Source organism: Oncorhynchus mykiss, chromosome 30 (assembly GCF_057628025.1).
Source record: "Oncorhynchus mykiss isolate SJ-2025 chromosome 30, ASM5762802v1, whole genome shotgun sequence".
NCBI lineage: Eukaryota > Metazoa > Chordata > Actinopteri > Salmoniformes > Salmonidae > Oncorhynchus > Oncorhynchus mykiss.
In genome coordinates this window covers 15541128-15601868 of record NC_143051.1, presented here as the reverse complement: position 1 = coordinate 15601868, position 60741 = coordinate 15541128, and the positions used below count along the sequence as shown (strand labels likewise).

The 60741-nt window shown below is 45.1% G+C and overlaps 1 protein-coding gene across 23 annotated transcripts; it reads left to right on the top strand.

The window, feature by feature from the left end:
* The first annotated feature begins 13852 nt into the window (after positions 1-13852).
* On the top strand, positions 13853-60159 carry LOC110487992 (nuclear transcription factor Y, gamma). 23 transcript variants are annotated; one of them, XM_090227604.1, is made up of 11 exons: positions 13890-14014; positions 43797-43900; positions 44037-44105; positions 50673-50786; positions 52538-52633; positions 53873-54061; positions 56838-56909; positions 57502-57651; positions 57931-58035; positions 58341-58394; positions 58513-60159. In XM_090227604.1, coding segments are annotated over exons 1-11 (1077 nt in total). In that variant the 5' UTR covers positions 13890-14013; the 3' UTR covers positions 58636-60159. The 23 variants fall into 23 exon arrangements, with proteins under 23 accessions (XP_036826532.1, XP_036826531.1, XP_090083730.1 ...); XM_036970630.2 differs by having other exon boundaries at positions 57931-58041; XM_036970633.2 differs by having other exon boundaries at positions 44034-44105.
* Positions 60160-60741: the final 582 nt, after the last annotated feature.

The following is a 60741-nucleotide window of genomic DNA, read 5'->3' as shown; positions in this document are numbered from 1 at the left end:
CTACTTCCCCAGAATCGGATGAACTCATGAATACCATTTATGTCTCTGTGTGCAGTTTGGGGATTATTGAAGTTACAGTAGCATGCCATGAGTCATAAATCATATTATTTTGAAAATATCATGACAATACCCGCACACTCTCAAATGCTAATTTGCAATCAACGAACAAAAACCTACTCACCAGTTATTTTGGCCACTTTTTCAGGATCCAATCCATCTTTTATCCCTATCTTCTCCCCTTTTAGCTTTGCCACCTAGAATTGATCAAATTAAATAAGTTCAATGTGTCATAAATAATTCCCCAAAGTCATAATGACACAGACCGATATTAAAATGTTAGCTAGGTCTGAAGATAATGACTCTGGCTTATCTGTACAATGCTACATATAATACATTAATTTACAGTGCCTTCGGAAAGTATTCAAACCCCTTGACTTTTTACACATTTTGTTACCGTGCAGCCTTATTCTAAAATTGATTAAATAAAAATCTTCAGCAATCTACACACAATAAGAGTGACTGACCCTAAAAAGGACCTTTGGCATCGATATGAGACAGAAAAATGTATTCTAGTGTCTGAACAAAGTGTAAATAGGATCAATTCAGTCTTCTCTAAAGCGGATATTTGCAAGATGATAGGCAAAAAACTAAAAGATGTAAATATAAAAAATACTGTCCCATTTACATTGTGTAATTTATTGACAGTCCCTGTCATGTATTGTCATGTTGTGTCTTGTTTCTGTCCTTTCCCTTCACCCTGTCTCCCTCTGCTGGTCGTTATTAGGTTACCTTTTCTCCCCCTCTTTCCCCCAGCTGTTCCTTGTCTCCTCCTAACTACCTCGTCACCCCTTTTCCCACCTGTTCCCTTTTTCCCTCTGATTAGGTCTCTATATCTCTCTCTGTTTCTGCTTCTGTCTTTGTCGGATTCTTGTTTGTGTTTTTCATGCCTGAACCAGACTATCGTCATGTTTGCTGCAACCTTGTCCTGTCCTGTCGGAATCTGCCGGTCCATCTGAGCCTACCTATGTTTTGTTATTAAAGAAGTTCTGTTTACGTTAATTCGCTTTTGGGTCCTCATTCACGCACCGTAACAGAAGAATCCGACCAAGAATGGACCCAGCGACTTCGGATCCTCTCCACTCAGCCGTCGAGATCCAGGGAGCGATGCTAGGCAGACACGAGCAGGAATTGTCTGCTGCTCGACATGCCGTTGAGACCCTGGCCACCCAAGTCTCCAACCTCACAGAACAGGTTCACCATCTCCGCCTCGATCCACCGGCCACTTCCAAGGCTTTCGAATCTCCGGAGCCCAGAATCAATAACCCGCCGTGTTACTCTGGGGAGCCCACTGAATGCCGCTCGTTCCTCACCCAGTGTGATATTGTGTTTTCTCTCCAGCCCAACACTTACTCCAGGAGCACTGCTCGTGTCGCCTACGTCATATCTCTCCTTACTGGACGGGCTCGTGAGTGGGGCACGGCAATCTGGGAGGCAAGGGCTGAGTGTACTAACCAGTATCAGGACTTTAAGGAGGAGATGATACGGGTTTTTGATCGATCTGTTTTTGGGGAGGAGGCTTCCAGGGCCCTGTCTTCCCTATGTCAAGGTAATCGATCCATAACAGACTACTCTATTGAGTTTCGCACTCTTGCTGCCTCCAGTGGCTGGAACGAGCCGGCTTTGCTCGCTCGTTTTCTGGAGGGTCTCCGCGCAGAGGTAAAGGATGAGATTCTCTCCCGGGAGGTTCCTTCCAGCGTGGATTCCTTGATTGAATTCGCTATTCGCATTGAGCGACGGGTTGATCTTCGTCACCGAGCTCGTGGAAAGGAGCTCGCGTTCTCCGTTGCCCCCCTCTCCGCATCACTACCATCTTCCTCTGCCGGCTCGGGTGCTGAGCCTATGCAGCTGGGAGGTATCCGCATCTCGACTAAGGAGAGGGAACGGAGAATCACCAACCGCCTCTGTCTCTATTGCGGTTCTGCTGGTCATTTTGTCACTTCATGTCCAGTAAAAGCCAGAGCTCATCAGTAAGCGGAGGGCTACTGGTGAGCGCTACTACTCCTGTCTCTCCTTCAAGATCCTGCACTACCTTGTCGGTCCATCTACGCTGGACCGGTTCGTCAGCTTCCTGCAGTGCCTTAATAGACTCTGGGGCGGAGGGCTGTTTTATGGACGAGACCTGGGCTCGGGAACATGACATTCCTCTCAGACAGTTAAGGGAGTCCACGGCCTTGTTCGCCCTGGATGGTAGTCCTCTCCCCAGGATTCAGCGTGAGACGCTACCTTTAACCCTCACTGTTTCTGGTAATCATAGCGAAACCATTTCTTTTTTAATTTTTCGTTCACCTTTTACACCTGTTGTTTTGGGCCATCCCTGGCTAGTTTGTCATAATCCTTCCATTAATTGGTCTAGTAATTCTATCCTCTCCTGGAACGTCTCTTGTCATGTGAAATGTTTAATGTCTGCTATCCCTCCTGTTTCCTCTGTCTCTTCTTCACAGGAGGAGCCTGGTGATTTGACAGGGGTGCCGGAGGAATATCACGATCTGCGCACGGTGTTCAGTCGGTCCAGGGCCACCTCTCTTCCTCCACACCGGTCGTATGATTGTAGTATTGATCTCCTTCCGGGAACCACTCCCCCCCGGGGTAGACTATACTCTCTGTCGGCTCCCGAACGTAAGGCTCTCGAAGATTATTTGTCTGTAGCTCTTGCCGCCGGTACCATAGTCCCCTCCTCCTCTCCCGCCGGAGCGGGGTTTTTTTTTGTTAAGAAGAAGGACGGGTCCCTGCGCCCCTGCATAGATTATCGAGGGCTGAATGACATAACAGTGAAGAATCGTTATCCGCTTCCTCTTATGTCTTCAGCCTTCGAGATCCTGCAGGGAGCCAGGTTTTTCACTAAGTTGGACCTTCGTAACGCTTACCATCTCGTGCGCATCAGGGAGGGGGACGAGTGGAAGACGGCGTTTAACACTCCGTTAGGGCACTTTGAATACCGGGTTCTTCCTTTCGGCCTCGCTAACGCTCCAGCTGTCTTTCAGGCATTAGTCAATGATGTCCTGAGAGACATGCTGAACATCTTTGTTTTCGTTTACCTTGACGATATCCTGATTTTTTCACCGTCACTCCAGATTCATGTTCAGCACGTTCGACGTGTCCTCCAGCGCCTTTTAGAGAATTGTCTTTTTGTGAAGGCTGAGAAGTGCTCTTTTCATGCCTCCTCCGTCACATTTCTCGGTTCTGTTATTTCCGCTGAAGGCATTAAGATGGATCCCGCTAAGGTCCAAGCTGTCATTGATTGGCCCGTCCCTAAGTCACGCGTCGAGCTGCAGCGCTTTCTCGGCTTCGCGAACTTCTATCGTCGTTTCATCCGTAATTTCGGTCAGGTGGCAGCTCCTCTCACAGCCCTTACTTCTGTCAAGACGTGCTTTAAGTGGTCCGTTTCCGCCCAGGGAGCTTTTGATCTCCTCAAGAATCGTTTTACATCCGCACCTATCCTTGTTACACCTGACGTCACTAGACAGTTCGTTGTCGAGGTTGACGCGTCAGAGGTGGGCGTGGGAGCCATTCTTTCTCAGCACTCCCTCTCTGACGACAAGGTCCACCCTTGCGCGTATTTTTCTCATCGCCTGTCGCCGTCGGAACGTAACTATGATGTGGGAAACCGCGAACTGCTCGCCATCCGCTTAGCCCTAGGCGAATGGCGACAGTGGTTGGAGGGGGCGACCGTTCCTTTTGTCGTTTGGACTGACCATAGGAACCTTGAGTACATCCGTTCTGCCAAACGACTTAATGCGCGTCAGGCGCGCTGGGCGCTGTTTTTCGCTCGTTTCGAGTTCGTGATTTCTTATCGTCCGGGCTCTAAGAACACCAAGCCTGATGCTTTGTCTCGTCTCTTCAGTTCTTCAGTAGCCTCCACTGACCCCGAGGGGATTCTCCCTGAGGGGCGTGTTGTCGGGTTGACTGTCTGGGGAATTGAGAGGCAGGTAAAGCAAGCACTCACTCAAACTCCGTCGCCGCGCGCTTGTCCTAGGAACCTTCTTTTCGTTCCCGTTCCTACTCGTCTGGCCGTTCTTCAGTGGGCTCACTCTGCCAAGTTAGCCGGCCATCCTGGCGTTCGGGGTACGCTTGCTTCCATTCGCCAGCGTTTTTGGTGGCCCACCCGGGAGCATGACACGCGTCGCTTCGTGGCTGCTTGTTCGGTCTGCGCGCAGACTAAGTCCGGTAACTCCCCTCCTGCCGGCCGTCTCAGGCCGCTTCCCATTCCCTCTCGACCGTGGTCTCACATCGCCTTAGATTTTGTCACCGGACTGCCTTCGTCAGCGGGGAAGACTGTTATTCTTACGGTTGTCGACAGGTTCTCTAAGGCGGCTCATTTTATTCCCCTTGCTAAGCTTCCTTCTGCTAAAGAGACGGCACAAATCATCATCGAGAATGTTTTCAGAATTCATGGCCTTCCGTCAGACGTCGTTTCGGACAGAGGTCCGCAATTCACGTCTCAATTTTGGAGGGAGTTTTGCCGTTTGATTGGGGCTTCCGTCAGTCTCTCTTCCGGCTTTCACCCCCAGTCTAACGGTCAAGCAGAACGGGCCAATCAGACTATTGGTCGCATCTTACGCAGTCTTTCTTTTCGCAACCCTGCGTCTTGGTCAGAACAGCTCCCCTGGGCAGAATACGCCCACAACTCGCTTCCTTCGTCTGCGACCGGGCTATCTCCTTTTCAGAGTAGCCTCGGGTACCAGCCTCCGCTGTTCTCATCTCAGTTCGCCGAGTCCAGCGTCCCCTCCGCTCAGGCTTTTGTCCAACGTTGCGAGCGCACCTGGAAGAGGGTCAGGTCTGCACTTTGCCGTTATAGGGCGCAGACTGTGAGAGCTGCTAATAAGCATAGAACTAAGAGTCCTAGATATTGTCGCGGTCAGAGAGTTTGGCTCTCCACTCAGAACCTTCCCCTTAAGACCGCTTCTCGCAAGTTGACCCCGCGGTTCATTGGTCCGTTCCGTATTTCTCGGATCATTAATCCTGTCGCAGTGCGACTTCTTCTTCCGCGATATCTTCGTCGCGTCCACCCGGTCTTCCATGTCTCCTGTGTCAAGCCCGTTCTTCGCGCCCCCGCTCGTCTTCCCCCCCCCCCCCATCCTTGTCGAGGGCGCACCCATCTACAGGGTCCGTAGGATTTTGGACATGCGTCCTCGGGGCCGTGGTCATCAGTACCTAGTAGATTGGGAGGGGTACGGTCCTGAGGAGAGGAGTTGGGTTCCCTCTCGGGACGTGCTGGACCGTGCGCTGATCGATGATTTCCTCCGTTGCCGCCAGGTTTCCTCCTCGAGTGCGCCAGGAGGCGCTCGGTGAGTGGGGGGGTACTGTCATGTATTGTCATGTTGTGTCTTGTTTCTGTCCTTTCCCTTCACCCTGTCTCCCTCTGCTGGTCGTTATTAGGTTACCTTTTCTCCCCCTCTTTCCCCCAGCTGTTCCTTGTCTCCTCCTAACTACCTCGTCACCCCTTTTCCCACCTGTTCCCTTTTTCCCTCTGATTAGGTCTCTATATCTCTCTCTGTTTCTGCTTCTGTCTTTGTCGGATTCTTGTTTGTGTTTTTCATGCCTGAACCAGACTATCGTCATGTTTGCTGCAACCTTGTCCTGTCCTGTCGGAATCTGCCAGTCCATCTGAGCCTACCTATGTTTTGTTATTAAAGAAGTTCTGTTTACGTTAATTCGCTTTTGGGTCCTCATTCACGCACCGTAACAGTCCCTAACTATCTCCAGAGATGGGTTATCCAAAGTTAAATAAACTTTTCCACGTTTGCAAACCAGCTAGCTGAAGCTAAATCAGGAAGTGTAGTCGCCCTTTAATAGCTACACGTTATAGTTACGGGACTCAATGCTCATACAGTTGAAGTCAGAAGTTTACAGACACCTTAGCCAAATACATTTAAACTCAGGTTTTCACAATTCCTGACATGTAATCCTAGTAAAAATTCCCTCTTAGGTCAGTTAGGATCACCACTTCATTTTAAGAATGTGAAGTGTCAGAATAATAGAAGAGAGAATGATTTATTTAAGATTTAAGATTCTTTCTTTCATCACATTCCCAGTGGGTCAGAAGTTTACATACATTCAAATAGTATTTGGTCGCATTGCCTTTAAATTGTTGAACTTGGGTCAAACGTTTTGGGTAGCCTTCCACAAGCTTACCACAATAAGTTGGGTGAATTTTGGCCCATTCCTCCTGACAGAGCTGGTGTAACTGAGTCAGGTTTGCAGGCCTCCTTGCTCACACACACTTTTTCAGTTCTGCCCACAAATGTTTCTATAGGATGAGGTCAGGGCTTTGTGATGGCCACTCCAATACCTTGACTTTGTTGTCCTTAAGACATTTTGCCACAACTTTGGAAGTATGCTTGGGGTCATTGTCCATTTGGAAGACCCATTTGCGACCAAGCTTTAACTTCCTGACTGATGTCTTGAGATGTTGCCTCAATATATCCACATAATTTTCCTACCTCATGATGTCATCTATTTTGTGAAGTGCACCAGTCCCTCCTGCAGCAAAGCACCCCCACAACAGGATGCTGCCACCCCTGTGCTTCACGGTTGGGATGGTGTTTTTCGGCTTGCAAGCCTCTCCCTTTTTCCTCCAAACATAACGATGGTCATTATGGCCAAACAGTTCTATTTTTGTTTCATCAGACCAGAGGACATTTCTCCAAAAAGTACAATCTTTGTCCCCATGTGCAGTTGCAAACCGTAGTCTGGATTTTTTAAATGGCAGTTTTGGAGCAATGGTTATGTCGATATAGGACTCGTTTTACTGTGGATATAGATACGTTTGTACCTGTTTCTTCCAGCAACTTCACAAGGTCCTTTGCTGTTGTTCTGGGATTGATTTGCATATTTCGCACCAAAATACGTTCATCTCTAGGACACATCTCCTTCCTGAGCGGTATGACGGCTGCATGGTCCCATGGTGTTTATACTTGCGTACTATGAACATTCAGTTCTATGACAACAGCTCTGGTGGACATTCCTGCAGTCAGCATGCCAATTGCCCACTCCCTTAAAACTTCAGATATTTGTACAGATGAACCTTCAGGCGTTTGGATATTGCTCCCAAGGATGAACCAGACTTGTGGAGGTCTACAATTTTTTTTTCTGAGGTCTTGGCTGATTTCTTTTGATTTTCCCATGACGTCAAGCAAAGATGCACTGAGTTTGATGGTAAGCCTTGAAATACATCCACAGGTACACCTCCAATTGACTCAAATAACGTCAATTAGTCTATCAGAAGCTTCTAAAGCCATGACATAATTTTCTGGAATTTTCCAAGCTGTTTAAAGGCACGGTCAGCTTAGTGTATGTAAACTTCTGACCCACTGGAATTGTGAATTATAAGTAAAATAATGTCTATAAACAATTGTTGGAAAAATGACTTGTGTCATGCACGAAGTAGATGTCCTAACCGACTTGCCAAAACTATAGTTTTGTAACAAGAATTTGTGGAGTGGTTGAAAACAAGTTTTAATGACTCCAACCTGTAAACTTCTGACTTCAACTCTAGTTGTTCTGGAAATTGGCCCAATATTGCTCTCTAGAGGGATTTACACGGTTATCCAAACGTAGTGCCAGGGTAAGCCTACACTAAACACAGACCTTATTTTAAGTGTTTCTAAAATCCCATAGGGGAAGAATGTATGGTGGAAAACAATTGGAACCATTTCCTTGTTTGATGGCTAGGTTATATGGGTATTATGACTCATACTGTAATACTCTATAGGCAGAGGGTAGCTTAATTAGCCTTATTCTCTGTAATAATGGTATGGGAATAATGATGCATTTTATTTGTAAAGTGGTTTCTTGCATCAAACAACATTTTCAGTCACCTCCTTGTCTGAAGGACAAGTGGATGAACAGGCTAATGTCAAGCCATTCATGTTTTTTTCAAAAGACTGGATTGTAGGCCTACATTGAACATCACACATTGGCTGCTACTGTAGGCTGAATGATATAACAGCCATTTCCATGTTTAAATGTTATTCGATGCATTTTCACCATTGTTTTTTATGGTAGGCCACTCTGGTAAGTCTACATAATGATCAAATAGCCACAGTAACCTACATGGCCACTGTTAAAACTATAATTTAAAGTGGGTAGAGCATCAGTGTCCACAGTAAACGAGCACTGGAAGTTGCACAGAATGAAGTTGCTCCCCTGCAATGAAGTTGCTCCCCTAAAACCGAAGTTGCTCCCCTGCTGATTTTTTTAGACTATCAGGGAGCAGGCTCTTACCAGCATATTTTTCTGCATAAAATCCTATTGTCCTCTCAACAGCAGAAATATGACAAACATAGAGAGCATTCGGAAGGTATTCAGACCACTTGACTTTTTCCACATTTTGTTACATTACATCCTTATTCTAACATTGATTAAATTGTTTCCCCCCCTAATCAATCTATACACAACATCCCATAATGACAAAGCAAAAAATATATATACTTAAATATCACATTTACATAAGTATTCAGACCCTTTACTTAGTTACAGATGTTTCTGCGTCTATTTAGTCAGTTACAGTCTTGTCAATTGCCACTGAAAAATAGGTGTTTGATGAATATTTGAGTCATTATTTTTGTTGACGAAATTAACACTGATATGCAAAGGTGTGGACTCGAGTGTCACAGGGCATGTTCGACATTGCAGCCGACTGCCAAATGACTGATCAAATCAAGTTATATTTGATTTTGACTGATCTACAAATCACCTTGCATCATAAATAACGACTCATTATTATCTGTTTATCAGTCAGTCAGTCAGTCACAATTTACCCATGACACATCACGGTTTTGATGCTCTCGAACACAGCGACAAATTTGATGACTTCTGACTCAAGTTGATAGAAAATAAAATATCTTTAGACTTGACTTCGACTTGGAGCCTCAAGGCTCGGGACTCGATATTGACTTTAGAATGATGACTTGAAATTGTCTGCCCATGTTTTGTAACATTTTGTAACTCATTTTGTGGCACAGAGTCCATGAATTATTCTCCACCCAGTCAGAGACAGTAGCCGCAACATCTTCCTCTGATTGGACCAGCAAACTGTCAATCAACACAGGTCGGGTGAGTTAGCAAACAGATTGTTGATTTTCTGTACAGCTTTTAGATCAGGGCAGCGTAAACATCAAATTGTAGGGAGATAGGATTGCCATGTTCGCTTTGCAAGCTCACCAGCAATGGATCATCACGCAACAACTACTAGCATAGGTCTTTCTCATAGGGGATTTTAGAAACACTTCAAATAAGGGCCAATTTAAAACTTGCACAATAAAGTACACAGAATTGTCAATTTGATGAAATGTGGGCAACTTATTCATTACTACATTTAGCTAACATTAGATAAGAATCCAGAGATTCTTACATTTGCCTTGATTCGGCAGTCTCGTTCAGATCATCATGGCATTTGTTGTTCTTTAATGCAATAAATTAGCATTTCATTTTTGGCGGGTAAATACATATATTGATAAAAATCACCTTGTCCTAGAGAGATTTACACTATTATCAAAACGTCACTACACTAAATGAAACACAGCCCTTATTTTAAGTGTTTCTAAAATCCCCTATGGGGAAAATGAATGGTGGAAAAACGATTGGAACCATTTCCTTGTTTGACCGCTAGGTTTATGGGTATTAGGACTCATACTGTGGTACTCAACCAGTTAGCAAGTCAGAAATGTCAGAGTACTGACTAGTACATGAATGTGGCATTCGTCCCACCTCTGCTGATATGTGGTTGAATCATATTCTACCTGTTTTTTCCATGATTAACTGAACCTGTGGCAGACACACATTCCTCTGCATTTTTTATGTTCAGTAGTGTGGTCAAGTGCCACAAAGAGGGACTTAGGAAAATTGCAATTGGGTCAGAACAGGGCAGCATGGCTGGCCCTTAGATGTACACAGAGAGCTAATATTAATAATATGCATGTCAAAATCTCCTGGCTCAAAGTGGAGGAGAGATTGACTTCATCACTACTTGAATGCACCGAGATGTCTGTTTGAACTACTGATGCACAGCTCAGACACCCATGCATACCCCACAAGACATGCCACCAGAGGTCTCTTCACAGTCCCCAAGTCCAGAACAGACTATGGGAGGTGCACAGTAGGTTACTAGGTGGTAACTAGCCTCCCCTAAGAACAATGTCTAATAGCTGACACAAAAAAGCAATGTTGAGGAAAAAGATGATATGTGGAGGAAGGTCATGCTTTGGCGAATAAACTATAAACTGAAATAAATGGCTTCAGTTTACACTTTTTTTTGTGTTATTTCATGAAATGTTGTTTTCAGAAAAACTGCCCCCGACAGGATAACTGGCTTCTGGGGGTGCCAGTTAGTTACCCTGGTAGAAGATTATGGCAATCATGATTATGGCAAGTGTGTTAAAATCCATTTAATCAGTTATATTTAGAAATGATTTAGTAAGTAATACTTACAAGCTAAGTCTAGTTGTCTTATTTTAACTATTTAAATAAAATAAGGGGGGGTAATGGTGTTGCACATGTCACCATTCATATCCTCACTATGAGGAGATTTGATGTAAAGTTTCTCTTTTTAACTCACCTGCACATACATTTTCTTTGTTCTTTCTTTGTTGTTCCTTTTCCATACAATCCATTATGTACAATTGTACTAAATATTATTTGCTTAACGCAATATTCTAAATCCCAGCAGTCTTTAAAATGACATTCAGGAGCAAAAGGTTATCAATAGTTTTTTCATTCATAAAAATGTTTTATTAATTGGAATATAATATTGGAGTGGAATATAACTAATAACATTGGTTTAATAATAACTTAACTAATTAACTCAGTGTAACATTTATGTGGCAACTCTCTTATGCTCTGCCATTGCATGATTCTAATTTGTAGATAGGTCACAAATAAAGCTATCCCCAGTAAAATTGGAACACAACTCATGAGTCCACCTCCTGCACTGCTCACACCTAATCCAGTCCCCACCTGTGACTGAAAACAGGGGGAGAGATGCCAATTGAAAAGCTCTCTCTTAAAAACGTAGGTAACTATCTAGCGATATGACATAATGATGTAAAGCTATCAGTCACTTGTGGAAACATTTAGAAATGCAATTAAGTTGCATGATCTTTTTAATGTATTTTACCTCAGACGATCTGGTAGTAAGGTTGCTAGCTAGCACTCCTTGCAGCTTATGCTAACTAGCTAGCATTTACTGCTAGTGAAGTTGCTAGCTAGCAAGTTAGCATAAACTAGCTCTAACTGGGCTAGTCTTTGTCTAAATGACAGGTAGAAACACATTCCTAACCATAAAGTATTACTACTTTACTCAAAATTATTAAAAAAAATTCTCTCCAAACAAGTGGATTATTTATCTTAAGGATTTCCTACTTCTATATTTAAAAACATTTTTTTTTAGATCGAACGTCATTGGAATATATCTACAACTTTTTTTACATTTACATTTTTTTGATCAACTTACCACAAAATAATTTTGTTGATATATCTCTGAAAGTTGTGATAACACAAAGGACATTTTTTGTTGAGTTAGAGCAGTGGCAGACAAAGTGTTGGGGAAATAATTTGGGGACATCTTGTGGTCTTAATGTGAATTAGTACCCTAGTACATAGAGCATGACTACGTGGAACACAAATACACATTATGGAACAGCACGGACACATGCATACAAAAACAAGATTATATACGCACTATACACACATGTACACATTGATTTTGTGATGTAGATATGTGGTAGTAGAGTAGGGGTCTGAAGGCACACACATCAAATCCAATTTTATTTGTCACATATGCCGAATACAACGGGTGTAGACCTTACCGTGAAATTCTTACAAGTCCTTTAACCAACAATGCAGTTCAAGAAATAGAGTTAAGAAAATATTTACAAAATAAACTAAAGCGAAAAAACTAAAAAAAGTAACAAGAAAATTGAACTTAATGTGAAATATGTTGTGAATGTATTGTACCATTTTTGAAATTGTATAACTGACTTAATGTTGTTGTCTTGGCAGCAGCTAATGGGGATTCATAATAAATTCAAATACCATAGACTTATGGACAGCACCAAGAAGGTTCCGAAATTATTCACACACAATTGCACACCCTTTTTTTAGGTATTGGGTTTGTAAGAGACTTAAGTGTTTGTTTTGTTTGTTTGAATTTTGATTCTTTGACATACAGTGGGGAGAACAAGTATTCGATACACTACCGATTTTGCAGGTTTTCCTACTTACAAAGCATGTAGAGGTCTGTAATTTTTATCATAGGTACACTTCAACTGTGAGAGACGAAATCTAAAACAAAAATCCAGAAAATCACATTATAGGATTTTTAAGTAGTTAATTAGCATTTTATTGCATGACATAAGTATTTGATACATCACAAAAGCAGAACTTAATATTTGGTACAGAAACCTTTGTTTGCAATTACAGAGATCATACGTTTCCTGTAATTCTTGACCAGGTTTGCACACACTGTAGCAGGGATTTTGGCCCACTCCTCCATACAGACCTTCTCCAGATCCTTCAGGTTTCAGGGCTGTCACTGGGCAACACGGACTTTCAGCTCCCTCCAAAGATTTTCTATTGGGTTCAGATCTGGAGACTGGCTAGGCCACTCCAGGAACTTGAGATGCTTCTTACGGAGCCACTCCTTAGTTGCCCTGGCTGTGTGTTTCGGCTCGTTGTCATGCTGGAAGACCCAGCCACGACCCATCTTCAATGCTCTTACTGAGGGAAGGAGGTTGTTGGCCAAGATCTCGCGATACATGGCCCCATCCATCCTCCCCTCAATACGGTGCAGTCGTCCTGTCCCCTTTGCAGAAAAGCATCCCCAAAGAATGATGTTTCTACCTCCATGCTTCACGGTTGGGATGGTGTTCTTGGGGTTGTACTCATCCTTCTTCTTCCTCCAAACATGGTGGGTGGAGTTTAGACCAAAAAGCTCTATTTTTGTCTCATCAGACCACACAACCTTCTCCCATTCCTCCTCTGGATCATCCGGATGGTCATTGGCAAACTTCAGACGGGCCTGGACATGCGCTGGCTTGAGCAGGGGGACCTTGCGTGCGCTGCAGGATTTTAATCCATGACGGCGTAGTGTGTTACTAATGGTTTTCTTTGAGACTGTGGTCCCAGCTCTCCTCAGGTCATTGACCAGGTCCTGCCGTGTAGTTCTGGGCTGATCCCTCACCTCCCTCATGATCATTGATGCCCGACGAGGTGAGATCTTGCATGGAGCCCCAGATCGAGGAGGATTGCCCGTCATCTTGAACTTCTTCCATTTTCTAATAATTGCGCCAACAGTTGTTGCCTTCTCACCAAGCTGCTTACCTATTGTCCTGTAGCCCATCCCAGCCTTGTGCAGGTCTACAATTGTACCCCTGATGTCCTTACACAGCTCTCGGGTCTTGGGCATTGTGGAGAGGTTGGAGTTTGATTGAGTGTGTGGACAGGTGTCTTTTATACAGGTAACGAGTTTAAATAGGTGCAGTTAATACAGGTAATGAATGAGTGGAGAACAGGAGGGCTTCTTAAATAAAAACTAACAGGTCTGTGAGAGCTGGAATTCTTACTGGTTGGTAGGTGATCAAATACTTATGTCATGCAATACAATGCAAATTAATTACTTAAAAATCATACAATGTGATTTTCTAGATTTTTGTTTGAGATTCCGTCTCTCACAGTTGAAGTGTACCTATGATAAAAAAAAATGACCGACCTCTACATGCTTTGTAAGTAGGAAAACCTGCAAAATCGTCAAGTGTATCAAATACTTGCTTTCCCCACTGTACTTCTTACTTCCCAGGCTCAGGATTTGATGTTCATTGACGTCAGTGCGCAATGTTGCCAACGTAGCACAGTTTCCGGTTCGAGCAGAAGTACGTGGCAGCCATCTTGTTTCCCGTTGCTACTGAAATAAAATAAATAATACGCTGAGCTGAACTTCACTGCGAACCCGTAAAACAAAGTGAGTAAAAATCAACTGATATACATGGTTAATGTCTATATGTGAAAGCATACTGTGTCGCTATGGAATTGAGGCTATAACTTTGCTAATTTCCAGTTGCTCGTCTTGTCCAATAGACGATTGTTTTGGAAGATGAACATAGGCGCCATTTCCCTCCCCGCTCTCTGAGCAGCTTATTGGTGGCCAGCTGAAAGTAACAGAGGCGTTTAAGAAACTACCACACTGAGTCCGCCATTTTGGCTCTTGTCTAAACTCTGTCTCGTGCGACTGGCGATTTTTGGTAGATCCCGAATGCCGTCAGTTTCACAACGAACTGAACCCTTAGAAACCTTGATTGGTGGAATCTAGTCCGAGGTTTGATTGGTCTGAAGGACAGATCCAAACGTAGTCTTTATTGGTTAGAGAGCCTTTCCCCAACTTTGCAAAGCTTTGTAAACTTTCCTTTGATTTATCGCTTCCTTTTGTTCAGTGGCGAATAAACAGTATCACAGGCCACTGTATAACGTATCATTGTCTTCCATGTCTCTCTTCCCTTGTCCAGGTTGCGCTTGTTATATGCTAGCTAACTGTTAGCTACCGGTGTCTCCCTACGTTTGCCTAACAATAAATGATCACACCGTGTTACTGTCTAAGTTAACTAGTTAAGCTAAACAGCTGCTGGTTTAGCCAGCAGATCCGACCCGCTTGCTTCAACTGTAAGCAATAGTTCGGGTCTGCTGTCTATCACTGGTTAGGATAGTTTTTGCTCATTCCAAAAATGATTTAGTTGGTTAATAATAGGTAGCTAACGTTAAATGTTTATCGTCAGTGTTGCATGTTGTTGGCTTGAACAAACCAAACTATTAGCTAGCTATGTACAAGACACATTTGGGCCATCTACTGTTTATTAGCTAACGTAGTTTGTCTGAATACAGGCAGGAGGCTGAAGGCATCAATAAAGAACTCACTAAAATCTCAAATTACAACAGACATCTTTCTCACATTTTGCTAATGCCCATTAAACCGAGATATGTATCATGTTCATTGTTTACATTCCAGTGTGTTGACTGACAGTTATTGTGAATCACATTATGTGCACACTGACTCTTCAAATACTTGAGGACTTGAAGTCTGTGCCTTGTCCCCTGAGCAGCATGATAAACAGCATTTTCTGCTATCTTGCCAATGTATAATTGCTTCAAACTATGTGATGGAAAGAAAATCATTCCATGCAATACCTGTTTCAATATGCAATTTGGAGAGTACTGTAGCAGCCTATGTATTGTACAATCCAAAACTAACTATACTGAGCACAAATATAAATGCAACATGCAACTCTTAAAACGATTTTACTGAGTTACAGTTCATATAAGGAAATCAGTCAATTGAAATAAATTCATTAGGCCCTATTTTACAGATTTCACATAAGTAGGCAGGGGCGCAGCCATGGACGAGCCAGGCCCAGCCAGTCAGAATTGTTTTTTCTCCACAAACAGATAGATTCTCCTCAGTTTCATCAGCTGTCTGGGTGGCTAGTCTCAGACAATCCCACAGGTGAAGAAGCCAGATGTGGAGGTCCTGGGCTGGCGTGGCTACATGTGGTTTGCAGTTATGAGGTCGGTTGGACGTACTGCCTAATTCTCTAAAACGAGGTTGGAGATGGCTTATGGTAGAGAAATAAACATTAAATTATTATGCAATAGTTCTGGTGGACATTCCTGCAGTCAGCATGCCAATTGCTCGCTCCCTCCCTCAACTTGAGACATCTGTGGCATTGTGTTGTGCCAAAACTGCACATTTTAGAGTGGCCTTTTATTGTCCCAGCACAAGGTGCGCCTGTGTAATGATCAGCTTCTTTATATGCCACACTTGTCAGGTGGCTGGATTATCTTTGCAAATGAGAAATGCTCACTAACAGGCATGTAAACAAATTTGAGCGGGATAAGCTGTGTGCGTATGTAATATTTCTGGGCTCTTTTATTTCAGCTTGTGAAACATGGGACCAACACTTGTTGCTTTTTACATTTTTGTTCAGTGTCTAAGGACTACTACTGGTTGACTATTAAGGGTACAATATTTGTTGGGCTATTTTACATGATTAGTTCATGTTCTCACCATCCACCAACTAGCCTAAATTCTCAATCTAGAGCAGGGGGTGTCAAAGTAATTTCATGGCTATCACACCAAGCACAGCTCTATACAGGAAGGATCTGTTCTCTAAATGCAAACAGGAGCATACATTAAGGTGGTGCCTGAAACGGGTCTAAGAAAAGCATGCAGTATTTTACTGACGGACGGTACAGTTCTGCCTAACCCATTCATGGATGCTAACTACCTTTAGTGCCTATTGACGATAGTATCTTCTGGCCGGGGAGTTTTGTTAAGGCCCTCTACGCTTGTTCTGAACTTTACAATGTATCACTTGCGGTGCAGTTTTGGAAACATAAGGAACGTACGTATCTTTCATATCAGCTATAAATAATTATCAAAAATCAAACTTTAATTACTACACACCTTTTTTATAGGGTTAGTGTTCGCACATGGCCATATCTCCATATTACGGTGCTTGTTTACGGAAGACCGATGGAAGACAGGCCTCCACCTGTGTGTAAGCTAACTGGGGAGGAAGTGTAGTTCTTCAACTGGAGGCACACACAGTATGGATCTGTTCAAAACTGCTAGAGTAGGTGTATCTTTGTTATTTCAAAGATTCTTTCTCTTTGTTATGAACAATAAGGGAGATATCAGCACATGTTTTTCAATAACTGTTTTGCAAGCAAGGATTATTGACATTTCTAAACGTTGAAACACAGGGTTGTAATTGTACTTCACATGCAGATAACTGCTAAAAAAGGTTTTCGAGGGCTAAGTTCTGCCCTGCTTTTTCCTGCGTTGCTGCAGGTAGGCCCCCAACTATCACAGCAGCTGTTAGCTTCATAACTTTCAACTTGACTTTGATATCCAGTCTAAATGCACCATTACAATGTAATCAGAAAATAAACATGCATATTGTTAATTTATGCCCCATTACTAAATTATCAACATCTAGAATCAGTTTTTCCTTTTGAGCGCAGACAGGATTGAAGCCAGTGAGACTGTTTATCATCCAAATTTAGGATGGACAAACTGTGTGTAGCCCGTGTGTGTGCATGTTTTTGTGTAGGTAAGCCTAGTTTATGCAGGTGTGTGCGTGCATGACTTAGCCCGGCAGCCCTGAGGGCTCTTTTCTGCTGTTTGTTTGTGAAAGTGATACCCCGGCTTGTGCGTGTTTGGTTCTAAACAGCGACTGTAAGGAAACATGTCCCAGACACCAGCAGCACAAGTAATGGGAAGGTCTCTGCTGCAGAGTGACCTTGTCAGGTGTCCTCGTGGAGGAGGTTTGGGTGTAGAAGAGCCTGCCTGCACCGCCATAGATGGCTATCGCTGGAATGGAATAATCTATGTGCAGTCTAGCTGCTCTATAATCATTAACCAGCCTGCTACCAGCTCTACTCTGTTCCCAGCTCTACTCTGTTCCCCTGCTCTCGCTGTACCAAAATAGAAAAGGGAACATTGAGTCTCTCTCAATTCCATTTCAATTTAAGGGGCTTTATAGGCATGGGAAACATATGTTTATATTGCCAAAGCAAGTGAAATAGGTAATAAAAAAAAGTGAAATAAAATTGACAGTAAACATTACACTCACAAGTCCCAAAAGAATAAGTATGTCTATGATGTGCAAATAGTTACGAAAGGGAAAATAAACATAAATATAGGTTGTATTTACAGTGGTGTTTGTCACATCTTGCTGCTGAGATGGCACACTGTGGTATGGAAGTTTATCAAAATTGGATTTGATAAACTTTGGGTCTGTATGTAATCTGAGGAAAACGTGTGTCGACAATTAGAGGTCGACCGATTAATGATTTTTCAACACCGATACCAATTATTGGAGGACCAAAAAAGCCGATGCCGATTTTAATAAATAAATAGAATACATGTATTTGTAATAATGACAATTACAACAATACCGAATGAACACTTTTAACTTAATATAATACATCAATAAAATCAATTTAGCTTCAAGTAAATAATGAAACATGCTCAATTTGGTTTAAATAATGCAAAAACAAAGTGTTGGAGAAGAACGTAAAAGTGCAATATGTGCTATGTAAGAAAGCTACCGTTTCAGTCCTTGCTCAGAACATGATAACATATGAAAGCTGGTGGTTCCTTTTAACATGAGTCTTCAATATTCCCAGGTAAGAAGTTTTAGGTTGTAGTTATTATAGGACTATTTCCCTCTATACCATTTGTATTTCATTAACCTTTGACTATTGGATGTTCTTATAAGCACTTTAGTATTGCCAGTGTAACAGTATAGCTTCCGTCCCTCTCCTCGCTCCTCCCTGGGCTCGAACCAGGAACACAATGACAACAGCCACCCTCGAAGCGGTGTTACCCATGCAGAGCAAAGGAAACAACCACCCAGAGTGAAGTTTGAAACGCTATTAGTGCGCGCTAACTAGCCAGCCATTTCACTTCGGACACACCAGCCTCATCTCGGGAGTTGATAGGTTTGAAGTCATAAACAGCGCAATGCTTGACGCACAACGAAGAGCTGCTGGCAAAACGCACGAAAGTGCTGTTTGAATGAATGTTTACGCGCCTGCTTCTGCCTTCCACTGCTCAGTCAGATACTTAGATACTTGTATGCTTAGTCAGATTATATGCAACACAGGACACACTAGATAATATCTAGTAATATCATCAACCATGTGTAGTTAACTAGTGATTATGATTGATTGTTTTTTATAAGATAAGTTTAATGCTAGCTAGCAACCTCCCTTGGCTTACTGCATTTGCGTAACAGGCAGTCTCCTTGTGGAGTGCAACGAGAGAGAGGCAGGTTGTTATTGCGTTGGATTAGTTAACTGTAAGGTTGCAAGATTGGATCCAACGAGCTGACAAGGTGAAAATCTGTCTTTCTGCCCCTGTACGAGACAGTTAACCCACCGTTCCTAGGCCGTCATTGAAAATAAGAATGTGTTCTTAACTGACTTTCCTAGTTAAATAAAGGTGTACAAATATATATAAAAAAATCGCCACCCAAAAATACCGATTTCCGATTGTTATGAAAACTTGAAATCGGCCCCAATTAATCGGTCAACCTCTAGTCTCAATGGTCATACATTTGGCAGGAGGTTAGGATGTGCAGCTCCAGTTTCTTCCTCATTTTGTTGGCAGTGTGCTCACAGTCTGTCTTCTCTTGAGGGCCAGGTCTACCTTTGGCGGCATTTCTCAATAGCAAGGCAATGCTCACTGAGTCTGTACATAATCTAAGCTTTCCTTAATTTTTGGTCAGTCACAGTGGTCAGGTATTCTGCCACTGTGTACTCTGTTTAGGGCCAAATTGCATTCTAATTTGCTCTTTTTTTGTTAATTACTTGACACATTGGAAAGCATTATCTTTTTGTTTTCTCGTGATTTATTGGGGTCTAATTGTGTTGCTGTCTTGGGGCTCTGTGGGTCTGTTTGTGAACAGAGCCCCAGGACCAGCTTGCTTAGGGACCTCTTCTCCAGGTTAATTTCTCTTTAGGTACTGGCTTTGTTATGGGAGGTTTGGGAATCACTTCCTTTTATGTGGTTGTAGAATTTAACGGCTCTTTTCTGGATTTTGATAATTAGCGGGTATCGGCCTAATTCTGCTCTGTATGCATTATTTGGTGTTTTACGTTGTAGGATATTTTTGCAGATTTCTGCATGCAGAGTCTCAATTTGGTGTTTGTCTTGATTGGTGAGCGGACCCCAGACCTCACAACCATAATGGGCAATGGGTTCTATAAGTCTTTCAAGTATTTTTTTAGACAGATAATAATTAGTATGTTGAATTTTATGTTCCTTTTGATGGCATAGAAGGCAATTCTTGCATTGTCTCAGATCGTTCACAGCTTTATGGATGTTAGCTGTGGCGCTTATGTTTAGGCCGAGGTATGTGTAGTTTTTTGTGTGCTCTAGGGCAATGTTGTCAAGATGGAATTTGTATTCGTGGTCCTGGCAATTTGACCTTTTTTTTGGAACAGCATTATTTTTGTCTTAATGAGATTTACTGTCAGGGCCCAGGTCTGACAGAATATTTGCAGAAGATCTAGGTACTGCTGTAGGCCTTCCTTTGCTGGGGACAGAAGCACCGGATCATCAGCAAATAGTAGACATTTAACTTCATTTGACTTCAGATTCTAGCAGGGTGAGGCCGGATTCTGCAGACTGTTCTATTGCCCTCACCAATTCGTTGATGGACACTACCGTTCAAAAGTTTGGGGTCACTTTTCAAAGAAAAGCCCAACAAAAAATTTGTCCATCAAAATAACATCAAATTGATCATAAATACAATGTAGACATAGTTAATGTTGTAAAGGACTATTGTAGCTGGAAACGGCTGATTTCTAATGGAATATCGACATAGGCGTATGTGTTCCAATGGCACGTTGTGTTAGCTAATCAAAGTTTATCATTTTCAAAGGCTAATTGATCATTAGAAAACCCTTATGCAATTATGTTAGCACAGCTGAAAACTGTTGTGCTAATTTAAGAAGCAATAAAACTGTCCGACTTTAGGCTATTTGAGTATCTGGAGCCATCAGCATTTGTGGGTTCGATTACAGGCTCAAAATGGCCAGAAACCAGAATAGAAAGAGGAGTGGGAGGCCCCGGTGCACAACTGAGTTTCCATCTTGTCCAGCTGTGTATGTAACATTTCACGTAAACCCTGTTTCTTTTCTGCATCGAAGTAGTGGTCCTTGTACCTAGCATCGAGCGTGGTGGCGACACAGTAAAGAGGCTCAGAGAGAATTCCACATTCTTGGGCATGCAATACGGCTTTCCTCCGTACGAAATCCTCATTGACCCACTGTGATGTCAGACTCAGCATGCTCATGGGGCTGTCATCGCCAGTTGTGAAGCTAATAGCAGCGACGCCCATAGCAAGTAGCTCATGTACGTGTTTCAACAATACTGTGCAACTCCGGTAGGGCAACATCTGAAAAATAGCTCCGACTTGGTAGTGTGTGCCGGTGCTCGACCAGTCGGCGAAAGCCAACATCCACGACAGAGAACGGTTGATTGTCAAGGGCAATGAATTCCATTATCTTGGCGTTAATGGAATTAGCCTTTGAGTTGCCTCGCTGAAGTTCTTACTCTTTCAAATGACGGCTCGATTTGAACTTGTTTAGTTGTTGAAGTGTGCACTTAGTATTTTTCTGCTTTTACTGTGCATTGCTGTATTTTTTTGTGGCGTTATTACGTCATCTACCTACTTTGGGTAGGCATGTCAGCTTTGACATCGGTTTTGCACATTGGTGTTAAACTACACATCGGGCCAGTGCCGATGTTGGCATTTTAAGCTAATATCGGCCAATAGGTTTTTCAATTTCTTTCTTAGGTTTTTGCATTTTTTCATCAAACAATTTGTCATTGTTGTTCATTTTCTTTTTTTCTTTATTTCACCTTTTATTTAACTGGGCAAGTCAGTTAAAAACAAATTCTTATTTACAATGACAGCCTACCAAAGGCCTCCTGCGGGGACGGGGTTCTGGGATTAAAAAAATAAATACAATATAAATATAGGACAAAACACACATCACAACAAGAGACACAACACTACATAAAGAGAGACCTAAGACAACAACATAACAAGGCAGCAACACATGACAACACAACATGGTAGCAGCACAAAAACATGGTACCAACATTATTGGACAAGTCAACAGCACAAAGGTCAAGAAGGTAGAGACAACAATACTGTGTTGTCTGCTTTACATTTTTAGATTTGACAGGGAAGCTGAGAGGTCAAATAATACTGTTTAGGTTTTTTACTGTGAAGTTTACACCATCACTATTACAGTGAAACGTTTTGTCCTGGAAATTGTCTTGAAGGGTTTGAATTTGTTGTTGCCTAATTGTGTTTTGGTAGATTTCCACACTACTTTCCTTCCATCTTTTCGCAAGATGTCACCAACAGAGATGCTCGCCTCGCTTTGACTCTTTAGGAAACTATGCAGTATTTTTATTTATTTTATGTATTATTTCTTACATTGTTAGCCCAGAAAATCTTAAGTGTTATTACATACAGCCGGGAAGAACTATTGGATATAAGAGCGGCGTCAACTTACCAACATTACGACCAGAATACAACTTTACTGAACCGGATCTGTTTTTCGGACCACCATCCAGGACATTGGATCTAATCCCAGAGGCCGACCCAAAACAACCTCGCCGCAGGAGAGGTAGACGCAGTGGCTGTGCACACCACTCACCGCTTCAGAGTATATTACTCGCCAGTGTCCAGTCTCTAGACAACAATGTGGATGAAATTAGGGCACGGGTTGCCTTCCAGAGAGACATCAGAGATTGTAACATTCTCTGTTTCACGTAAACATGGCTCTCTCGGGATATGTTGTCTGAGTCGGTACAACCACCACAAGAAGAAGGGCAGGGATGTATGCTTCATGATTAATGACTCATGGTGTAAGCACAACAACATACAGGAACTCAAGTCCTTCTGTTCACCTGACCTAGAATTCCTTACAATCAAATGCCGACCACATTATCTCCCAACAGAATTTTCTTTGATTATAGTCACAGCCGTGTATACTACCCCCCCCCCCCCCCCCCCCCCCTATCACGTGGACTGGGAAATGTTCTGGGAAGCCTCAGAGAATAACATTGTTTTATATGCTGACTCGATGAGGTAGTTTATAAGGAAGTGTGTTGGAGATGTTTTACCCACTGTGACTATTAAAACCTACCCTAACTTAGATGTCGGCATCAGCACCAAACTGAAAGCGCGAACCACCACATTCAACCATGGAAAGATGTCTGGGAATATGGCCGAAAGTAAGTGTAGTTACTCTCTCCGCAGGGCAATCAAATAAGCAAAATGTCGGTTAAGGGACAGGGTGGAGTTGCAATTCAACGGCTCAGAAACGAGATGCATATGGCAAGTTTCTACAGGCAATTATGGACTATAAAAAGAACACCAGCCACGTCACGGACACCGACGTCTTGCTTCCAGACAAGCTAAACACCTTCACCTGCTTTGAGGATAATACAGTGCCACCGACAAGGCCCGCTACCAAGGATTGCGGCCCCCCCTCCTTCTCCGTGGCCGATGTGAGTAAGACATTTAAACGCGTTAGCCCTCGCAAGGCTGCTTGCCCAGATGGCATTCCTAACTGCATGCGCATACCAGCTGGCTGGTGTGTTTATGGACACATTCAATCACACCCTATCCCAATCTGCTGTCCCCACATGCTTCAAGATGGCCACCATTGTTCCTGTACCAAAGAAGGCAAAGCAAACTGAACTAAATTACTATCGCCCCATAGCACTCACTTCTGTTAACATGAAGTACTTTGAGAGGCTAGTCAAGGATCATATCACCTCCACCTTACCTGCCACCCTATACCCACTTAAGATTACATACCGCCCCAACAGGTCCACAGACGATGCAATCGCCATCAGACTGACCTATCCCATCTGGACAAGAGGAATACCTATGTAAGAATGCTGTTCATTGACTACAGCTCAGCATCCAACACCATAGTACCCTCCAAGCCCATCATTAAGCTTGAGACCCTGGGCCTCAACCCCAACCTTTGCACCTGGGTCCTGGACTTTCAGATGGGCCGTCCCCAGGGGATGAAGGTAGGAAACAATGCCTCCATGTCGCTGATCCTCAGTACTGGGGCCCCACAAAGGTGCGTGATCAGCCCCCTCCTGTACTCCCTGTTCACCCATAACAGCGTGGCCATGCACGCCTCCAACTCAATCATCAAGTTTGCAGACGACACAACAGTAGTGGGTGTGATTACCAACAACGACGAGACAGCCTACAAGGAGGAAGTGAGGGCCCTGGGATTGTGGTGTCAGGAAAACAACCTCTCACCCAACGTCAACAAAACAAAGGAGATGATCGTGAATTTCAGGAAACAGCAGAGGGAGCACCCCCCTATCCACATCGACAGGACAGTAGTGGAGAAGGTGGAAAGATTCAAGTTCCTCGGTGTACACATCACTGAAATGGTCCACCCACACAGACAGCGTGATGAAGAAGGTGTGACAGCGCCTCTTCAACCTCAGGAGAATGAAGAAATTTGGCCTGTCACCTAAAACCCCTGCAAATTTTTACATATGCGCAATTGAGAGCATCCTGTCGGGCTGTATGGAAACTGCACTGCTCTCAACCGCAAGGCTCTCCACAGGGTGGTGCGGTCTGCACAACGCATCACCGGGGGCAAACTACCTGCCCTCCAGGACACCTATAGCACCCGATGTCACAGGAAGGCCAAAAAGATCATCAAGGACAACAATCACCCAAGCCACTGCCTGTAAACCCCGCTACCATTCAGAAGGCGAGGTCAGTATAGGTGCCTCAAAGCTGGGACCGAGAGATTGAAAAACAGCTTCTCAAGGCCATCAGACTGTTAAACAGCCATCACTAACACAGAGAGACTGCTGCCTACATACAGACCCAAATCATTGGCCACTTTAATAAATGGATTACCAGTCAATTTAAATAATGCCACATTAATAATGTTTTCATATCTTACATTACTGATCTCATATGTGTATATACTGTGTTTTATACCATCTATTGCATCTTGATTATGCTTCTCATCCATATACAGTGGGACAAAAAAGTATTTAGTCAGCCACCAAGTGTGCAAGTTCTCCCACTTAAAAAGATGAGAGGCCTGTAATTTTCATCATAGGTACACTTCAACTATGACAGAATGAGAAGAAAAAAATCCAGAAAATCACATTGTAATGAAATGTAATGAATTTATTTGCAAATTATGGTGGAAAATAAGTATTTGGTCAATAACAAAAGTTAATCTCAATACTTTGTTATATACCCTTTGTTGGCAATGACAGAGGTCAAACGTTTTCTGTAAGTCTTCACAAGGTTTTCACACACTGTTGCTGGTATTTTGGCCCATTCCTCCATGCAGATCTCCTCTAGAGCAGTGATGTTTTGGGGCTGTTGCTGGGCAACACGGAAACTTTCAACTCCCTCCAAAGATTTTCTATGGGGTTGAGATCTGGAGACTGGCTAGGCCACTCCAGGACCTTGAAATGCTTCTTACGAAGCCACTCCTTCGTTGCCCGGGCGGTGTGTTTGGGATCATTGTCATGCTGAAAGACCCAGCCACGTTTCATCTTCAATGCCCTTGCTGATGGAAGGAGGTTTTCACTCAAAATCCCACGATACATGGCCCCATTCATTCTTTCCTTTACACGGATCAGTCGTCCTGGTCCCTTTGCAGAAAAACAGCCCCAAAGCATGATATTTCCACCCCTATGCTTCACAGTAGGTATGGTGTTCTTTGGATGCAACTCAGCATTCTTTGTCCTCCAAACACGACGAGTTGAGTTTTTACCAAAAAGTTATATTTTGGTGTCATATGGTCAGATGAAATTTTCCCAATCTTCTTCTGGATCATCCAAATGCTCTCTAGCATACTTCAGACGAGCCTGGACATGTACTGGCTTAAGCAGGGGGACACGTCTGGCACTGCAGGATTTGAGTCCCTGGCGGCGTAGTGTGTTACTGATGGTAGGCGTTTGTTACTTTGGTCCCAGCTCTCTGCAGGGTATTCACTAGGTCTTGTATGTCTTCCATTTCCTAATAATTGCTCCCATAGTTGATTTCTTCAAACCAAGCTGCTTACCTATTGCAGATTCAGTCTTCCCAGCCTGGTGCAGGTCTACAATTTTGTTTCTGGTGTCCTTTGACAGCTCTTTTGGTCTTGGCCATAGTGGAGTTTGGAGTGTGACTGTTTGAGGTTGTGGACAGGTGTCTTTTATACAGGTACCGAGTGGAGGACAGAGGAGCCTCTTAAAGAAGAAGTTACAGGTCTGTGAGAGCCAGAAATCTTACTTGTTTGTAGGTGACCAAATGCTTATTTTCCACCATAATTTGCAAATAAATTCATTACAAATCCTACAATGTGATTTTCTGGATTTTTTTTTCTCATTTTGTCTGTCATAGTTGAAGTGTACCTATGATGAAAATGTACAGGCCTCTCATCTTTTTAAGTTTGAGAACTTGCACAATCGGTGGCTGACTAAATACCTTTTTGCCCCACTGTATTTATATTAGAGGTCGACCGATTATGATTTTTCGACGCCGGTACCGATTGTTGGAGGACCAAAAAAGCCGATACCGATTAATCGGACAATTTTTGATTTATTTATATATATATATAAAAAAAAAAAAGTATTTGTAATAATGACAATTGCAACAATACTGAATTAACACTTATTTCAACTTAATATAATACATCAATAAAATCAATTTAGCCTCAAGTAGATAATGAAACGTTCAATTTGGTTTACATAATGCAAAAACAAAGTGTTAGAGAATAATGTAGAAGTGCTATGTAAGAAAGCTTACGTTTCAGTTCCTTGCTCAGAACATGAAAACATATGAAAGCTGGTGGTTCCTTTTAACATGAGTCTTCAATATTCCCAGGTAAGAAGTTTTAGGTTGTAGTTATTATAGGACTATTTCCCTCTATACTATTTGTATTTCATTAACCTTTGACTTTTGGATGTTCTTATAGGAAACAACCACCCCAAGGCTCAGAGCAAGTGAAGTTCAGATGAAGCTCAGTGAAGTTTGAAATGCTATTAGCGCGCGCTAACTAGCCAGCCATTTCACTTCGGTCACACCAGCCTCATCTCGGGAGTTGATAGGTTTGAAGTCATAAACAGCGCAATGCTTGATGCACAATGAAGAGCTTCTGGCAACATGCACGAAAGTGCTGTTTGAATGAATGTTTACGCGCCTGCTTCTGCCTACCACCGCTAAGTCAGATACTTAGATACTTGTATGCTTGTATGCTCAGTCAGATTATATGCAACGCAGGACATTCTAGATAATATCTAGTAATATCATCAACCATGTGTAGTTAACTAGTGATTATGATTGATTGTTTTTTATAAGATAAGTTTAATGCTAGCTAGCAACTTCCCTTGGCTTACTGCATTTGCGTAACAGGCAGTCTCTGCAACGAGAGAGAGGCAGGTCGTTATTGCGTTGGACTAGTTAACTGTAAGGTTGCAAGATTGGATCCAACGAGCTGACAAGGTGAAAATCTGTCTTTCTGCCCCTGAACGAGGCAGTTAACCCACCGTTCCTAGGCCGTCATTGAAAATAAGAATGTGTTCTTAACTGACTTGCCTTTATTTAATCTTTATTTAACTAGGCATAAAAAAAATTAAAAAACGGCAAATCGCCACCCAAAAATACTGATTTCCGATTGTTATGAAAACTTGAAATCGGCCCCAATTAATCGGCCATTCCGATTAATCAGTCAACCTCTAATTTATATGTACATGTTCCTATTCCATCCCTTTACATTTGTGTGTATAAGATAGTTGTTGTGGAACTGTTAGATTACTTGTTAGATATTACTGCACCGTCAGAACTAGAAGCACAAGCATTTTGCTACACTCGCATTAACATCTGCTAACCATGTGTATGTGACCAATAACATTTTATTTGATCTATAGCATTTCTTAATATTATTCAGTTCCTTTGGCTTTGATGCCTCGTGATTGAGCATAGTAGAGTGATTTTAAAGTGATCTGATAGGGTTGTCAGTGGACTGACTGAATGCTCTAAGAGACTCTGGGTTGAGGTCAGTGATAAAGTAGTCTACAGTACTACTGCCAAGAGATCAGCTATAGGTGTACCTACCATAGGTGTCCCCTCCGAAGCCTACCATTGACAATGTACATACCCAGATTCCGACAGAGCTGCAGGAGTTGTGACCTGTTTATGTTGGTTATGTTGTCGTAGTTTTGTATAGGGGGGCATATGGGGGAGGGAATGCTGTTACCTCCAGGTAGGTGTTTGTCCCCCTGTGTGCTGAGGGTTCTTGTCCAGTTCTGGCATGAAGGTCGCCATAGACTAGTACATGTCCCTGGGCCTGGAAATTGTTGATCTCCCCCTATGGGGATTCTACTGGTGGTATGTAGGTAGCACACAAACATTTTTCTCTGTTGAAATTATTTCCTTATTTAGTTCTAGCCAGATGTAAATTGTTCCTGTTTTGACTAATTTTAATAGAATGGGTTAGGTGTGTTCTATACCAAATTAGCATACCCCCTGAGTCCCTTCCCCGTTTCACACCTGGTAGTTTGGATGGGACTACCAGCTCTCTGTAACCTAGAGGGCAACCAGTGGGTCTGTCTCCTTTATATCATGTTTCTTGTTGGATGACAATGTCTGTATTTCCAATTGCTTTGATGAAGTCTGGATTCCTGCTCTTTAGGCCAAAGGCAGATGACCTCAGACCTTGTATATTCCAGGATGAGATAATAAAGACTTTGTTTTCCATAGTGTCTAGTGTTGTTTTATGGTGTCTGTCCCTCCTCTCTCACTCTCTGTCCATATTCTCTTTCGCTCTCTGTCCGTCCTCTTTGTCCCCCCTCACTCACTCTCTGTCATCCTCTCTCTGTCCCTCCTCCCTCTCTGTCCCTCCTCTTTCTCGCTCTCTGTCCCTCTTTCTCGCTCTCTGTCCCTCCTCGCTCTCTGTCCATCCTCTTTGTCCCCCCTCACTCGCTCTCTGTCATCCTCTCTCTGTCCCTCCTCACTCTCTGTCCCTCCTCTTTCTCACTCTCTGTCCCTCCTCACTCTGTCCCTCTCTCTCATCCTGTAACAGCTCTCTCCTTTCTGTCCTTCTCCATCCTTTTGGCTCTCCCTCCCCCCGGTTTGTTCAGTGACGGAGCAGGTTTGTGTTCTATCTCTCTGGCTTGTTGTTTCTCGGTACAGTGGGGGATTTGCAGCAGTAATATGCAGGATAAGCCTCAGGTCATTCCACCATCATCTATGCAGATTGCCAGCTAAAAGCAACTCTCAGTAAATTGCTTTGTCCCCTCCTCTCACCTAAATCTCTCACTTCAGTACACTTCATTGCCAGGACATTACGTTTCCTTAATCTGTTGCTAGACAGATCTTTAGACATGCAGTTCTCCAAACACCGTTATGGATCCCAAATGGCACCCTATTCCTGTAGTGCCTTACTTTTGACAAGAGCAACCCATGCATGCGTGTGCTCATCCTAATGTAAACGTTAGTGCGTAGAACAGCATGGCTGAATGTCCGTTTAACCCATGGCGAGATAACAGCAGGGCATTTATATGACATTGCTGAAATGGTTTTATGATGACATTTTAATTGTAGAACGAGAACTGTCTGGGAGCATAGTTTTAGGGCCAAGACAACAATAGTTGTTTATTGACATTGTCCTATGTCTTGTCCACCCACAAACATGAACTCAATTTGTTGAGGTGCCTTTTTTTGGCCTGATTTGATCAGCTACCTTTGTAGAATTAGAAATGCACTTAAAATGATTTTTGAAGACCCTTTTTTTTTAAGTCTTGAAAATTTGTTTTTTTTACTAAATACCTTTTGTTCATTGGTAGGTTAGGTATTTCATTTAACTATTTCTAAATCTGGATCTTACTATCAGATAAACTAATTCATTCTCATGTATTTAGTTGTGTTATTATTCTAGTACATTTTTAGTGAATGAAATATGTACTTCAATGAAGGTGTTTTATTAGCACTAACACAGATTACAATATTTAGTAGATTGTCTGGATGTTATCTTTCTACCTACTGTGACAGAGGAAGGATGTGTGACAGAGGAAGGATGTGTGACAGAGGAAGGACAAGCGTGTGCTTGTGGACTTGCACGCATGCCTGTGAACACGTAGATCACAGCGCGTCTGCTCAATATGCCTTTGCTCTTTAAATCATGTAGCTGCAACATGCGGCATCCATTCTGACACTCCCCTCAGCCAATCAGGGGCATCAGGGTTGCTTGCATCACTGGCCTTTCAACCAGTCATGGCCGCAGGGAGGCGGGACTCGGGTAGACATTTAGTTTGACATTGTAAATAAGCAGGGAACAGTTGTCAGAGAGCAGCCAGTGGTTCCTTTCTTCTCCGTACAGCCATGAGAAACGCAAGATCAGCCGGAGGACACGGAATGCAGAGGCAAGCTACCACCACCACTTCCTCAATCAGTCCATGACTCGCTTTGTTAGAACTTTCTTTGTCTTTTGTCTGGTTCTTCTTTCTCTCTCTTCCTCTTTTCTTTCCCTGACCCCTATCCTGCAGCTCAAGGTAACTTAAAACAGGAAGTTGGCTGTCGGTGAAAGGGGGTTGGGTGTAGGAAGGAGGGGGTAGGGCGGGGGAAGTGTCAGAGCCGACGAGCGGTTGGCTCGGCCAATAGTGCAGGAGGGCTCTCTACTTTCATTCGGGAAAGGCTGAGAGCGGGGCAGGAGCCTGGCCAGGGTCTGAGTATCATGTAGCAGGCTAGATTGATTACTTTTGAATGTTAAAAGGAAAGGAGGCAAGGAGGAGATTTGTCTGGGAGTCGAGTGCTGCTGTACCGCTGCCACTTTGATCTCTTTCGGCTATCTTTTTTTTCTTTTTGTCCTTCACTGTGCTGAGGCAGGGGTCAACTGAAAGACAAAGGTGTGGGTCGCTGGCTGGAGAAAGAGATGGAACAAGTGATAAGGAGCGGGAGGGAGATGCTCGGGGTGGGGGGGGGGGTTGGTCAGAGGAGAAACAGGAGAGAGGGGTGTGTGTTTAGGAAAGGGGGGTGGGAGGGGGGCCGGAGGAGAATGAGTTGAGGGGGAGGGGTAGAAGAAGGTGGGGGTAGTGAACGCTCTTCTCTGTCTGTTGGGCAGGCTGTAAGGTTTTTAAAGGCGGAGGATGGGCGGACTGTGTTTTGTCTGTTCCTGGGACCGGCGCCTGAGGAAGTGAAGTGCTACAGAGATTTTCTGTGTTAGCCAGCCCCCCCTCCTCTTGCCTCTCAACGAGACTTCTACAGTACAGAGTAGAGAGTACAGCCTCTCTCTCTCCCTTTCCTGCTCTCCTTCAGCCAACTACACAGAATGATGGGCACACGGTAAGTGTGACCAACCACACACACACTAGACCTGTCTGTGTTGTAGATCGCTGCTGGATTCCTCTACTCATGTGTGCTTTCTCTTCTCATCTTTCTCTCGCTCTTTCGCTTTCTCTCGCTCTTTCTCTTTCGCTCTGTTTCTTCTCTGTCTCTCTGCAGAGATGGGATGCGTTCTCTGCCCTCACTACTCCTCTTCTCTGTCGTCCTCTACTTTTCTCCTTGGGAGAAATCTGAATGTGTGTGTGTCATTTAAAAAAAAAAACTATTTTTGCAACTAACAGCAGTCACCCTCATGTCCTTCAATTGGCACTCCAGGACAGGATCTGTGTTGTTGACATCTTTAGTTTGCATTTTGCAGAATGTCACTCCTTGAGTCATGTTAATGTTTTTCTATGAAAACTACAATGTAGGCTGTTAATATGGATGACAAGTTCTATTGAATTAGACTGGTTGTTCTGTTGACCAGCACTGGTTGGTGTTTGTTTGCGACCCTGCTTCTGCTGTGTTTTGACTTTGGACTTTTAAGCAGGATGTTAGCAGCTGTTAGTTTGTCTCTCTGGGCGGTGTTGGTTATTGACTCTCTGTAGCGCTGTGGTTGGACTGCACAGCGCTGTGCTCGCAGACAGACAGACTTCAAAGTCATTCAGGATGGTCACGATTGTACTGCTGTGACTGCGGTCCATGGCCCGTCCCAAAGCCTGGTCCTTGGAGTGTTGTTTACACTCGCCTGACAGTGATGCAGAGGGCAAGATGGCGCTGAGCTCGCTACAGCATGTTTAGGGGACGAATTTGAGACCTTGTAGTTGGGTTGTGTCGGGGCCGCTGCAATGACGATGGCAATTGACAGCTTTAGGGACAGACCACAGGTTTTTGATGTGTGATCTCTTTAGATGCAATCTATATATCATCTCTAGCTCTGTTCTGCCTCCCCTTCTCCCTAATTGAAAGTTTCCATCGGTGCCACCTTTCTCTCTCTCTGACAGAAAGTTCAGTTGGGGAGAGGGATGACTAAAAATAACTCCAGTGACCACACAGCTATTGTGTGCCTTATTCCTTTGCCCTTGCAGGCAGCCTTGTTTTGAGTGTGTAAGTCACGGTGTGTGTTGTCAACACATGAGCCAAACTACCAGATAAAGTTTGGTGTTCTGTTATTGAGGCTGATATGCAGCTAGCGGCTGGGCCTAGTGTTGGATGAAGCTGTCACAGGAATGTGCGACTGGCTCCTGCAGTCTTTTAGTCAGCATAGAGAAGGAGACCGGGAGAGAGAGAGAGAGAGGATGAAAGGACAGTGAGGGACGAGGGACAGAGGAATAAGGGACTTTGCTAACAGAGATGTCTTTGTGCTCAAAGGAAGACCCCCCCTCGGGAAGAAGTGAAGAAAAATAGAAACCATTGTGTTGCGTGTGCAAGTGCTGCAGTGAAAGTTGAAAAACCTGTCCTCTCTTTCCCCTCTCACTCTCGCTCTCTTCCCTCCCTCCCGTTCACTCTCTTCCCTCCCTCCCACTCTCTCTCTTCCCTCCCTCCCTCCCACTCTCTCTCTTCCCTCCTCCCTCTCTGGTTTCTCTCTCTCCTCTGTTGAATGACCTTGGGAGATCAGAGCTGAGCGAGTGCTTCCTATAGCTGGTTTGAAGCAGAACCAAGGGCAACGTTAACAGGGCCAGGTGGACAGACTGCTTTGACACGGGTCAGGGCAAGCACAAATTTCAAGTACAAAATCGACCATCGACGGATCAAACATATGCATGCAATTCTAGCTGTGTATTCTGGGGTAATCTGTAATTCACTGACTGGCTGAGAATGAGAACCGTCTCCTTGTTTTTGTTGTGCTTGAGTAGATTGTTTACCCAGCACATTGCAACACTGCCAATTTCTGTTCCCTATTTTTTTTTTGGGGGGGGGGGGATTTTCATATTGTTTCTGTACCATACCAGGTATACATACGGTATTACTGAATGTGCATACAAGGAGCGCTATTTCTAAAAAATAAAATAAAACTATTTAGATAATTTTTTAGAAAAGTGTTGACGCACAAAACAATTTAGACACCAGGGAAGTTGATCCAGGAGGGAATTGAATGTCTCTGCTGTGACCAAGAAGCTTGGTCTTGATATCTAGCCACTTAGCTAACAAGTTAGCAAACCAAATGCATAGCTGGAGTCCTGAGCTGGATATAATTATTTGACACGTTAGATTTCTTATAGTTCTGCTTAACTTAAGTTCTAAGCAGTGGCATAATAGCACACAAGCCTGCAAGCCCCTGGGAGGTGGCATTTTGTCGTTATATGGTATAAACAGTAAATTACCCCCACGCTATTGGGTTTTTACTTCTGCCCCGAATGAATATATCTAGTTGTTTTGAGTTTGGTATGCCGCTGCCGCTATGCCCATAATAGGCCCCCTAGGATTCAACAATGATTGTTTTTTTCTTTTCAGTTTGTCTTCACTCAGTTCCAATTTTTCCCATTGCTTTATTTAGAGATGTTCATGTTCACGCTTGTCCTACACTGGTTTCTCCCCATACTGATTTTAATTTGAGTAGAACTGGATAGAGCAGCTATACTGAGCTTCCAATGTCAATTCATAACGGGAAAATAAAAAAAGCATGACATTTTGTGTTTTTTCAGGATTTAAATTCTGACTAAGTACCTGTTTTGGATCAATTACGCCCTAAAAAACACAGAATTTGACTTCGGCTTGTCACGATACCACCATTTTACAAACGATACCAGGCCAAGTATCACGATACCAAGTTGTATCGCGATATCACGGTGGGGGAAAAAACTGTGACCTAGCGTCCTGTTTGACCCGTCCCCCGGATACTTGTTCTCTAAAAATCTGTCACTGCAATTCACACATTGAATTTAACTGTTCACTGTTTAATAGAATACGGCATAGAATGGCTGATTTGCTCATATTTGCAAAGACCTACCTGTGATTTGGCTTGAGGAATGGAAGGGAGGAATATACATCAGTGGGAGGCTGCTGAAGGGAGGATGGCTCATAAGAATGACGCAAATGAAATGGCATGATACCATTCCACTCATTCCATAACAGCCATTACCACGAGCCAGTCCTCCCAAATTAAGGTGCCACCAACCTGTGATATACATGCGTAATGATCGGCATGTCATAGTCAGTAAGAGGAAAACACTGCATGGAACCTTCTTTACTTTCCAGTTAACACACACACTCTCCCTTCCTCACACACTTGCTCCCTCCCTCACCCTCATAAACACACACACCGCTCTCGCTCTCCCACAACACACTGCTCCCAACTTTTAAAACGTTAGGCACCAGACAGAATTTAAGGAGCACCAGAAATAAATGGTCTCTATGAATCCTACTTGTGCCAATAACATTTGCCTAAACGAACTGTGAAGTTACCATGTCTTTAGCTAGTTAGGTAACATGATTGACAAACGTTGTCTTATCAAACCAATAAGTAGTGACCCGAGATTAGTTTAAAATGGCCCGTAACATGGTTTGTAAAATTATATAAAATGCGCTCCACTAGAAAATAAAAAAAGGCATATCCGGTAATATGGGTCATAGGTTAACCGTTTAGGCTAGAGACAAAACCTCCGGTAATATCAAATCCCCGAGCTGACAAGGTACAAATCTGTCGTTCTGCCCCTGAACAGGCAGTTAACCCACTGTTCCTAGGCCGTCATTGAAAATAAGAATTTGTTCTTAACTGACTTGCCTAGTTAAATAAAGGTAAAAAAAACAAAAAACAAATATGGGTCATTTTTTTAACCGTTTAGGCTAGAGGTCGACCGATTTATGATTTTTCAGCGCCGATACCGATTATTGGGGGACCAAAAAAGCCGATACCAATTAATCAATCGTTTTTATTATTATTTATTTGTATTTATTTGTAATAAAATAAGTGTTCATTCAGTATTGTTATAATTATCATTAACTTAATATAATACGTCAATAAAATCAATTTAGCCTCAAATAAATAATGAAACATGTTCAATTTGGTTTAAATAATGCAAAAACAAAGTGTTGGAGAAGAAAGTAAAAGTGCAATATGTGCCATGTAAGAAAGCTAACGTTTAAGGTCCTTGCTCAGAACATGAGAACATATAAAAGCTGGTGGTTCTTTTTAACATGAGTCTTCAATATTCCCAGGTAAGAGCTTTTAGGTTGTAGTTATTATAGGAATTATAGGACTATTTCTCTCTATACCATTTGTATTTCATTAACCTTTGACTATTGGATGTTCTTATAGGCACTTTAGTATTGCCAGTGTAACAGTATAGCTTCCGTCCCTCTCCTCGCTCCTCCCTGGGCTCGAACCAGGAACACAACGACAACAGCCACCCTCGAAGCAGCGTTACCCATGCAGAGCAAGTGGAACAACCACTCCAAGTCTCAGAGTGAGTGACGTTTGAAACGCTATTAGCGCGCACCCCGCTAACTAGCTAGCCATTTCACATCGGTTACACCAGCCTAATCTCGGGAGTTGATAGGCATTAAGTCATAAACAGTGCAATGCTTGACACACAGCGAAGAGCTGCTGGCAAAACGCACGAAAGTGCTGTTTGAATGAATGCTTACGAGCCTGCTGCTGCCTACCACCGCTCAGTCAGTCTGCTCTATCAAATCATAGACTTAGTTATAACATAATAACACACAGAAATACGAGCCTTAGGTCATTAATATGGTTGAATCCGGAAACTATCATCTCAAAAAACAAGACGTTTATTCTTTCAGTGAAATACGGAACCGTTCCGTATTTTGTCTAAGGGGTGGCATCCATTAGTCTAAATATTCCTGTTACATTGCACAACCTTCAATGTTATGTCATAATTACGTAAAATTCTGGCAAATTAGGCGGCCCAAACTGTTGCATATACACCAATTCTGCGTGCAATGAATGCAAGAGAAGTGACACAATTTCACCTGGTTAATATTTCCTGCTAACCTGGATTTCTTTTAGCTAAATATGCAGGTTTAAAAATATATACTTCTGTGTATTGATTTTAAGAAAGGCATTGATGTTCATGGTTAAGTACACATTGGAGTAACAATACGCACCGCATCGATTATATGCAACGCAGGACACGCTAGATAACTACACATGGTTGATGATATTACTAGGTTAACTAGTGATTATGATTGATTGATGATTTTTTTTTATAAGATAAGTTTAATGCTAGCTAGCAACTTACCTTGGCTTACTGCATTCGCCTAACAGGCAGTCTCCTTGTGGAGTGCAATGAGAGACACGTGGTTAGAGCGTTGGACTAGTTAACTGTAAGGTTGCAAGATTGATTCCCCCGAGCTGACAAGGTGAAAATCTGTCATTCTGCCACTGAACAAGGCAGTTAACCCACCGTTCCTAGGCCGTCATTGAAAATAAGAATGTGTTCTTAACTGACTTGCCTAGTTAAATAAAGATTAAATAAAGGTGTAAAAAAAGATATATCTAAATTTTTTTTTTTTTTAAACGGCGTTCAAAAATACTGATTTCCGATTGTTATGAAAACTTGAAATCGGCCCTGATTAATCGGTCGACCTCTAGTTTAGGCTAGAGACAAGACCTCCTGTAATATGGGTCATTTTTTAACCGTTTAGGCTAGAAACAAGACCTCCGGTAATATGGGTAATGTTTTAACCGTTTAGGCTAGAGACACGACCTCCGGTAATATGGGCCATTTTTTAACCGTTTAGGCTAGAAACAAGACCTCCGGTAATATGGGCCATTTTTTAACCGTTTAGGCTAGAAACAAGACCTCCGGTAATATGGGCCATTTTTTAAAACTGTTTAGGCTAGAGACAAGACCTCCTGTAATATGGGTCATTTTTTAACTGTTTAGGCTAGAGACAAGACCTCCGGTAATATGGGTAATGTTTTAACCGTTTAGGCTAGAGACACGACCTCCGGTAATATGGGCCATTTTTTAACCGTTTAGGCTAGAAACAAGACCTCCGGTAATATGGGCCATTTTTTTAAACTGTTTAGGCTAGAGACAAGACCTCCGATAATATGGGCCATTTTTTAACTGTTTAGGCTAGAGACAAGACCTCCGGTAATATGGGCCATTTTTTAACCGTTTAGGCTAGAAACAAGACCTCCGGTAATATGGGCCATTTTTTAACTGTTTAGGCTAGAGACAAGACCTCCGGTAATATGGGCCATTTTTTAACTGTTTAGGCTAGAGAAAATACTTTTTCTTTCCATTTTCTCCCTCTGACGTTCTTAGGCTGCATGACAGTGAACTTGCAAATTCTACTCAGACTGGTCTGTGCTTGATGGAATTATACAATGTATCAACATTGCTTTCTTTGTGCGCTGCTCCAATGTAATAAATGTACAAATCTAACAGTAGACTCATGAGGGTCTGCATCCCGCTCGCCATCACAGCTAAACGATTTATTAAGAAAACCGATGAAGGAATAGACGTGAAGAGCGGACAGAGAGAAGCATTTGATTGAGAGCAGGTAGAGGGGGGGCAGGTAGCTTAGTGGTTAAGAGCACTGGGCCAGTAACCGAAAGGTCGCTGGTTCGAATTCTTGACCTGACTAGATTAAAAATCTGTCAATGTGCCCTTGAGCAAGGCACTTAACCCCAATTGCTGTAAAAATAAAAAATAATAATAATTACATCTGCCACACATGATATGCGCATGAAAGTGAAGTGGATATTATTGAACCTGCGCATACAAGAGACTAGTGGCTGTTGCTTAAATTCACCTGAATTTATAAACAAAACTGACTGGCGCCAGCAGGTTCTTTAGATCTATAGGGCAATAAAAGTCAATAGTATCATATGAAACGATACTACAGTATTCTAAAATGTTGGTATCATAATTGGCATGATGTTCTGGCACCATGATATTATCGTGGTACCTGCATATCATTTCTCTCCCAAAAGGCTGATTTCGTGATTGGGCCTGTTTTTCTGCTAAAAAGAATCTTACAGGGCTTGCTTTTAGCGACTTTCCTTGAGTTGACCTTTTTGCATTGTTGCAAATTTCAAAGCAGTCATGCTTCTACAAAGTGACCCCCACTAAGGACATTGCATGCAGCTTGTGCAATATGTACCCTCTTACTTTTTTGCACTGTAGGCCTATCATACATAATTTACTGATAGCCTAGCTAGCTTATATAGCCTAGCCATATCCTTTGGTTGAATAACTGCAGTCATCCAGAGTATTCTGGTTTTCATCAAAGTTAGTTAGTGCAGACTCTCGTAGGGGAGTCACAAGTCTGGATTAATGAGTTAGCCAGAACTTCTTCCGCCAACATCTTGTAACCAGTACCATGGCTAGAGGCCTAAATCCTTAGGCTATTCTTTAACCTGCTTCAGTCCAGGTCATCTCAGAGGGCAGTTGTTCCTCTGACTGCCTCCAGGTTTTCTCCTCCTCCTCCTCCTCGGCCCATTAACTGTCATACTCTGCTCTCCTCAGTCCGCACTACTGTGACCTCCATTCAGATCCACCAGCCAGGTCATTAAGGAAGCTATTAACTTACTGCTCAGAATTAGTGTTTCACTCACTCATTTTCTGTCCATCAGCAATGCTTTTACTAGAGCAGTGAACACCTCTCTATTGAGAGTGTATTTCCGTTAGCTAGCTAGCTACTTTCAGTACAGGACTCCAATCTGCAAACTCACCCTCTCTTTTGTGCCTTTGGCTTCCACCTTGGGGATTCTGAAAGGACAGTACAGTTTCAAGCAATATGGTAGTACTTAGTGACTAGTGCTTTTTGAGACCGGTTTGGTTTAGATTACTACAAAATGTTGATTCTTTTTTTAAACATTCAATGCGCTATGCATTATGTGGGTTGAATGATGTAACACAGAATAAAACAATTAATAAAAGTCCCATGATGGTAGTGACTACCCATTACTACTTATTAACCATCAATTATTCACATTACTTTAATAAAATATTTCAGTTGGGTATATTACTTAATTTGTTTTTGATGATTTCATTATTTAATTCCAAGACATCTATCTCTATATAGATTCTGCTTATGCTGTCTGACGATCACTATTAGTTCTTCAAAGTAAATAAGTCTTCTTGGGTATGACGCTACAAGCTTGGCGCATCTGTATTTGGAGAGTTTCTCCCATTCATCTCTCCAGAGCCTCTCAAGCTCTGTCAGGTTGGATGGGGAGCGCTGCTGCACAGCTATTTTCAGGTCTCTCCAGAGATGATCAATCGGGTTCAAGTCCGGGCTCTGGCTGGTCCACTCAAGGACATTCAGAGACTTGTCCCGAAGCCACTCCTGCGTTGTCTTGGCTGTGTGCTTAGGGTCATTGTCCTGTTGGAAGGTGAACCTTGGCCCCAGTCTGAGGTCCTGAGCACTCTGGAGCAGGTTTTCATCAAGGTTCTCTCTCTACTTTGCTCCGTTCATCTTTCCCCTGATCCTGACTAGTCTCCCAGTCCCTGCCGCTGAAAAATATCCCCACAGCATGATGCTGCCACCACCATGCTTCACCGTAGGGATGGTGCCAGGTTTCCTCCAGACGTGTGACGCTTGGCATTGAGGCCAAAGAGTTCAATCTTGCTTTGAGTTTTTAGGTGCCTTTTGGCAAACTCCAAGCAGGCTGTCGTGCCTTTTTTTACTGAGTGGCAGCTTCCGTCTGGCCACTCTATTATAAAAGGCCTGATTGGTGGAGTGCTGCAGAGTTGGTTGTCCTTCTGGAAGTTTCTCCCATCTCCACAGAAGAACTCTGGAGCTCTGTCAGAGTGGCCATCGGGTCCTTGGTGATGACTTGGTTTTTGATCTGACGTGCGCACTGTCAACTGTGGGACCTTCTGTAGACAGGTTGTGTGCCTTTCCAAATCATGTCCAATCAATTGAATTTACCACAGGTGGACTCCAATCAAGTTGTAGAAGCATCTCAAGGATGATCAATGGAAACAGGATGCACCCGACCTCAATTTCAACTCTCATAGCCAAGAGTCTGAATCCTTATGTAAATACATTTATAAAAAATAAAAAAAAAAGAGTACACATTTGCAAACATTTCTAAAAACCAGTTTTTGCTTTGTCATTATTGTGTGTAGATTGAGGTGCAAAAATGATTTGATACATTTTAGATTAAGGCTGTGATGTAACAAAATGTGGAAAAAGTCAAGGGGACTGAATACTTTCCGAATGCACTGTATGTAGGAGGCGTACAATGGATTATAGTATTTTTCTGCGCTCAACTATGTTGAAAATTGGCCTATTGGAAACCACAACGCCCAACTACATCGCACAGTTCAGGCGTGATCTAATTTATCTCTAGAGAAATTGTACAATGTGCGCATTGAGCTCATTAAAAAACATATGGAATGGAATTCAATTGAACCGATGTCAGTCAAATTATATCACCTCTAGTCAAGAGATTTGAGAGGACTAGATGGAAAGTTTCCACCATTTTCCTTGCACCTATCCAGTTCTTTACGATGTAGTGCTAGTTCAGTCCACAAGTGCCCAGGTAAGGGAATGTCATTGACAGTTTGGACCTGAACCCTGAAGCTGTTGTGAGCGTGTTGGTGGCCGACCTGCCAGGGGCGAGCAGCAGAGAGGCTGGGGCTGGCAGGAAACAATGCTGCTGATTCAGCAGATCCTGCTGCTTACTCCTGGTGAAAACCATTGACTTGAGAGAGGCGTTGGGATGGTCTGCCGACGAAGCACAGGCACATAGCGCAGGTCAGGAGAAACCCAACACTGCCCACTCACTCACTCACTCACACCACTGAAGGGCAACGGAACTGCAGAGAAGAAAACAGCACAGGGGAGCACCCCTCTAAAATGTGTAGTTTTGGCACACAATGCCACAAATTTCTCAAGTTTTGAGGGACGATGTAATTGGCATGCTGACTGTAGGAATGTCCACCAGAGCTGTTGCCAGAGAATTTAATGTTTAGCCAACTCCAACATCGTTTTAGAGAATTAGGCAGTAAGTGCTCACCGTCCTCACAACCACAGACTACATGTAACCACGACAGACCACGACCTCCACATCCGGCTTCTTCACCTACGGGATCGTCTAAGACCAGTTATCTAGAAAGCTGATGAAACTGTTTCCACAACTTCCACAGTTAAGAATTTCTGCACAAACTTTCAAACTGTCTGAGGAAGCTCATCTGCATGCTTTTAGCCAGGGTCTTGATCTGATTGCAGTTCGGCTTTGTAACCGACTTCAGTGTGCAAATAGTCACCTTTGATGGCCACTGACCTGCTGGAGAAATGTGCTCTTCATAGATGAATCCTGGTTTGAACTCTACCGGGCAGATGGCAGACAGCGTGTGTGGTGTCATGTGGGTGAGCGGTTTGCTGATGTCAACGTTGTGAACAGAGTGCCCCGTGGTGGGGTTTTGGTATGGTCAGGCATAAGCTACGGACAACAAACACAATTGCATTTTATCGATGGCAATTTTATTGCACAGAGATACCATGACGAGATACTGAGGCCATTTGTTGTGCCATTCATTCGACACCATCACCTCATGTTTCAGCGCGATAATGCACGGCCCCATATCTGACTTCTTTATATGAACTGTAACTCACAAAAATCTTTGAAATTGTTGCATGTTTCCCTCTTTCACTCCCCCCTCCCCCCAGTTTGTGGGATTTTTGGTCTGCGGCGTTTATATTGAATGTCGTAGGGTCACTCAGAGAGCCGGATCATTTAGTCACATCTGAGAGAGCAAAGTCCCACTCCTGAGGTAGGTAGTTCAGTCAGCTGAGGTTGGGTGGGTGGGTGTAAGCGGAGACAGCTGGGGTGGTTAGGCTTTACTTATTTATCTCCTAGTTAATTGAAGTGTGTGCTTTTTTTAAACCCCCCCCCCCCCCCCCCCCCGCACACACACATACACACACACGCACACACACACACACACACACACACACACACACACACACACACACACACACACACACACACACACCTCTACCTCTCCTGCTGCATCCATCACAAAACTCTGGGCCGCCTTGGAGCTGTAAAAAGACAAACAAAACAGTGTTCCTGGAAGGAGACGTGTCCTTATACTGTTATTTATTCAGGCAAAGTGTTTCTTTGCTTTGTCACTCAGACCAGAACAGGTTTCAGGTACAAGTAAAGGAACAGTCAACTAGACAAGGACATAGAGGGCATTCGGTTTGTCATCGTAGGCTTAGCCTGACTCCACCATAACATAAAAAATCCCATCACCGTTACTTTCATCTGTGCCCTCTGGAGTGCTGGGATTGTTTTGTAGGTGAAGAGGAAGCTGGTTAGGGATTTGCAACAGGACTTTAATCAACCTTGCAATTAAACTGGACACTGGGCAGCCCAACTCATCACAGCCACTTTTAGAGGTCAGTTGCTGTCTAAGCCCGCCACAGCATCAGCCCTGGTTGATTTATCAACCCCTCCACCCCCTGACTCCATTCTGATTGATTCATCGAAGCCCCTGACTCCATTCTGATTGATTCATCGAGGCCCCTGACTCCATTCTGATTGATTCATCGAGGCCCCTGACTCCATTCTGATTGATTCATCGAGGCCCCTGACTCCATTCTGATTGATTCATCGAGGCCCCTGACTCCATTCTGATTGATTCATCGAGGCCCCTGACTCCATTCTGATTGATTCATCGAGGCCCCTGACTCCATTCTGATTGATTCATCGAGGCCCCTGACTCCATTCTGATTGATTCCATTTGAAAATAACGGAACGGAATGCTCTTTTTTCTATTTCTTTTTTTCATGCTGTCTGTTTTGAGCTGCTGGAGGACGTGAGCTCAGCTGTGGCCAATGGCTGAGAGACCGGACTAGTCTTTATGTGGTCATGCTTTTCTCTCCCTCTCCCCCTCTCATCATCATGTCTGACCCACATAGCTGGTTGGCATAACTGTCGCACTGCTACAGCCTGCCCTACCCTGTCTCTTACCTCCCCCTGTTCCAGCCTCTGGCACTTTGTCTCATCATGTACAGTTGACCAGCATTAATCCAACGGACACACACACCACACCCAGCTATTAGTGTTTCCCTTTACCCTCGTCGCCTGCCCATTCTTCCCGGGGAAGAAGAGAAAGGGAGGGAGATAGCTGTGTAGACTCTCCAGCACTGCAGGCTCAGACAAGCAGGCCAATATTCACAGCAGAATTCCTGGCATGCCATAGTAACCTGGCGTGTCCCCTTGGAGCCAGACTCCGGCCTCACGTTACACAATGACGTGTGTGTGTGTGTGTGTGTGTGTGTTGGTGTGGTGGGGAGTTGTTATTCGAGGGATTGGAATAGAGCTCTATTTAGGATACTCTGAGCTCCTGGAGTGACACACACACACACACACACACACACACACACACACACACACACACACACACACACACACACATCGGGCACTCAGGCCTGTCGTCAGACTTGGGGTCGCTAATACCCCACACATGACAGACTGGTCTCTGTTCCACTCCATTGGTGTAAACTTCCATGACCATAGAGTGGAGTTTAGTCTGCTGTAATACCCCACACAGTGACATGACAGACCAGGAGCTGTAATACCCCACACAGTGACATGACAGACCAGGAGCTGTAATACCCCACACAATGACATGACAGACCAGGAGCTGTAAGCGACTAATGTGATTGAGCCATTCAGATTCATGCAGCGATCTGTCATTAGGCACGTCAACACACAGGATTAATGGGCTGCTACAGAAATAGAATCGACCCGCTATATTTATAATTCTATGTATTCTAATTGTAAGTTAACCTACAGAGTTCCTAGAGCTCTGGCCAGTGCAGCCTTTGGGTGCCATTGTCAGTCAACTTGTCGGTTTAGTTGGTTCCTGGGGTAGATGTTGTGTTTTTGTCTGATCCTCTCGCTTCTCCCCTGTACAGTGAGCATGTCTGCAGATTCGTTTGGCGCCGGGGGCAGCGATGCCCAGCAGAGCCTACAGTCCTTCTGGCCCCGCGTCATGGAAGAGATCAGGAACCTCACGGTGGTATGTCACGGCCTCCCTCTGATTGAACGCACACTCGTGTGCACACACACACACACATACAAAGGCACACACATCACACCTCACAAGTGGTTTCCACATGACCTGCCCCTAACACCCCTTGGCTCTGTTTCAGAAGGATTTCCGCGTGCAGGAGTTGCCTCTCGCCCGAATCAAGAAAATCATGAAGCTGGACGAAGATGTGAAGGTAGGAGGCAGGTCCCCGCCTTCTGTGATTGCTCTATGAAGTCTTCATCAACACCCCACTCAGATAACAATATATAGTATTTTGGAGCTGAGGTGTGGCTACACAGCTGGCTGAAATGAACACAGCATCCATTAGCTCATTGTGTAGGAAACATTTTGATCATTGACTGGCACGTTATTTGGAATCTTACCTCCTCCCATGTTGAGTCCCACGTCACATTCTATGTTGAAATATACACACTGATCCCATTAGACCATCATCAGCTTATCACCCTACAGGGCTATTCCTGCTCTGCTCTGAGAGGACAGGCATGGGTAGTGTGTGTCCGTATCCGTGTCCAAGTAGGGCTCCTCCCGAGAGAGATAAGCAGTAGCAGCTTAAGTGTGAGGAGGAAGGTCAGCAGATCAGTAACATACTGGACATCTAGCAGGAACCCTTCTGATAGCCGTGACGCAGAGTGTGACACAGAGGGGCGTGGTGCTAGCCTTGACCCAGAGTGTGACAGAGAGTGTGACGTGGTGCTAGCCATGACCCAGAGTGTGACGTGGTGCTAGCCATGACCCAGAGTGTGACCGAGAGGGGCGTGGTGCTAGCCATGACCCAGAGGGGCGTGATGCTAGCCATGACCCAGAGTGTGACAGAGAAGGGTGTGATGCTAGCCATGACCCAGAGTGTGACGTGATGCTAGCCATGACCCAGAGTGTGACCGAGAGGGGCGTGGTGCTAGCCTTGACCCAGAGTGTGACAGAGAGGGTGTGACGCTAGCCATGACCCAGAGTGTGACGTGATGCTAGCCATGACCCAGAGTGTGACGTGATGCTAGCCTTGACCCAGAGTGTGACCGAGAGGGGCGTGGTGCTAGCCATGACCCAGAGTGTGACAGAGGGGCGTGGTGCTCGCCATGACCCAGAGGGGCGTGGTGCTCGCCATGACCCAGAGGGGCGTGATGCTAGCCATGACCCAGAGTGTGACAGAGAGGGGTGTGATGCTAGCCATGACCCAGAGTGTGACGTGTTGCTAGCCATGACCCAGAGTGTGACCGAGAGGGGCGTGGTGCTAGCCTTGACCCAGAGTGTGACAGAGAGGGTGTGATGCTAGCCATGACCCAGAGTGTGACAGAGAGGGTGTGATGCTAGCCATGGCCCAGAGTGTGACAGAGAGTGTGTGATGCTAGCCATGACCCAGAGTGTGACGTGGTGCTAGTGTAACGGATGTGAAACGGCTAGCTTAGTTAGCGTGGGCGCTAAATAGCGTTTCAATCAGTGACGTCACTTGCTCTGAGACCTTGAAGTAGTAGTTCCCCTTGCTCTGCAAGGGCCGCTGCTTTTGTGGAGCGATGGGTAACGACGCTTCGTATGCGTCAGTTGTTGATGTATGCAGAAGGTCCCTGGTTCGCGCCCGGGTATGGGCGAGGGGACGGTCTAAAATTATACTGTTACATTGGTGCCGTGACCCGGATTACTGGTTGCTGCGGAAAAAGGAGGAAGGTCAAAAGGGGGGTGAGTGTAACGGATGTGAAACGGCTAGCTTAGTTAGCGTGGGCGCTAAATAGCGTTTCAATCAGTGACGTCACTTGCTCTGAGACCTTGAAGTAGTAGTTCCCCTTGCTCTGCAAGGGCCGCGGCTTTTGTGGAGCGATGGGTAACGACGCTTCGTAGTCGTCAGTTGTTGATGTATGCAGAAGGTCCCTGGTTCGCGCCCGGGTATGGGCGAGGGGACGGTCTACTGTTACACTACTGTTACACTAGCCATGACCCAGAGTGTGACCGAGAGGGGCGTGATGCTAGCCATGACCCAGAGTGTGACAGAGGGGCGTGGTGATAGCCATGACCCAGAGGGGCGTGATGCTAGCCATGACCTAGAGTGTGACAGAGAGGGGCGTGATGCTAGCCATGACCCAGAGTGTGACGTGGTGCTAGCCATGACCCAGAGTGTGACAGAGAGTGTGTGATGCTAGCGATGACCCAGAGTGTGACAGAGAGGGGTGTGATGCTAGCCATGACCCAGAGTGTGACATGATGCTGCCATGACCCAGAGTGTGACAGAGGGGCGTGGTGCTAGCCTTGACCCAGAGTGTGACAGAGAGGGGCGTGGTGCTAGCCTTGACCCAGAGTGTGACAGAGAGGGGCGTGATGCTAGCCATGACCCAGAGTGTGACAGAGAGGGGCATGGTGCTAGCCTTGACCCAGAGTGTGACAGAGAGGGGCGTGGTGCTAGCCATGACCCAGAGTGTGACAGAGAGGGGCGTGGTGCTAGCCATGACCCAGAGTGTGACAAAGCGGGGCGTGGTGCTAGCCATGACCCAGAGTGTGACAGAGAGGGGCGTGGTGCTAGCCATGGCCCAGAGTGTGACAGAGAGTGTGTGATGCTAGCCATGACCCAGAGTGTGACGTGATGCTAGCCATGACCCAGAGTGTGACCGAGAGGGGCGTGGTGCTAGCCTTGACCCAGAGTGTGACAGAGAGGGTGTGATGCTAGCCATGACCCAGAGTGTGACAGAGAGGGTGTGATGCTAGCCATGACCCAGAGTGTGACAGAGAGGGGTGTGATGCTAGCCATGACCCAGAGTGTGACGTGATGCTAGCCATGACCCAGAGTGTGACAGAGAGGGGTGTGATGCTAGCCATGACCCAGAGTGTGACAGAGAGGGGCGTGATGCTAGCCATGACCCAGAGTGTGACAGAGAGGGGCGTGGTGCTAGCCATGACCCAGAGTGTGACAGAGGGGCGTGGTGCTCGCCATGACCCAGAGGGGCATGATGCTAGCCATGACCCAGAGTGTGACAGAGAGGGGTGTGATGCTAGCCATGACCCAGAGTGTGACGTGTTGCTAGCCATGACCCAGAGTGTGACCGAGAGGGGCGTGGTGCTAGCCTTGACCCAGAGTGTGACAGAGAGGGTGTGATGCTAGCCATGACCCAGAGTGTGACAGAGAGGGTGTGATGCTAGCCATGACCCAGAGTGTGACAGAGAGGGGTGTGATGCTAGCCATGACCCAGAGTGTGACAGAGAGGGGTGTGATGCTAGCCATGGCCCAGAGTGTGACAGAGAGGGGCGTGATGCTAGCCATGACCCAGAGTGTGACAGAGAGGGGCGTGATGCTAGCCATGACCCAGAGTGTGACAGAGAGGGGCGTGATGCTAGCCATGACCCAGAGTGTGACAGAGAGGGGCGTGATGCTAGCCATGACCCAGAGTGTGACAGAGAGGGGCGTGATGCTAGCCATGACCCAGAGTGTGACAGAGAGGGGCGTGATGCTAGCCATGACCCAGAGTGTGACAGAGGGGCGTGGTGCTCGCCATGACCCAGAGGGGCGTGATGCTAGCCATGACCCAGAGTGTGACAGAGAGGGGCGTGATGCTAGCCATGACCCAGAGTGTGACAGAGAGGGGCGTGGTGCTAGCCTTGACCCAGAGTGTGACAGAGAGGGGCGTGATGCTAGCCATGACCCAGAGTGTGACAGAGAGGGGCGTGGTGCTAGCCTTGACCCAGAGTGTGACAGAGAGGGGCGTGGTGCTAGCCATGACCCAGAGTGTGACAGAGAGGGGCGTGGTGCTAGCCTTGACCCAGAGAGTGACAGAGAGGGGCGTGGTGCTAGCCATGACCCAGAGTGTGACGTGTTGCTAGCCATGACCCAGAGTGTGACCGAGAGGGGCGTGGTGCTAGCCTTGACCCAGAGTGTGACAGAGAGGGTGTGATGCTAGCCGTGACCCAGAGTGTGACAGAGAGGGTGTGATGCTAGCCATGACCCAGAGTGTGACAGAGAGGGGTGTGATGCTAGCCATGACCCAGAGTGTGACAGAGAGGGGTGTGATGCTAGCCATGGCCCAGAGTGTGACAGAGAGGGGCGTGATGCTAGCCATGACCCAGAGTGTGACAGAGAGGGGCGTGATGCTAGCCATGACCCAGAGTGTGACAGAGAGGGGCGTGATGCTAGCCATGACCCAGAGTGTGACAGAGAGGGGCGTGATGCTAGCCATGACCCAGAGTGTGACAGAGAGGGGCGTGATGCTAGCCATGACCCAGAGTGTGACAGAGAGGGGCGTGGTGCTAGCCTTGACCCAGAGTGTGACAGAGAGGGGCGTGATGCTAGCCATGACCCAGAGTGTGACAGAGGGGCGTGGTGCTCGCCATGACCCAGAGGGGCGTGATGCTAGCCATGACCCAGAGTGTGACAGAGAGGGGCGTGATGCTAGCCATGACCCAGAGTGTGACAGAGAGGGGCGTGGTGCTAGCCTTGACCCAGAGTGTGACAGAGAGGGGCGTGATGCTAGCCATGACCCAGAGTGTGACAGAGAGGGGCGTGGTGCTAGCCTTGACCCAGAGTGTGACAGAGAGGGGCGTGGTGCTAGCCATGACCCAGAGTGTGACAGAGAGGGGCGTGGTGCTAGCCTTGACCCAGAGAGTGACAGAGAGGGGCGTGGTGCTAGCCTTGACCCAGAGTGTGACAGAGAGGGGCGTGGTGCTAGCCATGACCCAGAGTGTGACAGAGAGTGTGTGATGCTAGCCATGACCCAGAGTGTGACGTGATGCTAGCCATGACCCAGAGTGTGACAGAGGGGCGTGGTGCTCGCCATGACCCAGTGGGGCGTGATGCTAGCCATGACCCAGAGTGTGACAGAGAGGGGTGTGATGCTAGCCATGACCCAGAGTGTGACGTGTTGCTAGCCATGACCCAGAGTGTGACCGAGAGGGGCGTGGTGCTAGCCTTGACCCAGAGTGTGACAGAGAGGGTGTGATGCTAGCCATGACCCAGAGTGTGACAGAGAGGGTGTGATGCTAGCCATGACCCAGAGTGTGACAGAGAGGGGTGTGATGCTAGCCATGACCCAGAGTGTGACAGAGAGGGGTGTGATGCTAGCCATGGCCCAGAGTGTGACAGAGAGGGGCGTGATGCTAGCCATGACCCAGAGTGTGACAGAGAGGGGCGTGATGCTAGCCATGACCCAGAGTGTGACAGAGAGGGGCGTGATGCTAGCCATGACCCAGAGTGTGACAGAGAGGGGCGTGATGCTAGCCATGACCCAGAGTGTGACAGAGAGGGGCGTGATGCTAGCCATGACCCAGAGTGTGACAGAGAGGGGCGTGGTGCTAGCCTTGACCCAGAGTGTGACAGAGAGGGGCGTGATGCTAGCCATGACCCAGAGTGTGACAGAGGGGCGTGGTGCTCGCCATGACCCAGAGGGGCGTGATGCTAGCCATGACCCAGAGTGTGACAGAGAGGGGCGTGGTGCTAGCCTTGACCCAGAGTGTGACAGAGAGGGGCGTGGTGCTAGCCATGACCCAGAGTGTGACAGAGAGGGGCGTGGTGCTAGCCTTGACCCAGAGAGTGACAGAGAGGGGCGTGGTGCTAGCCTTGACCCAGAGTGTGACAGAGAGGGGCGTGGTGCTAGCCATGACCCAGAGTGTGACAGAGAGTGTGTGATGCTAGCCATGACCCAGAGTGTGACGTGATGCTAGCCATGACCCAGAGTGTGACGAGAGGGGCGTGGTGCTAGCCATGACCCAGAGTGTGACAGAGGGGCGTGGTGCTCGCCATGACCCAGTGGGGCGTGATGCTAGCCATGACCCAGAGTGTGACAGAGAGGGGTGTGATGCTAGCCATGACCCAGAGTGTGACGTGTTGCTAGCCATGACCCAGAGTGTGACCGAGAGGGGCGTGGTGCTAGCCTTGACCCAGAGTGTGACAGAGAGGGTGTGATGCTAGCCATGACCCAGAGTGTGACAGAGAGGGTGTGATGCTAGCCATGACCCAGAGTGTGACAGAGAGGGGTGTGATGCTAGCCATGACCCAGAGTGTGACAGAGAGGGGTGTGATGCTAGCCATGGCCCAGAGTGTGACAGAGAGTGTGTGATGCTAGCCATGACCCAGAGTGTGACGTGATGCTAGCCATGACCCAGAGTGTGACCGATAGGGGCGTGGTGCTAGCCATGACCCAGAGTGTGACAGAGAGGGGCGTGGTGCTAGCCTTGACCCAGAGCGTGACAGAGAGGGGTGTGATGCTAGCCATGACCCAGAGTGTGGTGTGATGCTAGCCATGACCCAGAGTGTGACAGAGAGGGGCGTGATGCTAGCCATGACCCAGAGTGTGACAGAGAGGGGCGTGGTGCTAGCCTTGACCCAGAGTGTGACAGAGATGGGCGTGGTGCTAGCCATGACCCAGAGTGTGACAAAGAGGGGCGTGGTGCTAGCCATGACCCAGAGTGTGACAGAGAGGGGCGTGGTGCTAGCCATGACCCAGAGTGTGACAGAGAGGGGCGTGGTGCTAGCCATGACCCAGAGTGTGACAGAGCGGGGCGTGGTGCTAGCCATGACCCAGAGTGTGACAGAGAGGGGCGTGGTGCTAGCCATGACCCAGAGTGTGACAGAGAGGGGCGTGATGCTAGCCATGACCCAGCAGCTCCTGCAGCCTGCTTCATCGCCCACCTCCTGCCCAGGCCAACTTCTAAATGTCACTCTGTGGAAAGGTTTTCTAAAGGTTAGGTCTCCCCCCTTTAGCAGCAAGGGATACGGGCGGTCTATCTATACTATATTAGTTTTTAACATGTCATCTCAATGTCTCCATAGATGATCAGTGCAGAGGCCCCGGTGCTGTTTGCCAAGGCAGCTCAGATATTCATCACAGAGCTCACACTGAGGGCTTGGATCCACACTGAAGACAACAAGAGACGCACCCTACAGGTCAGTCACACCCTCCCTAGTCTGTATAGAGGTCACACACACATTCACACAGACAACACATGCAGACTGCTGGCCCAAGTTCACGTGTAAATACCTCACGTAGTGTACGTGTGTGTGTGTGTGTGTGTGTGTGTGTGTGTGTGTGTGTGGGCCCCACACGGCCATCCCCTGAGGACCTGCTCTGTTAAATTCCTTCTCTCTTTGTGTCGACTGTGAAAGCAGAGCTCGGCTCCCGTGACCCACTTTTACTTCGAATGCCATTTTGCCTGCTCTCTGATCCCAGAGCCAGGGGAATTACATGGATCCTGGTGTGATGAAAGGGATGGCGAGAGTGGGAAAGAGGGAGAGCCAAAGTGAGAGAATGAGTGAGGGAATGGGCAAGAGAGAAGGAGAGACACAAAGTGAAAGAGTGTGTGAGAGAGAAGGAAGAGAGAGACGTTGAAGAGAGTGTTGATCAGAGTGGTTTGGAAAGCCAGGGCCAGTCACACCTGGGTGTTAAGGGTCGACCAGACAGTCAGCCACACACTGAAACATTAAACAGAATACCCCACTTCGTTCATCTCCATCTATTCACATACCTGTGTGTGTGTGTGTGTGTGTGTGTGTGTGTGGGATACTGCTTTGTACAATATCTTGGCAGATTCTGTCCTTCAACATGGCTTCATAACAGTGGGGCTGAATTACCAAGTAAAATCTCACTCCTATAAATTCAGAGTGAAAACGTCATTCGGTTGAGCTCTGTTAACCTTGAAATAGAATGCCAATTTGGCATGTTAATTACATTTCTACACCACAGATGGTGATACGTGTCTGGCGTATGCTCCTAGTCTGTGTGTGTTGTTAATAAGACAGCTCTGCTTTCAATCACACTCAATCTCTGTCTCTCACACACACTCCGGCTCTCACCAGAGTTCCATTGTGCTGACAGCACGCCGATTAGGGTCACCATGGTGACACTCATCAATATAACAACTGTGGATGTGACCCGGTGTTACCAGATATTAATCACAGCACTATAAATAGACTGATGGTGGGGACTTAATATCCAATGGAAAATCACACACGCGCGCACACACACACACACACACACTCTAGAAGGGGGAGCCCAGTAGGACAGTGATGCTAAGAATACGTCTGTTGTTCATCTGGCGTTTCTTACAGTGGGCCCATTCCTGCTGTTTTTTACATGGTGAATGTTCAGGCTGGGAATTGCCAGGGACCTCACAATACGATATTGTTACGATACTTAGATGCTTCTCACTAGTTAAAAAGAAGATGTAGGATGAAAATACAGGAAGTTTTGGCGCAGGTACAGCCGACTAGTGCTAGCTAACGCTACCTAGGCAAAAACAATATTTCTAAAAATTATAATAATAAAAAATATTATATATATATATATATATATTATACTTTTTACTGATCAATACTTGGAGTCAAAGTATCGATATATTGTCCAAAATAATATTACGATATGTAAGTGTGTGTGTGTGTGTGTGTGTGTGTGTGAGATTGAAGTAGGCTTTTACAGTTCCACTGTGAGAGAGCTCCTTTTAGTATTGTTTACAAAGCTGCAGAATGTTCGGGTATGACCTAGAAGATTATATAAACGGTCTTTTCTTCAATCGTTTTCAAAAAGGCTATATTTGGAGAGAGCATCAGAAGTAGAAAGCCGGTTTTATATTTAGTCTAGTTTCTGCACATACTGAATGAGGAGCCTAATGTTCACCCTCAACTTTTATCCTGTGTTTCAGAGGAACGACATTGCCATGGCGATAACAAAGTTCGACCAGTTTGACTTCCTCATCGACATTGTGCCCCGGGATGAGCTCAAGCCCCCTAAACGACAGGTAGTGTGTGAGAGTCCATCTGCATTTCATTTCAGGACCCCGCAGGGTGTAGTACCACTCCTGGCAGCCTGGAGGCGCTGTAAACATCCTTGACTGGAAGCTGGTGTTCGGTCAGCGAGGGCTTTCAGTCGGATGTTTGCAGCGTCTGGCTGACCCTTACCTCCAACATCCCTCAACAGTACCACCAATACCCCATAGCTTGTAATCACTATCAACATAATCACCACCGTGTTAACTGATGCCCTCTGCCACATTACAGTTTGATGGTGGTACATGTTTTAGACTAGGCAGTGCCTCCCAAGCATTTGTAAGTTGTGACCTACCTAAAATGATGGTACAGTACTATCAGTACATCCATAAATCAATATAGTTGACCTGATCTGTGACCAGGGGTGTAAACATCCTACACTCTCAGCTGTGTCATCATCGAGCTGGGAGAGGGGTGTTTACACTTCTGGTGACGGGCAAATCGGCTACCTCCTACGCTACCCCATGGAAGATCAACCAACCAGTAGCTTTTAGGGAACTGTTAGCCTGTACTTGTGATGAGGCCTTGCCGTGGCATTGCTCTAACTGATTTTGGGCTGTATATTATGATAACTAGGCACAAGGAGGGTACAGACTTGTTAATGGTTGATCATGTCCAATGTGTCACTAAATTAGCTTTCCTTTCACACTTTGATTTAGAACATTCTCAATAATGTATCAAGGCCTTGTTTTTTTTTATGAATAGAAGTGATCTTGTGAAAAATGTTGTTGATCATCACAGTGATAATGGATTTACTAATGCATTTACTTTCTGTTGCTATTATTTTGTATTTCTTATTGTTGAGAAGCTGCTAGTAAGTGTTTAGTTGGACGATGTATACCATGTATATCCCGTACATAAGACTAATAAAACGTGAAAGTAATGGATCCTGGTTAGTGTCCCAAATGTCACCCTGTAGGGCAGACCCATAGGGCCCTGTTCAGAAGCAGTGCACTACCTAGGTATTATGGTGCCATTTGGGACAGAACCTCCATTCAGAATCACATTACTCATCCATCCAGAGCTTATTAGTTATTTATCGGGCCTCTCGCTTATTGTATTACGCTGGCAAAATAATTAATGGAGATGTAATGGACTGATATGCTTCTCTTTCTGCCCTTCACTCTGTTATCCTCCTCTCTCTCGCTCTCTCTGTCTTCCATTCTCACCCTCTCCCTCGTGTCTCTCTCTCTTCCTGTGTGTGTGTACAGGAGGAGGTGCGTCAGTCAGTGGCCCCAGCAGAGCCGGTTCAGTACTATTTCACCCTGGCTCAGCAGCCAGGTCAGGTCCAAGTGCAGGGTCAGCAGCAGGGCCAGCAGCAGGGCCAGCAGGCCACAGGACAACAGACTACCACCATCCAGCCTGGACAGATCATTATCGCACAGCCACAGCAAGGACAGGTACGCTGGAGAATAGACACACACACACTCATACGCGCTGCACACACAACGCACCACACAGACTGCAAATAACCAGTAAGGTACCGACATACAGCATAGGCAAAGGCATATTATAAACTGGGTGGTGACAGCCCTGAATGCTAATTGGCTGACAACCATGGTGTATCAGACCGTATACCACGGGCATGACAAAACATGTATTTTTACTGCTCTAATTATGTTGGTAACCAGTTTATAATAGCAATAAAGGTATGGGCTGTATCCAGGCACTCCACATTGTCATGCTTAATATACCACACCCCCTTGGGCCTTGTTGCTTAAGTATAACACACCACACAGCCTGGCAGAACACAAGCTCTCCTAACATACCCAGTCAACAACCCTGTGAAGTCCAGTGTGAATGGGGGAATAACGGCATTAACAGTGGATTTTATTGATATTATCGTTGGCAAGCAGAGCCGATCCCCACTTTGGCTTCAACTCTTTCCCACCAGCAGGGATGATTGACCCGTACACACCCAACACACACAAACTCCCAGCTATACAAGCAGGAGTTTGATCTGCACACTTCAGTCACTCCCCTCTCTACTGGAGGTCCGTAACACATTAAACAGTAACACACTAGGGCTGCGTCTGGTCAAAAGTAGTGCACTATGTAGGGAATAGAGTGCAGCCCTGGTCAAAAGTAGTGCACTATGCAGGGAGTAGGGTGCCATTTGAGACGCATCCTAGTGTGTTACTGTTTAATGTGTTACGGACCTCCAGTGGAGAGGGGAGTGACTGAAGTGTGCAGATCAAATGGCTCTGGACCACTGCTTGTATAGCTGGGAGTCCCTGTGAGACTGCTCTCCACCCCTCCACTGTACTTCTCTCTGAAGAGGAGGAACCCCCACCCCCTCATCCCTAGTTTGTCGTCTTCTCTGGTCCCCACCACCCCTAGTCTGTCGTATCTTTTCTCTTTTTGTTCTCTCTCGCTCTTTTTTTGAATGTATTTTATGTTTCTCCCCCCATGCTGCCTTAAGTTCATTGAGCTGTCGCAGTTCCACAGTCGGACCAGAACTGTTGCTACTGTTAATATCTGCTGCTGTTAATGTTACTGTTAATGTTACTGCTACTACTGTTGCTGCTGCAGTCCACTTAGTCGCAGAGCAGGGAAGGTCACCAAATGACTGGCACCTTAGAAGAGATGACTAGTCCAGGGTGCATCACTATTGGGTAACAGTCAAGAGGCCAGGGGGTTGGAGGGAACAGAAGAACAGGTGGATAAAGTGTCATTTTTAAAAGTGAGAGTTATCTGGAGATTGAGAGCGAGGGAGGAGGGCGAAGAGGGAGATCTTAAATCGTGTGTGTCTCCAGACTTGACTGCAAAGAGCTTTGTCACTAGTTGTCACTGTCGTACCAGTTCTGTCAAATGCCCTCTCAGGTCACAAAGTCCCTAATGGACTGATCTGTTAGGAAACCAAACCTCCATTTCCTACTGTAGGCTACATCTTTATATTACTATAACTACCATTTCCTACTGTAGGCTACATCTTTATATTACTATAACTACCATTTCCTACTGTAGGCTACGTCTTTATATTACTATAACTACCATTTCCTACTGTAGGCTACATCTTTATATTACTATAACTACCATTTCCTACTGTAGGCTACGTCTTTATATTACTATAACTACCATTTCCTACTGTAGGCTACATCTTTATATTACTATAACTACCATTTCCTACTGTCGGCTACATCTTTATTACTATAACTACCATTTCCTACTGTAGGCTACGTCTTTATATTACTATAACTACCATTTCCTACTGTAGGCTACATCTTTATATTACTATAACTACCATTTCCTACTGTCGGCTACATCTTTATATTACTATAACTACCATTTCCTACTGTCGGCTACATCTTTATATTACTATAACTACCATTTCCTACTGTAGGCTACGTCTTTATATTACTATAACTACCATTTCCTACTGTAGGCTACATCTTTATATTACTATAACTACCATTTCCTACTGTAGGCTACATCTTTATATTACTATAACTACCATTTCCTACTGTAGGCTACGTCTTTATATTACTATAACTACCATTTCCTACTGTAGGCTACGTCTTTATATTACTATAACTACCATTTCCTACTGTAGGCTACGTCTTTATATTACTATAACTACCATTTCCTACTGTAGGCTACGTCTTTATATTACTATAACTACCATTTCCTACTGTAGGCTACGTCTTTATATTACTATAACTACCATTTCCTACTGTAGGCTACGTCTTTATATTACTATAACTACCATTTCCTACTGTAGGCTACGTCTTTATATTACTATAACTACCATTTCCTACTGTAGGCTACATCTTTATATTACTATAACTACCATTTCCTACTGTAGGCTACGTCTTTATATTACTATAACTACCATTTCCTACTGTAGGCTACGTCTTTATATTACTATAACTACCATTTCCTACTGTAGGCTACGTCTTTATATTACTATAACTACCATTTCCTACTGTAGGCTACGTCTTTATATTCATTAACTTCACTATACCTGGATTTCACAGCTGCTATTCCTTCATTAATTCTGCACATCACTTCTGTTCTATGCAGCATTTCATTGTGCTCACATGCTCATTGTTGTGTGTGTGATCTGACGACACCTGTCTACTGTATGTGTGTGTGTTCCTGTGCGCTCTGCATGTGCTCGTAGTCATCTTTGTAAAGCTTCCTCTCTCTCTCCTCCCTCCTCCCTCCCCTCTTCAGGTGCTGCAGGGGGCCACAATGCAACAGTTACAGCAGGTGCAGGTAGCCCAGTCACAGGGCACACCCATCACGGTAAACACCGCTCCTCAGCTGCCCCGTCCCCATCTGAAACCCCCTCCCAGCCCAGCACACCTCAGTGTAGGGTGAAGTTGCCCCTGGACGCTGATCGATTTTACATTTCTCCCACTAAATTGTTAGCATTGGGGGAGGGAACGCTGATCCTAGATCTGATCCTAGTGGAAATTTCACCCCGGAGGGCACCCCTCCACATTGAATCAGGAAGATTAGCAGGAAGCTTGTGTTTGGCTGCATCACTAGTTCACTGAGTTTACCCCCCCCCCACCCCGAGAGCCCAGCCGGCTCATTAAAACCGCCGTTAGATTTTTTTATTGTTGCATATTAGGGACGTTCATCAGATCCGATCAGCCAATCCTGGAGAGACTGGGTTGCCTGACACAACCATATCATTGTCTGTCAGCTTGTAGGATGAGGGAGGGTTTTCAACCCTGCCTTGTCATCGCTCTCTGTGGTCCCACTCTAACTGTAATCTACTTATTAGGCCCAGGTTTTCCAGCCCAATGTAAATCATTACATGGTCACAGTCACCACACTCTCACCAGTTGTTTAAGAATTAACATTCTCGCTCTCCCACCCCCACCACCAGAGTGCTCCAATGACCATGCAGGTTGGGGACCAGCAGGTCCAGATAGTACAGGCGTCGTCCCAGGGCCAGACCCAGACGGTGCAGTCAGGACAGACCATGCAGGTCATGCAGCAGATCCTCACCAACTCCGCCGAGATCCAGCAGATCCCAGTAAGAGAGAGGGAGGGAGGGGGGAGGGGAGATTCTCTCTTTGAGTGACCTAACTGGAAAGTTGAATCATTTCAAATTTTCTAATGAAATAAATACAACACATTTTCTTAAGTTGGCGATCAATCTCCAAACACACTGTAGAGAGCTGGTTGAACCTTCCTCTCCCCCATTTTGACACTAACTAACTAGCTCAACGATCATAATGATGTTTGTGTTGTGTTTCTGACCTCCCCTGCCTAAAGTGGGTGTTTGTCTCCCCCGTGTGGTGGTTGTGTGCAGGTGCAGCTGAACACTGGTCAGTTGCAGTACATCCGGCTGGCACAGCCCGTCTCTGGCACACAGGTGGTTCAGGGACAGATCCAGACGCTGGGTAACACTCAGCAGGTACAGGTACTGAACAAGAACCTTTTCAATGTATAGTATCGCATCATATGTGTGTGGACACTTCATCTCTGTAATGTAATCTCTGGTCTGGTATCACTATACTAGTTTATACAATAACATTAACGTTGTTAAGGTAGTAACCAATACAAATATTATACGATTGTGTATTTCTATATTGTTTCATGAATTGACTTCTATATTGTCCATTGCCTACAGTTGCATTTGAACAGAGGTGTAGGTTTTCATAGTGGCTGTGAGAACCACTGTGTGAATGACTGACTCCTCTCTCTCTGGTTTGTTCTCAGATAACACAAACGGAGCAAGGCCAGCAACAATTCAACCAGTTTACCGACGGACAGGTAAGATGAACATCTCCCACTCCTGTCACTGTGTGAATGACTGACTCCTCTCTCTCTGGTTTGTTCACATGCACACACACCCTCCTCTCTCTCACCCTTTCCCTCTGTGTCCTTACAGCAGTTGTATCAGATTCAGCAGGTGACGATGCCGGCGGGTCAGGACCTGAGCCAGCCAATGTTCATCCAGTCCACCAACCAGACGGCCGACGGACAGGTCACCACGCAGGTCAGCGGAGACTGAGGCTCCGGAAGCATCCGCCTGCCCACCAGACCATCCAACCATTGATCTCACCACCTGTTACCATCCATAAGGGCAACTGGCTCAAACAGCCAAGGGACCTCCTAGGATATGTCCCAAATGGCACCCTATTACCTACACACTATATAGGGAATAGGGTGCAATTTGGGATGTGCCCTCACGCTCATTCAATACATATGACATGATAATTACAAGGGACTCTCTGACAACAACAGTTCTTTATTCAGTACACTGGGTCAGATACCAAAGGGACTGCCCGACAACTCTCCCTCATTCCCATGTCATATCATCTCTCTCTGCCTCCGTTAGTTTCTCCTGGCACCCACACTCACCTGATACGTTCCCCAGAAAGGCCTCACCTGATGCCCATTCACGACAGCCTCACACAGGGTATCCAAATGCTGAATCCTCCAGGACCCAACTTTCCTCCTCTTTAGTGACCAACTCTCTGTTCTTCCTCAGTGTCTGTCAACCCTTGCTGTATAATCTGTATGTCTTCTGTCTCTCTGTGAAGTACACCGTATAGGGGTAGGTGTCTTATGTTCTGTCTGCATCCCAAATGGCACTGTTCCCTATATAATGTATTCTTTTTGACCACGGTCTATATGGCCCTGATCAAAAGTAGTTCACTATATAGGGAATAGTGCAATTTGGGATGAATCCTATGGAAGGCTTGGTCCTTGTTTGGTCTACAAGAGAACATGAATCATGCCCTTTTGTTGTAATGTCTTAATGTGTAGACTTTAAAAGAAAAAACTATAAAGCCATACTCTAAGCTAGCGCACAATAATTAATTGTAAATTGTATGAAAGACTCACACCAGTCGTGATGGATCAATTCATAGTTTGTTGTTAGTTCCTCTTCGTTTTGTTCACTTTGCCGAGACATGCCATCAATGAAAGGGCTTCTAACTGTATGATGGAGTTTGTATTTAGTATGTATGACCCTTGTGAGTGTGTGTCCGTCCAATATGGTGCAGTATCTCTTTCCCATGGCCTAGTGATCATACTCACCTCTTCAGTGGCCCTCTTCCATCTTTCTTTCCTCTTCCTTCCCCCTCCATCTCTTCATGAATCACCACACTGATCACTATCATTCTTAGAGCAGGGAGTGGTTAGGCCTTTCTCTGCCTTATATGCAGTCTCTCCCCTATCCAGAGAGGTTTTTGGTTCTCCTTCCTTGCTCGTAGAGAAAGCCTAATGTAAAAAAAAAAAAGGAAAAAGACTTCACTGGAGCAAGGACCCCTTTTTATAGTCTTTTCTTAATACTGGTTGTAACTTGTCAAGGTTTCTTTTGAAATGACCATCCCTCCCTTTTCCTTCCCTTTCTTATTTAGTAATGACCATTATCATAGCTGTTCTTCTTATTGTTGTTTTGCATGTAGTTTAAACTGCCAGCATGATATGCAATGGATAGGTACACATTTTATTTTTGTTCTTTTTTGTAAGCAAACTTTGGGTTTGTGAGGAAAAAAATAATAACTAAATAAAAAAACAATACATGCAATCTTTTCAACAGAAAAGTTAACAGTTTTTCACCCAACAGTTTTTGTTGCAAATGTGCATTTGTGTTTGAGGTGATTGAAATCTATTCATAGCCTATTGGTAACTACCACATAGTACAACATAAACCACGTGTCCTTCCACAGGTTTTAATGCGAGCAATACCATACAAACAAAAATCAGGACAGCTGTGATGGAAACGGCGTTTCGGTACAATTTTGTATTAGATTTATGTATTAGTTTAACATGATGGGATCTTTTTGTGTCGGTAAAATTCGTTATGCGACAAATGGCGATGGAAACGCCTTTATGCACAAATATTGATATAATAAATATCATAACGAAGTAAACTTGGAATGTTGGGTGGTCTCCCACTAAGACTCAGGAAACTATGTGGTTTATTAGGCTACAGATGAATAATTACGCCTTATGTCCACCCGATGGAGCATGCGTTCCGGCGGAAGTCATTCATTGTCAATTGAGCAGGCCGCAACACTACATCGGGGATGCCGCACTAGGCCGCGGTGAGTTCGGTGTACCGTGTGCATTACATGTTTAATGCTTTCCGTTCGGTGGTACAAACGGA

Excerpts from the sequence above, each read along its gene's own strand:
- LOC110487992 (XM_036970629.2), top strand. Across the intron at positions 52,634-53,872 it reads TCAAGCCCCCTAAACGACAG|GAGGAGGTGCGTCAGTCAGT; the intron begins GTAGTGTGTGAG and ends GTGTGTGTACAG. Across the intron at positions 57,652-57,930 it reads CCGAGATCCAGCAGATCCCA|GTGCAGCTGAACACTGGTCA; the intron begins GTAAGAGAGAGG and ends GGTTGTGTGCAG.